At 38.2% G+C, this 68255-nt stretch overlaps 10 protein-coding genes and 1 pseudogene across 15 annotated transcripts in view; 4 read left to right on the top strand and 7 right to left on the bottom strand.

Annotated features, from left to right (window-relative positions):
- The window catches only part of LOC137711145 (uncharacterized), a 2233-nt gene extending 136 nt beyond the window's left edge, over window positions 1-2097 (bottom strand). The window contains exons 1-4 of the mRNA XM_068450353.2: window positions 1575-2097; window positions 1037-1117; window positions 515-654; window positions 1-417 (exon numbers count right to left, since the gene is read on the bottom strand). The exon at window positions 1-417 is cut by the window's left edge and continues 136 nt beyond it. Coding sequence (XP_068306454.2) covers window positions 168-417; window positions 515-654; window positions 1037-1117; window positions 1575-1883 — 780 coding nt within the window. The 5' untranslated portion in view covers window positions 1884-2097 and the 3' untranslated portion in view covers window positions 1-167. The remainder of the gene's footprint in view (window positions 418-514; window positions 655-1036; window positions 1118-1574) is intronic.
- An 11241-nt stretch (window positions 2098-13338) lies between these two features.
- Window positions 13339-18679, top strand: LOC137709895 (putative alpha,alpha-trehalose-phosphate synthase [UDP-forming] 10). Of its 3 annotated transcripts, XM_088695446.1 has the most exons (6): window positions 13644-13763; window positions 13972-14024; window positions 14634-14685; window positions 15239-17279; window positions 17384-17657; window positions 17749-18679. In XM_088695446.1, exons 4-6 carry the CDS (start codon window positions 15292-15294, stop codon window positions 18088-18090), a joined length of 2604 nt encoding a protein of 867 aa, XP_088551572.1. In that variant the 5' UTR covers window positions 13644-13763; window positions 13972-14024; window positions 14634-14685; window positions 15239-15291; the 3' UTR covers window positions 18091-18679. The 3 variants fall into 3 exon arrangements, with proteins under 3 accessions (XP_068304976.2, XP_088551572.1, XP_068304977.2); XM_068448875.2 differs by lacking the exon at window positions 14634-14685 and having other exon boundaries at window positions 13339-13763; XM_068448876.2 differs by lacking the exons at window positions 13644-13763; window positions 13972-14024 and having other exon boundaries at window positions 14634-14702.
- Window positions 18680-22358: 3679 nt separating this feature from the next.
- Window positions 22359-22784, top strand: LOC137710184 (uncharacterized). Its single transcript, XM_068449132.2, has one exon. The coding sequence runs from the start codon at window positions 22359-22361 to the stop codon at window positions 22782-22784; it is 426 nt and encodes a 141-aa protein (XP_068305233.2).
- A 5360-nt stretch (window positions 22785-28144) lies between these two features.
- Window positions 28145-29898, bottom strand: LOC137711079 (RING-H2 finger protein ATL46 pseudogene; annotated as a pseudogene). Its single transcript, XR_015963361.1, has one exon. The product of XR_015963361.1 is annotated as an RING-H2 finger protein ATL46 pseudogene (transcript).
- Window positions 29899-31845: 1947 nt separating this feature from the next.
- LOC137711074 (putative inactive receptor kinase At2g26730) lies at window positions 31846-34074 on the bottom strand. Its single transcript, XM_068450278.2, has 2 exons — window positions 32713-34074; window positions 31846-32505 (listed from the first exon to the last, which is right to left on the bottom strand). Exons 1-2 carry the CDS (start codon window positions 34037-34039, stop codon window positions 31943-31945), a joined length of 1890 nt encoding a protein of 629 aa, XP_068306379.2. The 5' UTR covers window positions 34040-34074; the 3' UTR covers window positions 31846-31942.
- Window positions 34075-35679: 1605 nt separating this feature from the next.
- LOC137711084 (ubiquitin-conjugating enzyme E2-23 kDa) lies at window positions 35680-39606 on the bottom strand. 2 transcript variants are annotated; one of them, XM_088695444.1, is made up of 8 exons: window positions 39446-39606; window positions 38150-38196; window positions 37929-38001; window positions 37641-37720; window positions 37266-37380; window positions 36895-36947; window positions 36561-36689; window positions 35680-36001 (listed from the first exon to the last, which is right to left on the bottom strand). In XM_088695444.1, the coding sequence occupies exons 3-8, from the start codon at window positions 37970-37972 to the stop codon at window positions 35871-35873; spliced, it is 552 nt and encodes a 183-aa protein (XP_088551570.1). In that variant the 5' UTR covers window positions 37973-38001; window positions 38150-38196; window positions 39446-39606; the 3' UTR covers window positions 35680-35870. The 2 variants fall into 2 exon arrangements, with proteins under 2 accessions (XP_088551570.1, XP_068306389.2); XM_068450288.2 differs by lacking the exon at window positions 38150-38196 and having other exon boundaries at window positions 39446-39605.
- A 1649-nt stretch (window positions 39607-41255) lies between these two features.
- On the bottom strand, window positions 41256-42994 carry LOC137711088 (RING-H2 finger protein ATL48-like). The gene is made up of 2 exons (XM_088695445.1): window positions 42777-42994; window positions 41256-41600 (listed from the first exon to the last, which is right to left on the bottom strand). The coding sequence occupies exons 1-2, from the start codon at window positions 42859-42861 to the stop codon at window positions 41425-41427; spliced, it is 261 nt and encodes an 86-aa protein (XP_088551571.1). The 5' UTR covers window positions 42862-42994; the 3' UTR covers window positions 41256-41424.
- A 1538-nt stretch (window positions 42995-44532) lies between these two features.
- On the top strand, window positions 44533-47626 carry LOC137711077 (WAT1-related protein At3g28050). Its single transcript, XM_068450281.2, has 7 exons — window positions 44533-44858; window positions 44942-45004; window positions 45104-45220; window positions 45684-45933; window positions 46022-46180; window positions 46296-46447; window positions 47297-47626. The coding sequence occupies exons 1-7, from the start codon at window positions 44668-44670 to the stop codon at window positions 47463-47465; spliced, it is 1101 nt and encodes a 366-aa protein (XP_068306382.2). The 5' UTR covers window positions 44533-44667; the 3' UTR covers window positions 47466-47626.
- Window positions 47627-47740: 114 nt separating this feature from the next.
- On the bottom strand, window positions 47741-52024 carry LOC137711075 (protease Do-like 9). Its single transcript, XM_068450279.2, has 8 exons — window positions 51191-52024; window positions 50088-50287; window positions 49807-49987; window positions 49450-49641; window positions 48922-49154; window positions 48414-48566; window positions 48204-48308; window positions 47741-48107 (listed from the first exon to the last, which is right to left on the bottom strand). The coding sequence occupies exons 1-8, from the start codon at window positions 51786-51788 to the stop codon at window positions 48009-48011; spliced, it is 1761 nt and encodes a 586-aa protein (XP_068306380.2). The 5' UTR covers window positions 51789-52024; the 3' UTR covers window positions 47741-48008.
- A 4962-nt stretch (window positions 52025-56986) lies between these two features.
- On the top strand, window positions 56987-59786 carry LOC137711135 (rac-like GTP-binding protein 3). Its single transcript, XM_068450342.2, has 8 exons — window positions 56987-57300; window positions 57583-57670; window positions 57846-57955; window positions 58060-58123; window positions 58504-58568; window positions 58647-58712; window positions 59170-59267; window positions 59437-59786. The coding sequence occupies exons 1-8, from the start codon at window positions 57196-57198 to the stop codon at window positions 59474-59476; spliced, it is 636 nt and encodes a 211-aa protein (XP_068306443.1). The 5' UTR covers window positions 56987-57195; the 3' UTR covers window positions 59477-59786.
- A 254-nt stretch (window positions 59787-60040) lies between these two features.
- On the bottom strand, window positions 60041-67821 carry LOC137711134 (uncharacterized). Of its 2 annotated transcripts, XR_015963360.1 has the most exons (5): window positions 67198-67821; window positions 65618-65989; window positions 60848-65533; window positions 60487-60566; window positions 60041-60356 (listed from the first exon to the last, which is right to left on the bottom strand). XR_015963360.1 is itself a non-coding variant. In XM_068450341.2 (4 exons), the coding sequence occupies exons 1-3, from the start codon at window positions 67318-67320 to the stop codon at window positions 60887-60889; spliced, it is 5142 nt and encodes a 1713-aa protein (XP_068306442.2). In that variant the 5' UTR covers window positions 67321-67821; the 3' UTR covers window positions 60041-60356; window positions 60848-60886. The 2 variants fall into 2 exon arrangements, 1 of the variants encoding a protein (XP_068306442.2); XM_068450341.2 differs by lacking the exon at window positions 60487-60566.
- Window positions 67822-68255: the final 434 nt, after the last annotated feature.

The following is a 68255-nucleotide window of genomic DNA, read 5'->3' as shown; positions in this document are numbered from 1 at the left end:
CCGTATAGGTGTAGAAAATACCTAAAACCGAAGGTATGTGTTACACAACAAAACCAACCGCCGTGGAAAGACCTGAGAATTTTTCTTCCAAACATAATTTAAGCTCTTGTCGTGACTATATTCGACAACAAAAGTGGGATTTCTCTATTTGTAAATGTAACTGGTGTTTATGGTGGGATTTGCTCTGCTTCAAGATCTCTTGGGTGCATTGACAAAATGCACAAAAGGTGAGGGAGAAAGAAATATTTCGCTAGAAACACGAGAACCCCATAATCAGCCTCTTCGCCAACTGCTGGCCGGCGTGGATTTACCCAGAATATTTGGCTTGCACACCATAAGCTGTACAGGAGTGCTACGATAGCAATTAGAATTGCTGATTGTATCGATTGTTTGGTAATAGACCTGTGAGGCCTAACTCTGCAAGCCCAAACAAGTGATCAACATATACGTAAAGGACCTGTGGCGAGCTAGGGAAAGAGGAACCAGATGTATGTGGAGTGCCTCAAATAAATACCTGTTGATGTATACAAATCCGCCAATTAAGATGATGCATAAAATGCCAACTACAACAACAGCATCTGGATTAACCGGTGCTCGACCCTCCCACCAACCAGTGCTCAAAATCCATGTATACTCTGATGAATGCCCATTCTCCTGCAATTTGAAAGGACATATAAAAATGTAAACAGACAAAAAGGGAAGTAGAAAACATGAATTATGCTCCGTGACTGAATTACAGGTGGATCGATGAGCCTCAAAGTTCTTGCACATAGGTGCTATTAAACTTTAGACTCCGTTGATACATATTCGATGTCAAATTATGACTGTAAACATCCACTACTACCGAAATTAAGAATCATATTACGACCTTTTCTCCCATGGCTACATCAACCCCTAATGAAAAGAAAACAAACCAAAATTAAAATGTTAACCCTCCAAAACACAAGTCATTGGTTCTTCTTCATAGAACAAACAATCGATAAAGAATTGAATTAGGATCTTCGAGCAGAAGAGCTGATCGACGTCTCAATATTACCTCGAACAAGTGATCGAGGAAGAAGTGTGAAAAAGAACCAGCTGACACCAGCAAGAAGCATTGCTTCTTAGTAAGGGGCACCTGTAACATAAAAACACAAGAAATGACAGACATGTTCACTACTTGTGTTAATGATGAATGATCAAAACAAGGATTCTGGTTCTGCAATTTTCCAACAAAATCTTACAATTACGAACAACCTTAAAAGCAACATTAAACAACCAAAACAAATCTCACTTAATAAATACAACCTCATTCCCCTTTCCCAGTATCGAGCATATGATTCATATGAGGCTAATGTTCATTAATCTGATCAAGTAAATCACACAGTTCAGATCATATGCAGAAATCCTACTTTGATTTTCTCCTAAGATCTGCACAGCCAAAAATAGAAACCCCAAATCTTAAAACTGACAACTAAAGTCCGAAAATAGAAACCCAAAAGATCCAAGATTCAAACTTTGTTTCCATTTTCTCACAGTTCCCCAGCTCCCACAACCAAAAATAGAAACCCCAAATCTGAAAAACGACAACTCACCCCAGAAAACGAATCAAGAACCCGCCTTCGAAGCAAAACTCCAGAAACCCAGGAGTAGAGAAAACAGAGAGGAAGACCCAGGAGGAGGAAATAGAAGATGGGATCGTGGACCAAGTCGGCGAGCTCGGAGCCGAACCCGAAGCCGAAGACGGAGTCGAGCCACTCGGAGAAGGAGCCGATGTCGGGGCCGAAGAAGGCGTTGACCGTGTAGAAGAGGGTGTGGTGGGGGCTGAACCTGCCGCCGCTGAGGGTGGTCAGAGCCAGGCCCGAACCCATGGCGTACATGAGGTGCGGACCAGGGCCCGGCATGGCTGCACCTACTCCCACCTGGGTTTTGGCCCGGGGGGTGGTCAGATTTAAGAGCTTGAGTTTTTGTTGTTTGTTACAAATCAGGATCTGCCATTGTTTGATGTCAGCTGGAAAGCTTGATGGGCAATTACAGTTTGAGTGTCGAGTTTCATTAAATTCAAGCGCTGATTAAGGAATGAGAGACAGTTTATCTCGTTAGGATTATGTTGGAATATGTGCTTTTGGGCTTATGTCATGTGCTTTTGTTATCTTGGGCTTTTGGCCATCTTTTGATTATTTGGTTTAGATTGTACTACTATGCTATAGAAATTTTATAAACGAAACTGGTCAATTTCTTAATATTAATTTGAAGATTACTTTTACAAAAAAAATTTATAACCGGATATCGTTTAATTATCTAAATATATCAGATAAATAGACAATTCATCATAACAAACGTATGAGTGCTCTTGAATTAATCTGGAACAAATTAAACCTGGAATGAATTCTTGGTGGGTGCTTATCAACCTAACGACATGAATTGAAAGGTCATGTGGTCTGAACATTCTTGGATTGGTTTTGAATAATTTCACACGTCTTCTTCTATATCGGGTAGGGTCTAAGAACAACGCCTAAGGGACGGGGCCTATCCAGATCATGGGCCGGCTCAGGCCCTTCCTATTTCAAATGGCGCTGGATAAGCCCGGTCCTAAGAATTGGTCGGGCCAGTCACAACTCGAAAAATAAGATTGGGCTCAGACCGGCCCATCGGGCCTCGTCCCTTTTTACAGGCCTAGAAGTTACTAAGCATTTGAGGTAATGTTCGGAAATGCCCTTAAAGTTGGGTTTCTATGCAGGTCAGAATCTGTGGGCTCATTTAGCCCAATTCATTGACTATATCCAGATCTAGCCCAATACCTAAGCCGAAAAAGGTCCAACCAATTATCTCCAGAATGTTGGTCTCCACTCTCTTAATCTTTAACAATACTTAATACTTAACATGTTTAAAATATCGATATGGTTGTCACTTCACACTACGATCTAGTGATATTCATCTTCATTTGTACATCAGATATCTTAGATTTGATTCTCGCCAAAAATGAACTTGAATCACATTATTGCTAACTCATTATGAAGTTAAGTCTACTCCCTTCTCATTAATGTAGATAATCTCAAGAAATATAATGATATCAACAGTTAGACGATAATTATGTTGAATACATGTAAACAGTTCTAAAATTAAAAGTCAATCTAATAATTCAACCCATTAAATTTGTTAACTTTTTTTAAAAAAACAAAAAAAAAAAAAATCAACGGATAAGTTCTAAGACGCAATATCTTCTTCTTTGATCTTGTTTGATTTTTTCCAATTTTCTCACCAACTCGCTTATACTTGGTAGGAAAAATCCCCGACTTCCAATGACGTCATCACCTTCTTATTTAGCCAGAGTTGGGCGACGTCAGCTGGAAGGAAAGAACGGATAAGAACCGGATGGTACCATCGGACACGGGTAATTGGTGGGACCCTCCGGCTTGTCAACTTTTTGGTCTTTTTAACGGATAAGGACTCTCTCTCTCTCTCTCTCTCTCTCTATAGTCTTTCTCTCTCCAGTCTGTATGTGCATGCAATTGCAAATTTGGAATGGGCGACTCTTCTCCCCACGCATTCGCCTCCTCCGCCTGCGACACGGCACGAGACTACTATACATGGCTGGCCCACCACGGACTATAGGATAACGTCGGCCCCACCTTTTCCCTGTCTCAAATGCAACAATATTATTTTATTTTTCTATTTTTATATTTTCGCCTTTTCCCTTTTTTTATTTTCCGCTGGGAAATAGTATATTTGTTTACAGAAGGTAAAGGTGAGTTGTTATTTTACTTCATGTAATTCCCTTCCTAATCCGAATATTCCGATTGTCAACCATGGTGATGGCCACGTGGAGGGGTCTGATATACTCCCCAAATTTATAATTCTCTCTTTATATAATTCTGATACGACATGTGGCAACAATGTTTTTTTATCACATCAAAATAAAGTGATAGATTCAAAAAGTCATGGAAATTAATAAAGCAAGTATTTGCTATGTTTTTAGGAAAAACTGCTTACGTGTTGTTATGAGAATAAACAGTTATTTTAACAAAAAAAACGATTTAGTGTTTTGGTAAATTTTTACGTAAAGTTGCTGTTAATATGTTAAATGACTAAAAAATAATATAATATTTAATGTGATATAATAATCGTCAAAGAGAATAATACAGGGGCAAAGATCAGAATTTTGTGAAACATGCAAGGATATACTTGTTATTTGAAAATCTCATTAAATAGGCATTGTTCATTGTGCTTTGAAAAGAACACCTTTTAAAAAGCATATAGAGTCATAGACTCTGCTTCTGCTTTTTAACTTTTATTAACAACATTTTAAAAATAAACGCTTCTTTGTTTTATTAAACACATTCGATTCGAAATATTTTGAATAAACTTTTTTTTTTATATAAAGCACCACAACTCAAAACGAAACGTAAATCTAATGCGAGCACGTTATCTTGCCGCACTTTACAAATGTGAATGACCTTACAACTACCTAATGGGAGCCCACCACATCCAGCTCGCATTGTCCAAATATTCACAACCATATATCCACACGATTTAATTCCAAAAATGTTGCACATACGAAGATTTGTAAGAGGTGGTGGGGGCCTCCCCCCACATGCCAGAAGAAAAATAAAATCTTAGTACCATCATAACGCGGGCCCCGACTGTGGACCGACCAACCACGAGGAAACAAGTGTGATCACGTGGATAAATGTCCATTGTCAAAGGGAAGCCAGAGGGAATTGGTCACCGTTTGTGAAAAGCGCTTACGAGGATTGGAACAAGTCGGCATGCGGGACTGGATTGGAAGAAAAGAAAATGTTGCCGTACTGGAAAAGAACAAGGGTTGGGGAATGGGATGGGTATGGGTCCAATCCAATCGGGTTAGGGAATTAGGAATGGGATAGGATAATATAGGATGAGGTTAAAACGGTCACACTGGCTTTTAGCTTCGTCATAGGCTGTGACGGGGAAGAGAGAGAGATCCATGTCTCCTAGATTTTATCCGCTTTGAAGTTCGTGACACCAGGAGGGACTTATGCTTGCTCATCATTACATCTATATGCCAAGTTGCCTTATATTTAACGTTAGGTGCTTATGATTAGATTGAATTAGATAACGTGTAAATACAACCTATTATGATAAGATTTAGAACTACTACGGAATGATTAGTGATTAAGGACGAATTTAAGAAGCGTATTTCAGACGACATATCTGAAGTTCGATTCTTGATGCTGGTGAATCACACGATGGTGACTAAAGAGAGGCTTAAATATGCTTCTGTGAGTCATTCCTGCCCCAAGAATGATGGATTGTAGTGGTAAAGACACCAACTGGTCTCCCTTTAAAAGAATTTATAAGTTTTAGTAGTGAGTAATTCATTTTTTACAGCCAACATAGACGAAGTTTTTTCTTTTCTTCTTTCAAACATACGAAATATAATGAGTTATTCAATCCAATATACCGTGAATTTTGATGCAGACTTTTGTGTATCTAAGTTGGTTACGCTTTCTGGTCGTCAATTTCACTCAAGTTCGAATCGTCATTTTAGTGGCTTCTATTAAAGTTGAATGTTGCTTGAATCAAAATGGAAAAACATAAAGTTTCATCGTAAACAGAGTTGATTATCATGTTTGATCCGAGATTAAACTTACCAACAAATAAGCAATCACGCAAGAAAATACTAAAAATTAGCGTTTATCATGCCGTTGAGTTCTTGTATTCACTTGAGGAGGCCAAACCTACTTAGACTTTGTCTACCACCAAATTGGAAACATATGCAGACGATGTTCAATTAATCTGATGTTCAATTAATCTAAAGTCAAGTTTGCCTCCTTTGGTCCCTTGTTAAGCTAGACAAATAATTGACTAATTAAGGTTAGTTTACTTTTGCCTCTATAGTCTTCGTCAATTAGGTATCCGTTTATTGCAATTGTTTGAAATTTATGCCAACTTGTCGTCATGTGGCCAAAAATCAATTTCATAAGATATTGGAGTTCAAATGAAACTATGAAAGATCACATTCACGAGATTTCTCAATGCGCTGAGAATACGGCTTGGTATACCAAGTGTAATAATACATTTTGTTGGAATTTAAAAAAAGTGTTTCCAACCAATTATGCTATGACACTTATTGTACTTGATTGTGTTCATGGCACCTTGATTTTTTTTTTTCCACATTTACCGTTGAAAAGTTGGTGAAATAGTCATATGTTTTGTAACTATTTCATTTTTCTCTAGAAGTAGATTTTTCAATTTTAGAAAAGGGACATATTATATGTATTTTCTAATAATTCTAGAGACACCAACTCATGTCTTTTTTAAATCTCAACTAATGTAAATAGTTAAGGTTGATAGTCCTCATTTCATTTTAATGAATATCGTACATTTTCCTCAAAAATTCCGCCAATTTAGCTAATTATTGTCATTTTGTGTGACTTTATTGCAGTTCCATGCATCAATTCGATTGATATTTTTTAATACAATATAATAAGACTAGCCACAAAATTAAACTAAGTCACAAATTTGTCAATAATAATTAATTGTCAAACCCATTAGTCGAATAAGAAAAATCATTCACTTACAAGTGAGCATTATACCGCTAAACCGACAATAATGTTAGTGAGCTAATTGACAAAAATTATTATTCAACTTCAAATGCAACCTTTATTAACTGCATGACTCAAAGTTGAAAAATTCAAATCATAAATATGAAACTGAAAAATGATTTAAACTACAAAGGAACAACCTTTTAATTTTAGGGAGTTTAACAAAACACTTTCGATACTGTTCACTTTTAATGAAAAATCACATTTATACTTTTTCCTAGTACTATTTATTATACCTTTAAAAATAACTTTTCATTAAATGATAAATTTTTTAAAATTTTTCGTTAATTTCCCTTTTAATTTAACAAGAGCTTTTTTGGTGGTGTCACGAGTTTTGATTATAGAAATCGCTTCCGTTGACAAACGAATCGTTTGCATAAAGATTCAACAAATGACGCACCGACCTACTCGCGCGTGAAGATTTCTCACGGCTTTCACTTGGGCGGTAAGTGAAAAGGGTAAAAACATAACGGACCGAAATGTGAAAATGTTAAAAGGCCAAACAAAACGATCTTATCCAAATGGGCGACACCGTGACAGAAGGAAAGCTTTGTGGTCGAGCAGCCGCGTTTACTGCCCATCTCCCCATAAGTAATTTGGTAAATGTTCTTTTTTATATAATGATATTGTTGAAGAATAAGATCTCGCACGGTCATATGACATATACAATTAATATATTGGAATTTTCACATTTAGTATTACCGAGATCTTTTGTGATATAATAACTCAACACCTAGTAATATGTGGTTAAGTTGACAATATTGGTGATATGGTTGAGGACCTGCATGGGTCTCACCGTGTGATATCAAAGCAAACCATTCTTTCAACATGTTCTCGGCCTAGTTTACTATACTCGAAAATACCAACTTAAGTTGGGCTTTCAAAAAGCTGCACTAGCTTCAGCTTAAAGATATTAAATGACTGGGCCTTTGAAAAGTTGTGTTGGTTCTAGTCTTGAATGATGATCGGGCTCTCAAAAGTTGCATTAGCGCCAGTACAATTACTTGACATGTTCCCGATGTTGGAATTGATTTACCTTGTGACCTTGTGTGTGTTCACTCATGAGGAGGCGTGTTGAAGAATAAGATCTCACATCGGTTATCTGACAAAATAATATACAATTAATAGACCAGAGTTTTCACCTCTAATATCATCGACATCATTTGTGATAAAACTCAATACCTAGTTATAGGTGATTAAGTTAGGATAATATTAGTATTATTAGTGGTGAACCAACATAGACGTATAAAATTTACTAGATATAATTATATTAACAAAATAATAAATTGATATCGAATTTGTTATTTACGAATTCAAATAGACCATTCAATCCCAAGTGAAAGCGATTACCGTTATACCATGATATTCACTACGACCTTCATTCTACGTTTGGGTGGCAGTTCATTTCAGTTCTTTACCATTTTACCGAATTGCTATACTTTCATATTAAGTTATTAACTATTGCAGCTACTTTCTTTTTTATCTTAGTCTTAATTCCCAAAAGAACAGTGTTAGCAGTGGCATACGCATGCATTGCGATGGAATGACGTTTGAGTGTGCGTTGTGTTTATTTGGCACTGATGTAAGTGAGTAATATAAATGTAGTAGATACGACTATTTGGCACATGAATAAGCAATTGTTGCTCAAGAACTCTTTTCCACAAGATAAATAAGATGCGTTGTAATTGTTCCTTGAAAATAGAGAAAAAAAATTCATGTGAAAACACATAATACACTCGCTTCTTAAGGTAATGGGATAATACTTTTATTTTTATTTAAAAAGAATGATAATTGGTGGTAAGTCACGGTTATCCACTCATTTTGGGGGTAATGGGATAATATTTTATGAGCCTTAGTTCATACATTTTTTTTTCTTTCATCTCATATGTATCTTTGTAAAGCATTGTAAAGCCATCTCTAACTGAAGGAGAGCCAAAGGGCCATGTTTAGCCCTATAGTTCTGCAAGAAATTATATTTTAATGAATATTGTCAAACCATATTTTATACCATCTCCAACCGAGAGGGCCAAAGTACCATAGGCCAAACATAGTCCCTTGACAAAAAACTCATCTCCAACCGAGGGGGCTAAAAGGCCATAGTTCAAACATAATTAATATATATTTTATTATTTTAATTAAATTAATATGGTTAATTAAATTAAACTATCATATTAAAATAAGATGTTTGGACATATTTTGAGTGCCACTTGTGGTTAAATGAATTAGCCTCCGGATTTCTCATCTTTATATAATCTCAATAATTTTTTGGATAGGATTTCAAGTCCAAGCCCTTCCTTTCATTGTAGATGTGGCCATTTGAAAATTCTTGAAAAAAATTAAAAGAAAAATTATTGGAAGATGTAAGAGAATAGAATGTGAAGAATTGAAATAAAATGAGGTAAGATAGTATGGAATGGTGAAAAATATGTGAGAAATGGTGTAGGAATGGCTTAGGTATTGGTCCAAAAAAAAAATCAAATTCCAACGGCTACCTGACGTTATGTTGACGTTAGGCTACCGTTGGAGTGCAAGTGGGCTAGGCTCATCAGGCTGGCTAGCTGGCTTGAAATGGCCAGCCCGCTGACCTGATTTGGTGGTTTTGGCTTGGTGGGGCCCATAATCCATTTGGTCTAGCCCTCAGTTAGATACTGTTTTTGTGTCATTTCGAGCTATTTTTAGCGCTATGACCCTTTGACCGGGTCAGTTGGAGATGACCTAAGAGCAGTTCCACTAGGGGTGGGATAGGCCGGCACCTAGCCAAACAAATGGCCCGGCACCTAAGAAAGCCTTTCCAGGCCAGCAGATTGGCTGGCAACCAGCCCAAACTGGTCTCCAGGCCAGCTCAGAATTAACAGACCTTGGGACGGGGCCATCTGATGCCAGCGTGACATCAACCACCTTTTTTTTTCTTTTTTTCTTTTTTTCCCCGCCAAGTCGGGTCAAGGGTGTTGCCCGACGACAATTCCTGTCTCATTCCGGAACATGACTTGCTTCTCCGGAATGGGGGTTTTGGGTCGAGGGTTCATGGTGATCGGCGGCGGCGGCGGAGTCGAGGTCGACGAGGCATTTGCTTAGGCAGGGGGCGTAGAATCCGGTGATGGGTTTGGTAGGGTGATGGTGATAGGTGGATAGGCGGTGAGTTTGGGGTTTCATTGCTCTTTTAGAGTTTGAGGAAGAGGGCGGAGGCGATGGTAGTTGAGAGTGCGTGCATGGTAGAAGAATGAAGTGGTGTGTCAGTGAAGGAGAGAGGCGGTGAAGTTGATAAAGGAATGGAAGGGAATTGTAGGGGTGGACGGCGGTGGGGATGAGGAAGAGGTGTGGAAGATGAGAAGGGAAGTGGTGTGGATTTGGTGTGGATGCAGCGGCGGTGGGAATGGAAGGGAAGTGTAGGTGGACAGGAAGGGAAGTGCAGGGATGGTGGGAATGAGAAAATAAAAATATTATTATTTTATTTTTTATAAAGTCAGAAATTAAAAATAAAATTATTTTTTATTATTTTTATAATAAATAATAATATTTTAATAAAATAGACTAGCTATTTTTTGTTAGGGGTGGAGATGCATTTGATCTATTACTCTTTATTGGGGTTTATTACTATTCACTGAATGGATAAATACACTGGGTGCTGACACATTTGTGTTAGGAGTAGAACTGCTCTAAGTACACATGTAGATAATATTTAGATACTTAAGAAATTTTTAATTTTTTACTTTTATTCAATCGAATCAATCATATTGGTGGGAGAATTGAATTTGGGATTACAGTCTAAAAGTTATTGGCAGATTCAGACAATGAGAACTCATTGCCACGAAAAGGATAAATCATATAACTACAAATAGGAGATATTAAATACCAGAAAGACATCACGGCCGATCTTGAGTTTTTTCAGTGCCCACAGCCAAATGCTCAAAATGTATATTTTGACAATGACAATAGATGAACATATATTAGGAAAATATTTAAAAAGTGCTTGAACTCATTGCCCTCACATCATATTATATTACTTGAAGAAAAAACATACAATATATTATCAGTGCCGCTTGGGACTATATCACTTTGGCAGAAAATTATCCTCTCTAGATATACTTTGGAGGATTTTAGGGATCCTCATATCGTAACCGTTCATCTTATATCATACGATTAATTTTCGTCAGGTACTATTTATATTTAATTTTAAATAAAAAAAATCAAATTTTTTATTGTACGATATACGATAAATGACTAACATCTGAAAATTCCTAAAATTCTCACCATTTGGATCGGATGGAATCCAAATCCCACTCTGGTTGCCTGGGTGGACGACTGGAGTGGGCCGATGGAACGTCGAAATCAAACTGTGCAGCTTGGGAAATTGCTTCGAAATTCAGGTTTATAGGTACAGCGATATACTTCCAAAAGAACAGATTAATGAGCCCTTTAATTAATTAAAATCTTAAGGCTTGGTACTTGGAGCTGATTTATGGTTCCTTTAAATCTTTAATTAATTAATTAAAGTGACGTACAGAAGCCAAAAGGCCATAGCAATTCAAAAAAATTTATTTTACATTCTTTATAAATGTATTTTTTTTAATTATAAAAAATTTAGTATGCAAAATGAGATTTTTAAAGTGCTAATAACAATTTTCATACCTATATATGTGGAAAAAAAAAAATTGATGCCCTTTTTAATTTGAGCTATGGATAGGGACTCTGTTAGTGGGTAATGCTAGAAAGACCAAATTTGGAAAACCGAATGACATGAAAGTTGACTTAAGCGTTGATAAACGTGCTTATTCTTATTAATAACACATCATTTAGTTCCCAAATTTGATTTACAAATTTAATCTCTATAAGCCCACCATGCAAAACATAACCACATCATATTATTGATAGAGTGTTTTAATGCTGTTGATAAGTAGAGAGGTATTTTAAGATTTTCACCAACAATGGAATTTTTTTGTTTTGCAAGCAACTCCAAGGGGTTGCAATCCTCTAGCCTCGTCGTGGTCTTTGAAGCTAAGAGATTTCTTGTTGGATTATATAATAATAGAGGTATGATATCTACACACTTTTTTTACTTTTTACACACTTCTTATTGATTTATGTCGTTTAATCTTATTCGATTCATTCGATCAGATGATCGAAAATTAAAAAAATATGTAAGAAGTAAAAATAAATGTGTGAATAGAACAACCCTACTAATGATACATGAATGTGACTAATTAAAAGGTCACTTCGTTGATTAAATATAGTGGTCACAATAGTGGTACTTTTCCGCACACGTTTCCAATTGTCCAATTAAAAAAAAATTTGACCCCAAACACTAGTTTTTGTGGGCCTATTTTATGTTTATCCGCATGCAAGGATTATTTTATCCCAACCCATCTTTTATTTGTTTTTTTAAGGTACCAAGGGATGGTCAAACTTTTATTTAAACACAAAACAACAACACAAAGTTGGTAAATGCAAACAACACTATTGGGGAAGGATAATATTGAAATTATAACTTTATTTACTTATTTAGGTTTGCCTTTTTGGTACCTAAAGAATTAGGTTTTTGGTTTTTTACCTATTATAACCATTGTATTACTTTGTAGGCCAAGCTAGTTTATCTAGGTAATGAGTCACGTCTCGCAATCTCTCAATCTATAATTGACGAACCGAGTAATTTTGACTACTCATTTCAAATCTTATAGCCTCTACTAGACCATTCTGTTGGCCCAATTCATAAAAACTAAAGGTCCAAATCTATCTTTCTTTTGAATTATATAGATTACGCGGTCTGTTGATTTGGGACTGCAAGATCTGAAAAGGTTTTGAATCCTCAAAAAAGAGATATATATATGTAGAGTTACTCAGTGAATGAATATCTATTTACAGAAATAGTTGGCAAACTAATTTGTGAATATATCCCCTTTTTGTATTCTTGTGTAAAGAGGTTTAATGGTGGGTTTGGTTATGGTTGACTAGCCTTTTGGATATATATGATGCCAACACACTCACACACACACATATATGGATTGTGAATTAGAATTTCCTCACATATGCACACAAATAAAGAGATTGAAAATAATTTATCAATGTTGATACAAAACAATATTTAATTATCAGATAATTTCACGTCTTACACAAACGGAACCTATTTAATTTGTATAAGAGGAATGCTAGGTGGACTAGTTTTTTAAACTAAATTTGCAAATCATGTGATGTGTCACCAATAGAAATAAGCACGTTAATCAACGCTTAAGTAATAACTCAATCATCAACAACCACGTTATATAATTTATAAAATTTAGCCCTGAAAATTGATCTATCTAGCATTACCCGATAGATACATCATTGACATGTCAAACTAATTGAGGGTGGAATGTGAACATGATTATTATACCAAACTTTAAGGACATGGCATTAATTGGAGTTTAGCTGAAGTTAGGCGCAAGACATACGGATATGGTTCCATTATAGATAATGAATTGGAATCTATCATAGACAAACATTAAAAGAATTTTCTTCACGCTGATTTGAAAATACACGGTCTATAGTTTAATTGGTTAATTTTGAGAAGAATTTTCACACCCTTATTATTGCTTGGATTTAGAAAAATGTACAATGATCAATAATTTAAATTAACAATTAAGTAACGTAGCATGTCAAACTGAGTCGCTGGATAAAAAGTAGAAAAATTTGGAGTAGGGGTAGATATGAAATAAAGATGAAAAGGAGGTGGCATTAGTGAAAGAAGAAAGGCACAACACAGGACTATAACGTAAGACCAACCAGGTATTTGCAATCCAACCATAACCATAGTCTCTCTCTCTATCTCTCTCTATCTCTATCTTGTTTATCTTGTTTCTCTCTCTAAATCTTTCCATATATATCTTCTTTTTTGACTTTCTACGCTTGTTAATCTGCCTTCCGAGGCTCCACGAGCTACCTTTGTTGAACGAAACAATTTAAGCACTTACAAAACAACCCCAAAACGGAGCTCCATCCAAATCTTTCCGATAAATTTTTTTTTTCTTTTTCTTAAATTATTAGTCAGTTTTGAAACCATTAAAAACTCTCACAAATCTTCACCGGTTTCCAACCTAACATACACCTCCTCTGAGGTCCCTTTCCCATATAAAAAATATCAAACACGGCCTTACCTTCTCTCTCTTTTATCCATCTCTCTCTCTCTCTCTCTCTGCAAGCCCGTTCACAGCTCCGAGTTGTACAGTGAGTTTTCTTTTTTCTGGGTTGCTGATAATTTAAGGGAAATCAATACTCGTGCTTTTTTGGTTGTTGGGAGTTGGCTTTATGATTCAGTTTCTATGAAATGACACAGCTGTTTTTCTTCTATTTTCTCAGCAACCAAACGGAAACTTTATTTCCCATTATTATTTGATTTGTCTTCAATCTCTAAATGCGTAAGTTGTTTTCGCAGGATATTCTCTCTTCACATAGCTTTGTTGTTGGATCAGTCCGACTTCATTTCAGGTTAATCTCTTTACTTCCAATCACCCCAGTTATGTTTGTTCGCATAGAAAATTTATATTTTAATCGAGAAAGATAAAATCTTTTGCTCAAAGGGTGTGTTATGCATCGATTTAAATACTAAATAGATAAAAGTTTGAATCTTTAAGGTAAAATATTATCATGGTAATTATTAAATCGAAAAAAGTTTGAATTTTAAGGTAGAATATTATCAAAATATACTTTTGTGAATTAAATCTGCTGAGAAAAATGGAGCGAAATTTGCAAAAGCTGCAGTGATAAGTAATGGTTTTTGGATTTTAATTTTTACTTGTTTTAGTTTGTTACGTGAGAATATGAATAATGATCGGAGATAAGGACGAATCCTTTGAGTAATAGCCGAACCAGATATGTATTTGCATTTATTGGAAATTATTCCTTGCGTCCGTTATGTTTATACAGATAAGCTTGATGCAAATGAGGATATATATGTGTGTGTGTGTGTGTGTGTGTATGTGCGAAGTTCATGTTTTATGGATACAATTTAAACTGCAACTTTTTTTTTTTATTTCGGAAATAATTCGATTTCGCTGCTCTGAGAAGTTGATTTGAAGATCATTTTTGTTAATTGAGATTTTAGAAACGGCTTAGGATGTGAAAAACACCATTGTTGCAGAATCTGCTTGTAAGTTTATAAACGAGGTATTTATTTGCATACATTTTAGTATATTGCTTCCATTTAGTATTTTTGTATTATTTTTTTTTAATTCTTTTTGTTGGTTTTCTGTATATGGGTTTGATTGATGATCTCTTCTTGTTGTTGGGTATGCTTTGATTTCTTGAATTTAGTTGGAATAGATAGCCAAATCGGTTCGGCAGATTTGACTTTTTAAAATGTGCAGTGGTTGAAAAGTCTTGTAGGACTTGGAGCAAGTTCATGCTGTACTTTTTGTGAAATTAGATGCAAATGGTTTTACAAATCGCTCTGTAAGAATGGTGTTTTCATTAGAACTCTGCTCAATCTGCTATGCTTTGTGATCTTCTTTGTCTAGAGTAGGGATCGGATGCTGCACCAATTACTAATAATTTTCTGTCCCGTGATAATTAATTGAATGTCTGTTCTTAAGCCTTTTCCGGATGCTGCTATGCCGGCTTCATCTTATAGTCATTATTTTGCATATTAGTCTTTTCCTGCATTTCTTATAGGTTCTTACTTTGCACAAAATTCTTGATTGTAGATTATTTAGAGCCCCAAGTCATTAAATTGGCGTAACAGCGCATAACCGCAATAATGTTCTCAAGATCTTGCATTAGTTTGTTGGAGTTGTCATCCGGGGACGTGTTGAATTTCCCTCAGACTCCTAGAAATCTCCCAAGGGTGATGACTCTTGAAGGAGTTATTCCTGATGTAAAAAGCAGTGACGGTGTTGATGAAGATATAAGTGTTCCTCCTTCGGAAATATGTGAGAAGAAGATCATTGTGGCGCATTTTCTCCCTCTACATGCTCAGAAGGATGCAAAATCTGGGAAATGGTACTTCAGTTTGGATGAGGATCCAGTTTTGTTGCAACTCAAAGATGGTTTTCCATCTGGTACTGTGGTTATATATGTCGGTTCTCTGAAGGTTGACATAGATGCAAGTGAGCAAGAAGAAGTTTCGCAGAAACTGCTGGAGGAGTTTAATTGTGTGCCGACATTCCTTCCTTCGGAGCTGCATAAGAAGTATTATCATGGGTTCTGTAAGCAATTTTTGTGGCCTCTCTTTCACTACATGCTGCCAATGTGTCCGGACCATAGTAATCGCTTTGAGCGGCAACTTTGGCAGGCATATGTTTCTGCAAACAAGATGTATGCTGATAAAGTTATGGAGGTGATCAATCCTGAAAATGATATTGTATGGGTTCACGACTATCACCTTATGCTTCTTCCAACATTTTTGAGAAGGCGTTTTACACGAGTTAAGCTTGGCTTTTTCCTCCACTCCCCTTTCCCCTCGTCAGAAATCTACAGGACCCTTCCTGTCCGAGATGAAATTCTGAGAGCACTGCTAAATGTAGATTTGATTGGATTCCACACGTTTGATTATGCTCGTCACTTTCTTTCTTGCTGTAGTAGAATGCTTGGTCTTGAATATGAATCTAAGCGGGGCTACATAGGACTTGAATATTTCGGCCGCACAGTGTACATTAAGATTCTGCCGGTGGGGATACACATGGGCCAACTTGAATCTGCGTTAAATCATCCCTCTTGTTCCATGAAGGCCAAAGAGATTCAAGAGCAGTTCAAGGGGAAGAAAATCATTGTTGGTGCCGATGACATGGACATATTTAAAGGCATCAGTCTAAAGTTGATGGCCATGGAACAGCTTTTGATGCAGCACCCGGAGATGCGGGGGAAGGTAGTCCTGGTTCAAATTTTAAATCCTGCAAGAAGCACAGGGAAGGATGTTCAGGAAGCAAAAAGGGAAACATATTCAGTGACCAGAAGGATAAACCGAGTCTTTGGATTCCCAGGCTACGAACCAGTTGTTTTGATTGACCGTAGCGTTCCTTTTTATGAGAAGGCTGCCTATTATTCTTTGGCAGAATGTTGCATCATTAATGCTGTGAGGGATGGAATGAACCTGGTCCCCTACAAGTACATCATTTGCAGGCAGGGTAATCAAAAATTGGATAAAGCTATTGGAGTTGCCTCTGATTCCCCTCGTACAAGTACACTTGTTGTCTCAGAGTTCATAGGTTGCTCTCCATCTTTGAGTGGAGCTATCAGGGTGAACCCGTGGAACATTGAAGCTGTTGCTGATGCACTCAACGTGGCTCTCACAATGCCTGATTTGGAAAAGCAGTTGCGGCATGAGAAACATTTTCGGTATGTTAGCTCCCACGATGTGGCTTACTGGTCCCGCAGTTTTGTACAGGATTTGGAGCGAGCATGCAAAGATCACTACAGAAAACGTTGCTGGGGAATTGGTTTTGGTCTGAATTTCAGAATTTTGTCACTTTCTCCAAGTTTTAGGAAACTTTCAATTGACCATATCCTCTCTGCATATAAGAGGACAAACAGGAGGGCAATATTTTTGGATTATGATGGAACGATAATGCCTGAATCTTCCATTGTTAAGACCCCCAGTTCTGAAGTCATTTCTGTTCTGAAGAACCTTTGCAGCGACCCCAAGAACACTGTGTTTATAGTGAGCGGAAGGGGTCAAAACTCACTTAGCGAATGGTTTGCTCAATGTGAGAATCTTGGTATAGCAGCTGAGCATGGATACTTCATGAGGTATGTTCTTACATGTGCGTATAAATTTACTTATATACTTCATTGTGACTACTAGTTTTGTCTATACTTGTGTTGATTCCGCATTCACTTCTATCATGTCACAGATGGAATAGCACGTCCAGCTGGGAAACCAGTTCCTTAGCCATAGATCTTGATTGGAAGCAAATTGCAGAACCTGTGATGAAGTTATATACAGAAGCGACTGATGGCTCCTACATAGAGAGCAAGGAGAGCGCCTTGGTTTGGCACCATCTAGATGCTGATCCTGATTTTGGATCGTGCCAGGCCATGGAGTTGCTGGATCATCTTGAAAATGTACTTGCGAATGAGCCTGTAGTTGTTAAAAAGGGCCAGCATATTGTCGAAGTAAAGCCACAGGTATATACGTTCTCAATGTTCTTTCCTCACTTTTGCATTTCTCTGTTTGTATTGTGGCCTAAAGGATGTCTTGTGGCTTCTTAAACTGCAGGGAGTTACTAAAGGTTTAGTTGCACAGGAAGTTCTTTCCACGATGATCGGTAATGGGAATGCGCCAGATTTTGTGCTGTGCATCGGGGATGATAGATCAGACGAGGACATGTTTGAAAGCATATCGAGCACAAGCTGCACAACGTATAGTTCATCTCAAGTTGCAGCTCCTGAGATCTTTGCATGCACTGTCGGACAAAAACCTAGTAAAGCCAGGTACTACCTTGATGATACAGCGGATGTCGTCACATTGCTTAAAGGCCTGACAACCGATTCAAGTCTCAAGCCAAGGTGCGGTGGGGAAATTCAAGTCCCGTTCGAGAATATTATCTTAGATGAATGAGCTGCCACTGTTCATCAACGTGCCTAGGGTAGTGAAGAACATCGACGGATGCTTTTCTTCTGATGATACAAGTACACACAAAGGAATCGCGGATTAACTCTTTATGCTTTGATACACTAACCTATTCTTTGCATGGTGGAAAGCCGGACATGATGCTGCTCTGGGTGTTTCTTTCAAAGAGAACGATGATCACAAAAGGATTACTGCGGATTTGAAGATGTCAATGGTTGCAAATGGATTATGCGGTGGCGATGTCAACGAGGAGAAATTCTTCAGTGTGTCGGGAACATGGTCCAATATACAAAGTGTAAGACGATAATTGGTTGGAAACTTAGAAAACGAAAATTTCCAACTAATTATATTATGTCCCTTGATGTACCAGGTCGTGTTTCCAGCATACTGAAAAATTTCTCGTCAACTAGATGGGATTTACCTTCGTAGTTCACAGGTTAAAACTTGTTTTCTATTTCATCAATAGTAGTTTTTACATATAGATACAAGGGGCATCATTTGTTTGTAAATTTGAAGTGGCTTTGTACTTACATGATACTCGATTCTTTTCTTTGTGAATTCATAGTTTTTACTGCAAGTTGTCTCTGGCAAATACTCCTCACGTTCTGAACGGAGATGGAAGTGAGTAAATTATAATTTACAGTCCCAAATTATACTTGTAGTTTATGTCGTTTTTAGGAGCTTTCACAGGAAATGAAGTCACCAGGTTCGGAGCGGGAAGCATGCATTCAGGCTGTGAGGTAGTTTCAGTTTTGTGTCGTTTTACATGTCCCCCCCGGGGGGGGGGGGGGGGGGGGCGCGATTTGTTTACCTTTCACAGTAGGTCGGAACAATGTGGTTTTTTCAAGTAGTTTGCTTAGAATCTCATTCAAATTATTGTGGAAAAGCCTTAGTATGTTGGCTTGAGAATTTTTGGGTTCGAATCATCCCCTGAAAGGTTAGCTGTGTTCTTCATGTGTGACTGCACAATTACGTGAATCCGACAAATCTGACGAGGGAATACTAGAATTTGCCCTCCACTTGATTACCGCTTGACAAAAGCGCCAATTTTGCCAAATTTCATTTTTTTTCCTTGATTGAAATCTTAAACGAAACAACGGGACTTCAATTCGTCGTAGAGGGCTAGTAGAAATTGCCTCTTGTTATATTCTTCTTTGGTATATGTTGCATCATATTAATAAAGTGTTTAGATTTTTGCTTTTTACTTAATGAACTATGTTTTTCAATACTCGAAAGTTTGAGTAGTGAGCAAGTCGAGTAATACAAGCTAAAGTTAGAATTTAAATAAACAGGCGCTTATCGTGGAGCACGGTAGTCTCTCTTAAAACCACTATTGGATTGCTCGAACACCGGAAATGCTTGTTTTGGAAGTGCACTGGTTCTGATCAAAAAGTGATTATCATGGCCTAGGTCTAGCATCACGAAAGACTTGACGCAAAACAAAGTGCAATGACGTTTTATGATTTATATAGCCAGTCGAATTATGCATTGTTGTTGTTGTTCACTTAACCACTCAGTGTCATGCCGGTACATCTTTTCCCGATAAAAACTGTGCGGCTGCTGCATCAAATCCCGGCATGAAATGTCAGTGTCATGCGGGTACATCTTTTTCCGATAAAATCTGTGCTACTGCTGCATCAACTCCGGCGCGAAGTGACTGGATTGATTCAGTTGTGTAATCTCTCCATGTTCTTTCCGTGTTCATGCATTTTCTTCATACCTTTTCGGCTCCAAATCTCTTATGATTCACAGGCTTGGAAAATGTGATGGATTGGAAGTTAGAGATCATCAGAGTTGACTTTTAGCCTTTATAGCCTTTCACGCACCTGTTCGCATAAGATTTTTCGTACTTTGAATATGTCGTATGTGGCATAATATTTTTGATTCCCTCTGGTCGTTTTAAGCTAAGAGGCTTTACTGATGTCGTTTTCAGTTGGCCTCAGTGGCCAATTTGTCCTTCTTCATAAGCTTTACCTCAAATTCTCTCAACCAACATGGTTGGTGCCAATGTGTTTACTTTTTTCCTACTCTCATGTTCCTAAATATAAACTTTTACTCAAAAATCAAAGACCTTAAACAAATAATACAGAAGCACTAAATTGTGGTACATGTACGGTTTATTGTTTGTTGAGTGACAAAAAAGTTTGGGGACAACAGACTGATCAACTAAATGATCGGACGCTCACAAAGAAATGATCCCTATTGTATTTAGTTATATACTCGCCTCTGTAAGACTAGCGTCCTAAAGTTTCTTTTAGTTTAACAGGCCCCAGAGTTATTTTCTTTGCTAAAGATTTATAACCAGCTATTTAGTATTAGATTTAGTGGTATTTTTTCTTCACTTGTAAGTGAAGAGGAGTATTATGTTTGAATCCCGAGAATGGAGAGTTCACAACTAATTTATTTCTTCACTCCTTAGACGATCTCCAACCTATTTAAGTCAGAAAATTTTAAGCCATAAGCCAGAAACTATTTTTCTTCTCCAACCCTTGTGGCTTAAAATGTTAGCCCGTGAAGATTAAATAATGATTTAGGGCTAACTTTTTGTTTTCAGTAACTTTTTTTTAAAATAAAATTTATGTAGATTATCTTAATTTGTTTTTATGAACATTTTAGTCTAAAATATTTAAATTTCGATAAGTAATTAAAAATCATACAAATACATAAGTACTTATAAAGTTTTAAGTTAAATTTGATTTAAATAATTTTCTTAAATTATTTTAGACGTTAGATTTAATTTTGGGCTGTCAAATCTTTTTTTTTTTACTATTATATTTGATCTCATTTTATCATAACCGTTAGATTATAAGTAAAAAACAAAAAAAAAAATGTTTGAAATATAATAGTTTGGTGGACCCAGAATAATTTAAGCCATGCTTAAATCATGGGGAGAATCTAGCCCAGAAATTTATTTTCTCCCCATGACTTATTTTAGCCCATGACTGAAAATGGTTTGGAAGGGTTTTAAAGCTTATATTTGAAGCTTTATACCATGGGTTGGAGATGATCTTAGTGTAAATATGTTGTCGTATTCAAGAGGTTAATAACCATATTAATTTAGAAATTAACTAGAATACATACACGTATTTAACACGCTCATCATAATACTAAAACGGAAAGAATAAAAGCATGAAGAACAAAAAAAGGTAGAATGATTGGTCTATGGCAGCACTGGAATTGATCATGCCTAATCACCACCGTTCATCTTTTTCTTTTTTTTTTTAATCTAAGTTTCTCGTCAGTTCACCTAATTGGGACCCACACGTTCCTACCCCAAGCGTCACCTACAACAGCATCATTCTTGTTTATTACCTAAGAAAGAGACGGAATTTCTACTCAAAGCTCTGGGAATTTCTACTTAAAATTTTTTGCGTTCGAATCATAGAATTTTGAGATTATAAATTGTTCATATTATAAATCACAATATAAAGATATCTTTGCAACTTGATGAGAAACTTAAGGTAAGACATGAGCATCCCTAGCTTTTGCAGAGTCGCTCATTGAATAGCTTTTATTAAAGAAGATTGAGCTAGTCCTAAAGCCGAAAGACGAAGGCATCAAGGCAAAAGGAACAAAGATTGATTGTTAAACGACTTATCAATTTAACCAGCTAGCCTTGCAAACGATTTCCTTTGGTTGCTATCCCTCACTCTTGAAGGATTGAATTTGATGGAATCATCTACGGTCGTTTAGTCAATCAATTGTAATAAATACATAGACGGTTTTCGTAATATTTTCACCAATTCGTTCATCTATTTTTATACAGTTCGATGACTAAATAAACTTAATTTTAATTAACTTTTTATAAAAGCAATCTTTATCAAATAATTTATAATATGAATCATAATATAAAATTCTATAAATCTATTAGTTTTATAGGATTTCACTTTCATTCTAAGTAAGCATGAACAATTTTTCCCCATTTATGCCCGTAAGTTAGGTTACTCCACTCTTAAACATATAATAGTTGATAATTATCGTTACGTCAAATCAGATTGAAAAAAACTCATAATGGTTAAGGCACAACTGGAAAAAATCATAATGGTAAGGCACAACTGGAACCTCACCACATGACAGGTCGTTCCGTGCACAGAAAAGTCAGAATGGTCACCGGCAGTCCCCGGTCACCTCATGCTTCCGTTACAAACTTCCGTTTCTCAACGGCACCTGTATAAACACCCCGTTTCGCAGAGAGCGACGAAATTTCTCAATTGGGGGTTTTCCAAAGCCCCTCTTTCTCTCTCTCTTCGATAGTCATGGAGGACATTGACATGGAGTCAATAGGCCATGGAGGAACAAGTTCGCGCTGCTGCTTCTGTCTTCCGTCGTCGTGGTCGCGGATGCGGACCTTCCAAAACGACGAACGGTGGTGGTCCCGAGGCATCAGAGCCTTGTACAAGCTTCGAGAGTGGTCCGAGATCGTCGCCGGCCCCAGGTGGAAGACTTTCATCCGCCGATTCAACAGAAGCAGAAGCATAGGCCGTGGGGCCGGCGCCAGCAATCACGGGAAATTCCAATACGATCCCTTGAGTTACGCTCTGAACTTCGACGAGGGCCCGGTCGACGAAGACGACGAAGTCGTGGGGTTCCGGAATTTCTCGGTCCGGTACGCCTCGTTTCATCAACCGGCAAAGTCCGGGGGTTTGACGGAATCGGGCACAGACGTGGCGGTGTACGGGTGAAGAAATTGCGCCGCGACGGCTATCGTGCGCCCGGGGGGGGGGGGGGGGATGTTTTGTGAAAATCTATGATTTAGCTGGAATGGCTAGTCAGTGACCTGGCTCGGAAGATGGAAAGTTTGACCGTGATGTTGACGTGGCGCCGCCGTTTTTTATTTATCGTTTTGGTTGATCTCGTTGTAGTATTTTATTTATTTATTTATTTTGTTTTGTATGGACTATGGTTGTTGCAGGGGAAGAAAGATTGTTTACCCTCCTGATTGGACGATCTTTCTATCATCTTTTATTTGGACGGTCACGGTTAAAATACGTTAATATTTTATATTATTATTATTTTTTATTTTATTATCTTTATAAAAAAATTAATATGAAATATTAATGTGATTTAACCATGATCGCATAAAATAAGAGGAAATGAGAATGCCATCCAAATGAGGGCAGATAATCTGCCTGCGTTGCTGGGTGTATAGAATTGTCAGATACTATGAAGGATTGTCAAATTAATATGAAACCGTTTGATGAATATCGTGCAGATTTTGGAGGATTTCCTAGAAATTAATAAATATTTTTTATATTATTGTTTTGCAATTTTGCTAAATACAAATTAATTTTATTATTAGAGGACATGACTACCTTTCCTGGCATTGTAATTTAGTGTCAACTTGCTTGCTAAAATAAATAAATAAATAATGTCGCTTTTCTAAAATTAGCCCTGGTTTGGGATTAGTGATTTAAAAAAAAATAGATATAATAAAAAATTGGGGGAGTTTTTGATATTTGGTAAACTTTCTAAATCAGCTTTATTTCAAAATTTTGGATGAAACAAGCCTAAATCCTAAATCTGCAAATAGCAGCTTCCAAAAACCAGCTTATTGAAAAACATAGATGAACAGTAAATTCTTTAATGAATTTTTCAATAACCCCAAAATTGCCCTTCTTTCCTCACACTTTCAACACCCCTCTCGCACTCAGCATACTCTTGCAAAGCCCGAACCAGAAAGCTTCAATCCCAGCAATCTCTCTTGTTCTCCAGGTCGCGTTCTCCGGCTCGCGTCCGTTCTCTGGTAAGCTTCTCTTGTCTAAAATTTCGTTATTTATTTGTTTGGATTTTTTAATTTGGGGATGGGAGAGTGATTATGCTGGGTTCTTACTGCATTTCGTGTTTGTCTGCTAGCTCCTCCTTCTTCAACCTCAGGTTTCAACCCTGGGTATGTTGTTTCTCTCACACTTTGATCTATTTCTTCGTGCGTTGATCTATTGCTTTTTGTTAAATTTCATGTTTTTTCTCAGTTGGGTTGCCTTAATTTTTGCGTCAAATTGGAATGATTCTTGCTTTTGGGCTGTTTTTAAGGTTATTGGTGTTCTGGGCTTTAGCAGACATCAAACCATTTTGCTGTATTTATTGTGTTTGGATTATTCAATGGCTCTGTCGGTTGTCACTTTCCATTGTACTAGGAAAAGTGCGAGGCGGCTTTGTGTTTGACAATGTTGTATTCTGGGCTTTAATTATATTGCAGCACTCATAGGACTATGTCAATCAAAGAATCATCTTAATACATGGGATGGGACCTAACCTAGTACTATTTGCATTAATTAAGTGTATAAGGGTTGAAACTTGAACGAGTGATACAACTACATGTTCAACATTAGGAATGTTTAGGTTTTACATGAATTCTTTTTGGCATTTTGAAGATTGTAATCATATTGGTGGAAAAAGGCAATAACTTGACGATTCTGATCACGAATTTCACACCCATTCGTCTCTTGTACACGAGAAAGTTGACTGAATCTGGATTATCTATATGCTCTATAGTTTTAGTATGAAACTGGGAGATGGAGATTCTAGAGTAAACTCTTGTCTTTATACGTATACAATGTCTCGTTGTAGTATTTTATTTTATTTTTTATTTTTTTTGTTTGAGATTGCGGCTGTGGCTGGGTGTATAGAATTGTCAGATACTATGAAGGATTGTCTAATTAACATGAAACCGGTTGATGAATATCGTGCAGATTTTGGAGGATTTCCTAGAAATTAATAAATATTTTTTATATTATCGTTTTGCAATTTTGCTAAATGCAAATTAAATTTATTATTAGAGGACAAGACTGCTTTTCCTGGCATTGTAATTTAGTGTCAACTTGTTTGCAAAAAAAGAAAAAAAAAAGTGTTGCTTTTCTAAACAGTCAAAACTAATCGGATCAGTGTATGTTTTTAATAACTTTACGAGGAATGCTAGTTATATTTTCCGCTTATCGTCTTTGGTTTGCTTTTGCACTTATTAACTATCATGTGGACTTCACACACTCAAAAAAAGGTTTTTAAAGAGTAATGTGACATGTGAAACTCAATGGGATCTTTGTCAACTTATGTTCTTTTGCACAATCTTTTATAATGTTATTACGAAAATTTACATTAGATTGTGCGGTGGGGCACACCAACATATGTGAATCACATTTCTATTAGAGAGATACAAATACGGTATGAAAAATGTTGTAAGAGTAGCATTTTTGGTTTTTAAGGTTTTAATACCTTACTAAACTCACTATTATTATTTCACTTTTACCTCTACCAAAACCCCTTTTTACCTTTCTTCCTTTGTTAAAAATTTTCGACACCCAAACTTCTGGTCCATAGTTTTCTCTGCCGCCCTCAAGAATAGCCCAATTTGCTGATTTTTTGGTCCATTAGAATTAGGCAAATCCCCAATAAATGAAAAAAATAATAATAATTATTATCGCCTCCGCAATTAAATTGAATTGCTGCTTTCCTTATTATCATCTCTATTTTAAATTTATATTTTTTTGTATGAATTTATTTTCCAATGGAAAAGCAAATGGTTTAGAATTATGAGGTTTGTTTACTTTGTGGTAGTAAAAATCAACCGTCTTCAATCTTGACGGATTTGTACGTATAAAACAATTAGTACATTCGATCAACGACCAAAGCCTCACGCACCCATGGGGAGGGGAGGTTAGCCAATGGATCTACTGCCTAAGTTAGTTTTTTCTGAAAATAGTGAGTGTTTAGGGCATGTATGCGTAGTAAAAGCTTAACAAAATTTGGTGGAGATGAAGGTATATATAGGAAGAGGTGGCCGGCCGTGGGTGTAGGGGTTTGCCCTCCGCATGAGGCTTCCTATTGGTCAAGTTATGTCATTCGTAGGATGCGCAAGGAAAAAAAATTCAAGATATTAATTAGGAGATAATATCTTGGAATGATGATGGGAATATCCTTAATTAATGGTGATAGGGATTCTTACTTGATGGAGAAAATTGTAGCAAATTGTCTTTCAACTCATCAAAACGTGCATCTATGGTCATTTTCGTCAACTCAGTCAGAATTCCTTCAAATTGAGTCATGTTGGAAGGACCATTGTTACAATTAGATTAGAGTTGAGGGACCATTTCTCTAATTGGGTCAAAGTTGAGAGACCATTGCTACCATATTTCTCATTTCGTTTTCCATCTTTGCCCCTTGATTCAACCTCACGTGTGTAGCACGTGACTCATTTTGATGGAAATTCTAACGGAGTTAACGAAAAAAGACTATACCTGCATATTTTGAAAAATTAAGAGACTAATGGTCATAGATTTTTAGTTAAGTGACCATTACTCCAATTAAATTAAAGTTGAGGGATCATTGCTACAATTTCCTCTACTCGATGTGTTGGTCTTCATTTAGGATTGTATTAAAGATTGGATTTGGTAGTTAATCCTTATCTTTAATACCTTTGACTTTTTAACTCTACGAGTTGGGAACTGTTGTAGTCTGCGTCCTGAACTTTCAGGAATACTAAGCTATGTGTGAGGATGTTTGAGAGCCCTGCCCATTTAATGAAGACAATCTTACATTTCTAAAGTAAAAGTCCACTTATCGCCTTGTGGATTTTGAAGATTATTTTTTGCTCCACATATTCCATTTATGAACTAGAAAGGACGAGTGAAAAAAAAAAGAGGCTGAGTTGGGTAAATTTAGAGAAAATTGAAGGCTATATGAAAAAAACTAGTGGAAACAAAAATTGCAGGAGAAGTGGGTGACGAACAGGTGAAGGATTTGATGGGGCTGGTGGCCGCCATGGCAGATCATTCTCAGAGGAAGCAAAGAAACGAGAGTTAGAACCGAGTGGGTGAGCCATGCTCCTAATTTTCATTTGATATTTTGTTCAATTTATTTGTATTTTCGCCAGACTTTTATGTCAAATATCACCCACCACAATCCATGGAAAGCTAAGGCAGTGCGCGTCTTCTCGGAAATACAGCGGGGGATAAGTTACATGGTACCAAGCCTACGCCATTTTGTAATGCTCACCACCTTTGCAGTTACACCCTCGAACCACCCCTCAGCTTCTTTCTCTAGGTTCTCGAATGTCAGCGATATCTGATCCTTCATATCTTCATATCTCCTGTTATCACGTTGCAGATATGCTGCATGATGTCGAAGCCGCGTGACTTCCAGTTCCGGTGATCAATGCTGATTTCGACGGCAAAGACTGAGTCATGGCCGAGTTTCGACTTGAAAAAATTTAGGAGCGCTTGGGCTGTGACTGTTTTTGGGGAATGTTCGTGTCTCGAGGCTCGAGCTGTGGATCGCTCAGCCACCCCATTTCTAGAGAGAGGGAGAGAGAACGACGGAGAGAGGACTCGGAGACTGACTGCCTGTGAGAGAAATAGAGGGAAAAGGAAGGCGGAGGGGGAGAAAAACGACTCGTTTCAAGGAAATAAATAAAATTTGGGCCTTGCTTGTATATAGCCCAAAAACTTCAAACCAAACATAGGTATAGGATGAGATGCTTGACAAAATGCCTTAACGAGGATGAGGCTCAGTAGAAGCGAGAGTATGCAGTATGGCTACTATGGGACGAGAGGCTTGACAAAATACCTCAGAGAAGGCGAGAGATGGTAGGTAGCCAACAACAACTAGGCAAAGTATCGAGTGAGCTTCATCTTGTCCTTAGGAAGGAAAAGTCTTGGATATATGCTCATATCATCTTTGCAAATTGCAACAACCGAGAAACATTCTTGGACTCGTTTATCGATGCAAACACTTTCTTTTCCATGTGTATATAATCCCCATGGAAAGCATATAGTTACAGAACAATACGGTTTCTGTACCATTTTCCTGAGGTTTTTTGTCCATTCGACAGAAAATGATGAATTCGATACCATTTTCCCCATAAAAAAGGGAAAACGAATCACCTTCGGCTATATGCTTCTCGCGATCTTTTTGAAAAGTGCTTCTTGATCACGATTAGATTGCTGCAGAATGAAGTAGCAAAAGCACTGATCATCTGCCTCTTTTTTGTGTTTGATACTTTGATTATGGTCGTCTATGTGCATGTTTCTTGCTTATGAAGAAAGGGCTCTTTCTTTCGAAAAGAAACGCTTTTCTCAATTGCTAAAGGAATGAGGCTTTAGTTTTCAGATTATGTAAGTCCCGTTTTCTGTATCCTGGTCTGGAATCCAAACACTTAGAAACTGGTACAAATTCCCAACACCGCTACTGAACAAAACCCTTGCTAAATTTAACTTACAATTAAGCATTCGTTGTACAACGAGATGGCGAAAATCGTAACTACTACCAGTACTAAGCTTAATTGTACATTTCATGTTTCAGCATTGATGGGAGAAATTACACGAAAAGGAGGCAAACCGGTTTGAGCATTCGAAGAACCCGGGAATCTGTTCTTTGCAGACCAAAGCCAAATCTTCGAAACCGAGAAGCTCTCACCTTTATGCCTGCCACTGATTTTCTTCCCCTCCAAATTCCCAGTAACTGAGAAGCTCCCATTACCAACTCCCTCTTTGGCAAGCTTGGCATCACAATCATGGGACAATGCGATTTGCAGATTTGAATCGCCGACCACATACTGATATGCACCCATTGAGTAACATCTCCTAGCATCCAAATTACACCTACTGCTCTCCCCCACTTTCCCTCCACTTTCTCCACCTTCATTCAAGCTTTTGAACTTCCCAAGCCTCACAGAAAAAACCCTCTTTTCACCAACACTTTCCTCCATAACCGAAACTTTCCGACCGCTCGAACACATGTTCTCCCCATCACTCACAACCGCATTTGACATCTCCCTAGAACCACCGGAATCGAACACCGGATTCTCCAACAAAATCCCAGACCCCAAAAGGGTTCCTCTACAAAGGGGGCACGTCGAATTCGAGAGAAGCCAAGTGTCAATGCAATCAATGTGGAAAGCATGACCACACACAGGAAGCAACCTCAGCTTGTCCTGGTCAGAAAACTCACACAGACAAACTGCACAATCAAATGGCTCCTCCTTTGAACCAACAATGTCTTTGCAGAAGAACACAGGGAGAGAATCAATGGCGGCTTGATCGAGGCCCGAATCGTGAAGCCGAAAGAGCTGCTGAAGCTGCCTTTGGATAGCTCGAGAGCCAGAGGTTTCCGGGTATCTATTGGAATGGAAGATTGAGGAGGAAGATGACCTTTTTGTGAGACATCTCCAAAGCAAATGAGCAAACCCATAGATGAAAAACATAACAGCTACAATTACTATAACTAGAAGAAGCACTGGACTGATACTGGCAATAGATGAAGAAGAAGAAGAAGAAGAAGAAGATGGAATTGGTGGGGATATCAATAAGGGGGGTGGATATATCAAATTACCATCTTTTTGCTCCAATCCATGGAGTTTTCTAGACATTTTAGGAGATGGGTTTTGCTCAAAACAAAGTACTCTTTCTGGGTTCCTCAGATTAGACGCTGGAAAGGGTGAGCAAAGTACTCACACCTAGACGTACGAATGCAATGCAGACCAGAAACCTAATCAAATTAATTACTCATATGTGTGAAGAGATAATGTTGTTTTGTGGAAAATTGAGAGGTTTAAAATTGGTTGTCGAAGAATTATTGAGGTGGTAGAATTGGAAAAGACCTACCTTTGGATGTGGAGGGTGCGAATGGAGACCAGAACTAGAAACTGATGAGGGTCTTTGGTTGGTGATGATGGGGTCTGGACGGTCTGATTTGAATCCTTTTTGCGCCACAGAAGTGTCAGAAGGAAGACTTGCAGAGTGATGCGTGAAGTGTGTTGTCGAGAATGAAAACGCCATAGGCTCTTTTAGCCCATTGTGATGAACTTTCAATTTTTCTTGAGCAACTACAATATTTAACTCTTGGATATGATTTAAGTTTAGGGTGTTGGATCAAATCTAATCGTTAAATGTGTTATGTATTGGTAACTTGGTATCGAGTTTCGGTAGGTACTTACGAAAAATTTGAGTTTAAGTTATTAGCTTAATTCCAACGGCTAAATATGTGTTGGCAATGAATATCTGTAAGTACTCAAGAAAAATCAAAGTCTACAAAGCCTAGAATCACAGGACTAACAACCGAAAAAGTCTTGGATGAAAAAGCCCGACCACATCTTTCTTGCGAAAATCTCTCTTTCTTGTGAGATAACACAAAGACGAGGTTGGGCCTCTTGTCCAAAATTTTCTTTTAGTAGCTTACAGTTTTCCATAATGCAATACTTATATGAAATAAAATTTTATCCTCTATCTCTCATCACATGACATGCGATTTGCGATAGCTAAGTTTTTCTCTATAAATTACTAAGCTGATGAACTAAAACTGTAGGGCATCATCCCAGACAAACCTAAGAAAAGCATTAGACTTGTCTCCCTCGTATGTATGGTGATATAGACCTATATGCCACATACATTTGAAAAGCTGAAGGAGGTCCATCAACCACTCGGTTTTGATTGTCCAAAAGTGACCAGTGTGACTTCTTTTTCCTCACGATTAATCATAATTATTATCCTCAACCCATCAATGATGATAATCCTCCCTGCTAATCAGGCAATTTTCCATCAATCCTGGCATGAAACTCTGAATGATCTACCACTGTAAATATGAAGTGGGTAAGTAAAAACAGTAGGTAAAAAGTCATGTATCCATGCAAATCTTTCACCTTACTGTACTGGGGGTGAGCGCCAGTGACCAAACAAGCTTTTCCTGGCTTTGAAATGATGACAAAACAGAAGTCTCAGAGGTTGGACAAAATCAAATGGTAGGGTTACATTTGCTTTTCCCGGCAATTATTAACACCTAATCATATCCATGATTGTATCCACTAAACACAGGTGATTATGACTAATCATGTTTTTGGAATGCTACCTCCATTGGTTTGACTAATTTTGTCTGACGTTTGTTGATAACCACTTAGCAAGCAGGTCAGAGTAGAGATTCTAGAGTTTTTTTCGCATCATAATGTGACGAGAGAGATAGACGTATAATTGTATACGGTTAGTTATGAAACGTAATGTTGAATATCTCACAGCAGTGAGGGAAAGAAAGAAAAAAGAGTTTAAATATAATTACCCTATTCCAACTAACACCGATGCCTTTTGTGACAAAACCTTACACCTAACAGATTTGGCAGGTGGTAGTTACCAAGTTGAGAACAGTATCGCTGTTGTTGGTAGTGGAGCCCTCGGCCCGTCTCTCTGAAAATTCTACATGGTATCAGAGCCAGGGGACGAGCTTGTATTGCCACATGATTGGGTGGCTCCCCTTTAGGCCTTCTGTGATAAAACATCATACCTGATTGATTGGACAGGTAGTAATTACCAAGTTATGAACAATATCGATGTTGTTAGAAGTGGAACCATCGGTTCGTCTCTCTGAAAATTCTACATACATTTTCTCAGACCAACGTGCTTTATTAAGCATTATGATAATGGTGTGAGACTCTTATTTTATCATATAATCTAACAATCAATAAGGTAGAGGGTTGTACATTGTATGACACATATTCAGACATTTTGGACTTTCTGTGGAATCCGGATCCTCGTTGTGAGGATTCCGGGAACCTATGAATCATATCCATTTATCGTACATCGCTAACCACATTGATGTACAATGAGCAAACACAATTTACGAATCTCCATGATCCTCACCAAAAGGATCCAGAGAGGAACCTGTTGGCTTCCTGTGGATATTGAATCAGTCCATTTTGTTTTACCTTTTGGTCTATACAGTGAATTCATCTCCCCGTGTTAGAATTTTCTCATCACAAAGACAAGGTCAATAACAATATCATCATCTAATAACCCCAAAACAAACACGTTTGAAATCAAATTCCTCCAACAAGTGAGCTGCAACTTCTGAAATGTTTTCTTTTTTATGGATCAGAAGACACAGATCTCTCCTCCTCCTCTTTGATCGACTTGATCATCGCCGAAACTCGACTCATACTTGGCCTCTCATTTATGCACCGCATTGCTACCTGCAACAATTTCACCAGCCTTTCTTCACTTGCACCTTCTTGGATCAAAGCCCCGTCAAAAACTTCGACAGTCCACTCCTCACTAACTACCGAGTGCACCCACCTGGGCAAATCCAAGCCGTTTTGCTGCACCAGCTTCCCTGTCAGAAGCTCAAGAAGTATCACACCAAATCCATAGACATCACCCTTGAACGTGCTTCCTGCATGGCCAACATTCGAACTTTCAATCGCGCTGTTTGGCGAAAGGTGTGACTGGTCTTGATTTTCGATCTCCATTATTCCGTATTCACTGATGCAGGGCTCCATGGACGTGTTGAACAAAATGTTCTTGGACTTTAGGTTGCCATGAGCAATGCCATGTTCCTGTAGCTCTTGGTGCATGAATGCCAATGACTCAGCTATGATTTCTGCAACACTTAGTCTGCTTCCCCAGTCAAATATTTGTCCATTTGAAGATTCTGTGTGACACCGAAAAATCATGAACAATTCGATTAAATTTACTTTATTGATCGTAAACAAAATACGTGCCGTAAGAAAAGCCTATTCACAGCGTGTGGAGAGGATAGTACAATAACCAGTTATATTTTAGGAAATTTCACGTCCCCAAGCCTTAAGATTTGAGATATATAAGTAGCGAAAAATTGATCACATCGAGCTTAGCTTACCATGAAGAAGGTTAAAGAGACTGCCATTAGGCTGATACTCATAAACCAGGAGCTTCTCTTGTCTGGAACAGTAGAATGCAACAGCCGGTAAGACATTTCGACACTTAACCTTATCGATTTGTGTCAACCGAGTCTTGAATTTTTCCCTCGAAATCCCACTGTTCCTGATCCTCTTCACAACCAAGTTAACCCCTCGATCAAGCATGATTTTGTAGAGGCTTCCATTCTTCCCTCTGACAAGCAGTTCAGCAGGAGCTCGGAGCAATTCCTCGAAACTCAACCCCCTCAGCAATGGACTTGTGAGAACTACGAGCGGTGGTGCCATTCCACTTTCAACAGATGATAACGAGTACTCTGCCATCTTATGACCACCACCAGCCATCAACTCACCAGAAGAAATAGTATTGCTAGGCACAGTGCTAGCAGCATCATTCGCCGCGATCTTTTTATTTCTGCCCTTTTCTTTGTCTTCTCTGATCTTTTTTATGGCAAGTTTGAAGAGAAAGAAGCAAACAACAACCAGGCCAAGAACTATGCATCCTGAGAAGAGTAACAGCTTTTTGGATGAGGACTTTTTCGATTTCTTTGGCATTACGGGAGTTGGTATTGCAGGAGGGCATTCATTTTGCAGTGGCTTTCCACACAGCTTAGGATTACCTGAAAAGCTATCTTTTCCGAATTGGCCATTGACATCAGGGATAGGGCCACTGAAGTCGTTGTTGGAGACATTGAATTCCTTGAGGTTGAAGAAATGAAAGTCCGGGATTTGCCCATCAAGCCGGTTGTTCTGAGCAAGAAAAGATATCAACCCTGAAATCTTTGCAAAATCAGGAAGCACACCATTGAAGTTGTTGCTGGAGATATCAACCCTTTTCAGATTATTCAAATGCGAGAGCGACTCCGGAAGCTCACCCGAAAAGTGGTTCCCACTTATGTACAAGTGAGTTAAATCTCTGCAATTTCCGATGTCTTCTGAGAGCAGACCAGTTATGTTGTTGTTCTTCAGGCTCACAACACCAACAGACTTCACCATGCAGAGAGAGTTTGCATCAAGAACTCCCGTTAAATTCGAGGTTTCGAGGACTATTTTCTTGACAGAATTCTTTCTGTCACACGTCACACCTTCCCATTTATCTATGCAAGGATCCGAGCTCATGTTCCAACCCCAATTTCCGTCTCTGGACGCTGCATTGGCCGGTGAGAGTTTGTCCATGAATTGCACCAGGGCTTGCTTGATCTGAGTCCACTCTTGATCTTCTGAATCCGCCATCGGAAAGATAACGAGAATGATCAAAATGGCGAGTGCCCAAATGGAAATCCGATCCATTTTTCGTGTTTTTTTAATGTATAAATTAGAGTGCTTTTTTTTTTGTGTGGGAAATAAATGGCTCTCAGATTTGGTGTATCCTCCTTATGAAGTGAGATACATTGATTGAAATTGCAAGAACAAGAAGAAAGGAACAAATGGAAATGTTGAAGTTTGTTGATGGTATCACTTGGTGCCAATTGGATGAACACTGACAGAGAGTTTGAAAATTTCTGCGTGTTTTTGTAAGGCTCATAACAATTTGCACTAAAGTCTACCGATTTTAAAAAGAATATTTGCCGGCAGTTTTAAACGGTCAATTGTTTGATGGCATGTCTTTTTCAATAGCCTTCCTAGAAAGAATATGGTTATTTGTACTTGCTTGCAAATCACAGTACTGTTTGGACACATGTATATATCACTTATGAGTCGAGATCCTCACCAGATCTCTATGTCCAAAGTTCAAGAATTTGAAGATTCGGGCCGTTGAAGAGAGAGAGAGATGGGACTCTTGGTTTACGTAACGTGGGCCAATGGGTTTAACTAGTTAGGACCAGAAGATTTAAAATAAGTAGTTAAAATCTCTAGATCCATCAGCTTCAGACACAGAAATCCAGAGAGGATCTCAATTACATCACTTATTAAAACCTGATCAAAAGTTTATGCACATATCAAACTATCATTGTTTGTAATGTAGAATGATTTATTACATGTAAGGAGCCAAGTATTATCTTTTCCGAGATTAACGATGGTAACCTGGTCCTAGTATTGACATATGTTAAACAAGTATTGTTTGTTATAGACTTGTAAAGACCCTCCAAATCGGATTACTTTCTTAATTTCTAAACTAGACAATACTAATTTCCAAGTGCCAAGGCTGTAACTTTCAATTAGTTTTAATGTTGTTTTATAATTTGCTTAAATATAGGTATAAGATTGTGATTTGTGACCGACTAGGTTAAGTTGAAGACAAATCAACCATGGATGAGCATGGCAAATGGCACATAAAGGCAGCACTCTCCCTTATTGTGTTGCCTCCGTTGTTCCCACCCCTTATCCTCCGTCGACACAACCCTGTCACCTCTGTCGGATCGTCCCCTTGTTTGTCGTGGTACCCATGGCAGCGGGGGAGGAAGGTGGCAGTGAATCATGGAAGGTTTTATTTTGATTGACATGGAAGAAGATGAGGCTGATCAATTTGCAACCGCACAGGTAAGCGAAAACTGAAAAAAGAGGTGTTTGGTTATGATTAGAAAGTGGAATTGGTGTTTGATCATGAATATTAAATGGACAGGTGTTGCAATAGTATTGAGTCACATAATAAGTCGTATATTTTAGAAATGGTATGTATCCAAGTATAGTCATTTCTATTTTATACATGCGATGAGAGTAGACTCAAACACAACCTCGAGTAAAGACCCAAAATTGAACTTCGAGTTGAATCCAGATCTGAACACAAAATCTCGAGGGCAGATCCAAACAGAGAACCTCAAGTTCATCATAGACAACGTTACTTAACTTGTCCCCAGAGTAATTCAAATATTATTTTTCGACCAAAACAAACGTTATACATTTTGCTTGGTATGCTTTTGTTTGTCTATATGCATCTCAAGGAATTTGAAAGAAACACAAAAAATAGTTGTGTCTGGATCATTTCTACATGTTCATCAATGTGCTTCTTCATAACATTTAAATAGATCAGTAACCAACAACAGAAGCAGATTATTCAACACAATTCATAATTTTTACAAGAAGTTTTAATCTAGTCGTACAAATATCGGTAGTAAACATAATTCAAATCGTAAGCGAGTAATGGGGGATTATAATGTTTCCCCCCTGCACCTGCAGTTCACTACGGGTCTGCATGTCCAGCAATATCATCGTCGCTTGAATTGCTTTCCTCATCGCTAATGTTCTCATCGCTCTCCTCGTCTGGTGTTGTATTGGTAATGTGCTCCTTCTTTGCATATCGCTCACAGTACTCTGTCCACAAATCAAATTGGAAAAATGTAAACAGAAAGCTTTACATGATAAAAATCCCGTGAGAATATAGAAGATTTTCTCGCTAGCTTATGCTGTGTGAGCAACCAAGGAAGAATAGCTTCTAAGTTCTAAATATACTCCGTGTAACATCTTTGAAGCGGAAGGAACTAGCTTACTATGAAAATTCAGTGGAATCTTGTAAGCAAGTATTAGTCCGAAAGCAATGAACAAGGCACGGGAGATAGACTAGTAATTAGTGAAGTCATGGTCCGTGGACCATCTTGCAGAAGTCACACTCACAGCTACGAGACGATATTGGGATTCCAACTCCAGACACGGTCAAAGGAACCAAGAAAAAGTAGGGAGGGTATGGAACTATCTAATTACAATAAAGAGCTCTCTTCACACATAGGCTCATCTTTGGAAGGTCCATCTCCTAATATCCCTATGTTATTTGTGAGAGAGCTTGTGGTGAAGTTTCAAAAATTTAGGAATTGTTTTTCATTAGTTTAAGCACACAACTGAAAGGAAGGTATATTAATTGCAGAGGAAGTTTTACCTTTGACCTTCTGATCGTAGAGTTTTCGGTCCTTCATCATCAATGATGCTGCATCACCATTGAGTGGATCTGAAGGATTTGGATAAAGCAACAGTTGTGGAAGGAAAACTTCAAAAACGTTTAAAAGGTCTGCATCAAGAAGAAACATCACCATATATGTGAGAAATCCAAGAAAAATCAAATGAAGAAAGGAAAAAAAAAAAAAAATGAAACAGAATAGAACCGTGAAACATCACCGGCACAGGGAAGAGAGTATAATGACACAAAACCAACACTTCCGCAGTGTATTGGAAAACAAGGGTCAGAATTTTTACTAAAATGGGATGATAATTACCAAACATTGGACTCCATGATTGGTTAATTACATCTAAGCAGACAGAACCAGATCTGCAATTACGGAAAAAAAGAAATAAAAAAACAGTCAGTACGTACAAGTTAATAACCAATAAACAATTACTCAAAGTCCTGCTGCCTGCAAAAGAAATAAATTAGAAACTATGTTTTCAAAACCACAGACTTATTCAAGCATTTGATAATCAACAGCAGTATTACAGCATCTAAATTTCTAAATAAACTTATACTTCCGCCTTTTTTAGACCCAATCTGCCGGCATGCCACTGGTAGCAATAATTAAAAGTTCCTAGAGAATAATTAAATTGGATGAAACGTGGGGTAAAATTGATCCTAAAACTGAAGAATACTCACAGCTCATCAACATTCGGGTGGAAAATCTTGTTCATGAAGCCAATAGATGGAGATTTATATGGATAAGCATCAGGAAGCTCAACACGGATTTTCCAAACCCCGCCTTCATAAAGGCCTGCAACCACATCATCACATAGAGACTAAAGTTTACCAAAAGAATGACATATAAAACAATGCCAAGAACCTCAGCTGATGAAAAGCCTAGTGGAAATATAAGAAGCAAAACGCATTTCTGATCTAAGAGTAAACTGCAATAAAGTTACCACAAGGCAACAAAGATACCAAATTGAGTTAAACGTGCCTAATGCCCCCACATATAAACACATATGAAATTCTATGCAATGAAGGCCTATAAGCAGGGGTGTCAGACATTACTTTCTTTTGGACCATTGAATTCCACATTGAATTCATTTAGCCCATCGTTTATTGTCTCCACATTATAGTCACTCATCATCCTGAAAATCATTGAGAAAAGAAGGGAAAACAAAAGCATTAGAAATAGTGTTCCAAACCTTTATATCATACCAGAGATGAAGTTAGCAACCTGATTCTACGTCTACCAAAGAGACTGTAGATACCCATTTGGTAAACCAAGGGGAGAAATCCAACCTTAAGAAACACAGAATGCTAAGGTTAGAGGTATTATAGTAACAAACAACTTACAACTTCATGACATCCATCTCTCTCCGCTTGCTTGGAGAAGACATCTTAGCTTATTAAAATTAAATTCCCAAACCTGTCACAAGAATACTAAAGTAATCAACTTTTCAAGGAAATAAAATTCAAAGAAATTAAATAACCATAGGGTCTGGTGGGTTAGCTAGATATATTGTATAATGGTTGAAACTAAAACAGTCTAATATACAAGAAAAGGGTCCACTGACCTTCGAGAAATCAACAAGAATCGCAAAAATAAAGGGTGATGTAGAAGCAGAAGTAAGAAAAACATGAGATTTTAATCGGATGTCCAAAATCAAGGTAAACACATATATGTAGATTACATAAACAAAATCAGTGATACAATCTAAACAAGTTAAAAGTCTGCTTAAACGGGGAACTGTTCTTCACAAACCATGACCATCAAAGAAACAGACCTATGTTACATTATTAATCATACCAGCCTATAATGTAGTAGTGCGTTTTGTTAGAGACTTTTATACTCATTGGATGATGCAGCATAAAGAAAGCCACCTCAATTAAAACTAACAGAGCTTCTCTGTGCATTAGTTCAACAGTATCAATCAACAGGACAAAGTAGAAAAATCAAAAATGATATTAGAGCTTAGATTTCAACAAGTGCAACTTAAGGGTCACAGGACCATCTTCCAGATGACAGGTAGAGCTTGTCAATACACCAACTGCCTGTGAACTAACAGCATATCCTACAAAACTAAACCACCGACAGTCGAAAGCCTTCAAAGACTACTTTTTTGAAGTGATTTAAACAAGTTTTTTGTTACATATACGAACACCAAATTAGCTCATAATACGACAATGACATCAGATTGCAGAATCTAAATGCATTGCCTGTGCCTCGCCACCAAGTACAAACTAAGACCTCTCCTTAATATTTGCCTCCCCTAAAGTTGGACCACAACCATAACAAGCTACCATCAAACTGACTAGCTCAACTTGAATAATAAGTCCCTAAACAAAAAGCCAAAAGCTCGGTTCCTTGCAATTCGATATACTACATTGCCAAGCTAACATATTTTATCATCCGAAAGTTTGTTAATGCAAGCATACTTATGGGAAATCTTGGAAGATCACACTCATGGGGGATTAAATTTTAAAATTCGGCCATCACAATATGATCAGATAAATGCAATGCCACTGTTTTCTGCACAGAATAATGAAGATGCAAACTTTGAGCAATGATGGGATTCCAAAATTTCTTATTTCCAAATTATTAGACATACCCAGTGACGCATACAACCCCCTCCAAAAATTTCACCAAAAAATTTCATTAAAATTGAAAAGATTTTGCGAATCAATTTCATAAGTGCTTGTGAAGTCTAACAATTAAAAGAAAGCTGTAATCTTTTGAAGATCTAAGACCTACCCAGAAAACCATATACAAAGAAAAGAGAAACAGTTTTGTTCTTTGAGATTGTCAATGAAAAATAAAAATAAAATAATAAAAAAAAATAGCGAGAGAGGATCGGAACTGGGTATCTTACACGAGCTACTTATTTAACAGGGCGACCCTTTTCTTGTCTGGTTGAAGATTTTCCCGAGAAACAAACAGAATATTGAGAGAATATGGAATTGGAGAAGAAACTACGGGTAGGGGTGGAGGGAGGAGGAGGAGAGTGAGAGAGGGAGAGAGAGTTGGAGGTGGGGCAAATGTCGACACGCACGTGTTCAAATGGTAGTGTTATTACGTGGCAAGCAAGACTGTTTTTTTTTCTTTTTTCTTTTTTGTTAAAAAAAAAAAGAATGACTAGTGACAAACTACAGTTATTCATCGTTTTCGGAGATCGACAAAAGACTCATAGAGGTATTTCAGCCTCTCCTAACCATAAGCAAGACTTGAGGTGGTCTCAAATTAAAATTTTATTTGGTGGTTGCAAATATAAATTTGATTGATAATTACGGAGTCAAATTTAATCACCAATTATAATGGTAAACCCAAAAACTAATTATGGTATATTATTGTTGTTATTTATTTATATGGAACGTTTTAATCACTAATTCTCTATGTTACTATTATTAATTTTTGGCAAAACTATTAATAATTTTTGTTGAATTTTTTGTAATTTGTTTTATTTTGTTGAAAATATTTTAATTTGTTAAAATAGTGGGATGTGCATTTCGATTTTTTTTTTTTTTTAAATAACTCCATAGTTAAATCAAATAATTGAATGAAACCAATTATTGGTTTTACTCAGAGGCGAATGCATTGAGGGGTAGGGGGTCAGCTAACCCCCCGAACTTCAGTGAATGTCCACGAATAACTTGAGTGCTGACTCTCCGAACTTCGGTGAATGTCCATGAATGACTTAGGTGCTGCCCCTTTAAAGGTTGGAGTTGCCCTTCATACATGTCTTTCAACTGCTTGATAAAATGCATTAGAGAGGTGTTGCCCCTTTACAGTCTATTCCTAATATTATTTACTTCTGGCTTGTTTGTTGGTTGTGATTATAATTGTAGGCAGAAAAAAAGAAACAAGTAAAAAACTATCCAAAAATGCAAAGTAAATGAAATGTGATCTCAAAGAATAACAAGGCGTCATCATTCTTGGACAAACATATTAATGGGATGCCATGATATCAAACATTGTTAGTGTGTTCAAGGTAAGTGTGTTTTTTTGTTAAGCATTTACATGAGAGCAGCCTTGGAACATGTTAGTTACCCACGCAAATGAGGCATTAACAGGTGTGCAGTATGCCTTTCCAAATGACTTCAGGCCTACCAATACTCGATGAAATGACGATATGCATGTTATTTCTGTTAAAAAAAAATTACGCACTGCACGCACCATTCATACTGACCCCCTTAATATTATTCCCTGGATCCGCCACTGATTTTACTTTAATCACCAAAGGGTGGCCTAATGGCTATGAACGAGTTCCAGACTCGTATTCCACAAGGCACGTCTTGATTCAATTCTTGGCGCTAATTAATCACATGATGTGGCCAAGGAGGTTGAAATGCTTATATAAGTCTTCTCGACCATCTAAAGGGTAATTTGGGTAATTTGCTATGGCAAAACCACCAGATGGTCCCTGTTTGAAGAAGGAAGGAAAAAAATGCAATTGCCAAAAGTTTTCACATCCTCAAGTTTACATCAAGCATCCAATGCATGTGTTCAATATCTTGATGGATAAGATGTGAAGTTTCAACTCGTGTCTCGTGTTCGAACTCTCCCTTCCACTAAATTAATATAATAGTTTCGAATCCTCTTCTCGCCTCTCCTCTTACCCTTTAAGGTTGAAAACGAATCATAGACGGAAATCCAAACATTGCTACATGCCTACACCACTGGCGTGACAAACGAGCCGTGATTAAATCATTGATATCATTTAGTACTAACAGCAATACGTGTGTTACTTATTTAGCGCAAGCTATGCAACTCACGGAAACCTAATTTGGCTTCAACATGAATGAAACAACAATGTAACCGTAATCATGAACGAAAATAATAGAAGAAAACGATTTAACTCGATTTCTTCCACGGATTCTCCCCGTAGTAGTATGCACTGCCAACCATAAGAGCCACTGTGGCACCCTGGACAACGACACGAGCTCTCATTAGCTTCTGCCCCAACTGAGAATTGCCTCGCCTGAAACTGATTAAGCCGGCAGTGAGCACGCCAGCAGTCAACATAGCCCCTGAAAAGTTTAGTTCTTAGTAATTAACCAAAACGAATCTCATTTTAACTAATAAAAGCAAAGCAGATCACCGCTTTAACACGAATTTGGCATCATTCAATTATCAAAATGTCGCAATTACTCGTTTGTTGCTTGAAACCCTACACAAAAGAGAACATTTTTCTCTCTTTTTAAATCAAGTTCACGGGAAAACTAGAAACACAAGACGATCCATAAAGCTCTGAAACTTAAGAACACACTTTGAAACGGACTTCCTAACTATAACTCATCGTCGTCTTCCCAATCTGAAAGGTTTCTCCAAAGCCTAAGATCCCAATGCACCTCAGTCTTTTACCCACACCACAAAATCCAGCATACACACAGCTCTAATTCATCTCTATTACCACAGATTTCGAAAACCTGAGTGTCTTCAATCCCGCAAACTAAGTAGCATCTCTCAATGGCACCCCTTTCGGATTCTCTTAAAATTTCCCATAAAATCTCATTTGTATGATAAACAATGGTCTACACCTGATTGAACATCCAGTTCCGACTATACTAAAAACGCCAGTCTCATAGCTAACCTTCACTCGGTCAGCACACAGGACCTAACAGCAAGGGATAGGTATCATGTCAAAGTGACAAACTTCCTTGCATCTCGACAAGACTGTTGCCACATTGTCAAATGAAGACAACGTAATATTTACCAATTACCGTCGATGACAAACTAAGACGTTGCCACTGCACCGGATACCTAGAAAAATGCCGGAAGTCTTCTCCAAATTCACATACAGGATACAGCAGACAGAATTCACGCGAGAAGATTGAAATTAAACTAAACACTATTCATTTTTTAACGGAAAAACCACATTTTTACATTTTTACAAAATCCACTGTATTTCTCATTTTTTCATTAAAACTAAAATTTTTTTGAACTTTGGTTAGTTTTCCTAATAAATTAACCAAGGAAGAAGCTTTACTAATACCTTTTCATCAAAATTTTATTATCCCAAAAATTAATAAACTTTTCCAAATTATTAGTTCTAGATATCCAAATCCACCAAAAATTCAAACAAGCACGACACTTTACGATCAAATATGCATACCCCAACTCATATCAAACCTCAAAATTTAAACAAAACAATCACAGAAAACAAATTGTAGCAAAATAGTGAAGGAATCGAAGTGGGAGGTTACCAACTGGTACCCAAGGGTTCCGGACCCGCTTCTTCTCCTCGTAGAATACTTCTAACGTGGGGTCGACCTCACTCATCTTCTCCATACACAGAACGTGCGAATTTCCGAAAATGGTCAAATCAATTTGGGATCGCGAACCCGAAATTGGAAACCAGAAGAAGAAGAATATGTAGGCAGAGAGAGAGAAAGTGGAGGAAAATGGAATTGGAAGTAGTGGTGGTGGTGGATGCGGGTCGGTGGCGGTAAGTGTGGGTCGGATTCGCGGGTTATTGGAGTTAGAGGCTGAGCCCGATTGATAACAACCGATAACCCATATAGATCCGCCCAACTCATGCCTAGGCCCAAATAGGGCCCACGTCTCTAAATCCCTTATTACATACTCCCATCAAAGCACAAAAGTGTTTTACTTTTTACTCAAAAGAAAATAATTTTTTTTTTTGTTAGTTTTTGTTATTTGATCTTCTTCATTTTAATTGATTTAATGGCCGGAAATTTAGAATAGTGTTGGGAACCCTTTTTTTTTGACATTTAGGCACCAAAATTAATTTTGATGTGATTGTACCACCGTTGTCAATTTTAATTGTGAATTTCATTAATCATGTTATGTAAGGCGTAAAAGTAATTAAATGTTTGACCACATCATTTTATGTTAGGTAGACGATTTTAAAATAGTAATTGTTTTTACTAAGGTTCGTGAACACAACAAAAGTAAATTGTAATTTTGTTGTGTCAATCCTATTCTATTGTTACTTATAGGTAGTCTAGGGGTTATGAAGTGGAAAGTCCACGAGTATATTGTTATCGAATATTATTTAATAATAATATAATGTCATATGAAAATAAACGGATACATGTAATCATAATATTGATGTGAAAAGTCATAATTTTATCATGCTCTTACCATGCATGTTATTCTCGTGATATAACTGCCTCTAAAAAGATAACCCCATGTACCCACTTACAATAAGCAATTTTTTTTCACGAAATTTTGGTAGTAGTAGTAGTAATACATTTAAGAGGATTTTGCACCAATACTATCTGGACTTTTATTGGTGTGCATATTTACCACTTGAACCTTTAATTTTTTTTATTACCATCTGAACTTTGTATTATGTTGCGCATACCTACAAATAAATATTAAAATTTGTAGGTGATAAATGCGCACACGTACAAAAGTCCAAATAGTATTTATGCAAAAGGAAAATTAGAATCATCTACTGTTTTTCTATATAATTTAAATTAAACATATGTGCCTTTTTTAAATTTGATTAAAGCACTTTAACCAATAGTCACCTCTATTTTTTAAAATTAAAATAATTTTTGAATTTATCCTTTTATCAGCATGATGCACTTTTCCTTATTAGTAATTAAACTATATTTTCTCTTCTTCAAAATATGTTTTTTCAATCACAGTTTAGTTTTTTTTTTTGGTTAAGCAAACATTTAATATTATTTCTTTTTTCAATTGATTTTTTCCTTTTCAAATAGTTCACAAAAAAAATTACACAAAGTTTTTAGGTTGATCACCAACTATTTGAAAAAGTAAAAACCATTTGGAAAAAGAAATAATATTAAATGTTTGCATAACCAAAAAAAAAACTGTGATCGAAAAAACACATTTAGAAAAAGAGAAAATATAGTTTAATTACTAATATCTTTCCTAAATAAGGAAAAGTATATCATGCAGATAAAATGACAAATTCTAAAATTATTTTTTCAAATGATATAGAAAAACAGGGGATACTAATTTTGCCTTTAATTAATTTGTGCAATTGTTCCGCTTTGACCAGAGGGTTGCACATTTCAGCTACTCTCTTGCACATTTCACCTACTCTCTAAGACTGCCATTTCCGTGGAGAGAGAGAGAGAGTTCAGTGGAGAGAAAGAATCAATGGGGATGAAGTCAAGAATATGGGAGTTGCTGCCGTTCGCGGCGATGGTGGTGGTGGAGATTCTGGACGTGGGATTAACCACACTTAGTAAAGCAGCCATGTCCGGAGGAATGAGCCACTTTGTCTTTGTTGTCTACTCCAATGCTCTTGCCACTCTCATCCTCCTCCCTTCTTCTTTCATCATCCACAGGTTGCTCTCTCTCTCTCCTCTCTCTCTCTCTATCTCTCTCTAAATTCACCAAATTGTTCTGATTAATTTCTTGTTATTTGCAGAAACAACAGGCCACCACTTACTTTCACCGTCCTCTGTAAATTCTTCCTCCTCAGCCTCGCTGGGTATGTGATTTGATCTAAAAATCCCCACTTGGGTAGGACTATTAAGCATGTGGGTTTGCTGGGTTTGCTGGGTTTCATCAAATCTATTTTCTTTGGCAGGATAACTGTGATGCAGAATTGTATATTTACTGGAGTAAGCTACAGCTCCCCCACTCTTGCATCTGCCTTGAGCAACTTGATCCCGGCTTTCACTTTCCTTCTTGCTGTCGTCTTCAGGTTGCTCTCTTTTCCTTACACCAGATTAATGAACTACTTTGGTGGCCTCGTTTAGTGTCGATCGGAATGGATTGGATAAATCACTAGATTCAATGTATTGTTGAAGGAAGACACTGATGTCTGGGTCCCAATATTTGTCGAAGTTTAAAGTAGAAGAAGAATAATATTTCGTGAAGGAAACTAGACAAATTAGGCACAAAGGAAACTTATCCCATCCAGTCTTGCCACTTTCGTGAAGATTGGAAGGGATAAGTTTCCATTTATCGAAATAATGTCCTTCTTCTACCGTCAACTTGGGGCAAGGTTTGGCCGTTGTCGTCCATTTCTTCCTTCAATATAGGTTGACTCTAGTGAGTTATCCAATAAATCTTATCCCAGACACCGAATGAGGCCTAAAGGGAATTTCGGGGATTAAGGGAAGAATGTTGGTAATGAGAACTTAAGATTTTGTGTCTGCTTATAGAATGGAGAAGTTAAATTTGAGAAGCTTAAGAAGCCAGATCAAAATTCTGGGCACTCTGGTATCCATCTCAGGAGCATTGATAGTCACTTTCGTTAAAGGTCCTCCAATCGTGTTGTTTCCAATCAAAACTGTTGACTCTTCTCAATTAAACCCATCTGTCTCTGATGTGTTTCCACTGAGTAATTGGGTCACTGGAGCCCTTTTTATCACAACAGCTTGCTTATCTCTTTCGATATGGAACACCGCTCAGGTTAAAATTTGATGTGCAACTCTTCTTTTCGATTATGAACTTTGTTCGGAAATGGCACTGATGTTAGTAATTCACATTGTGTCTGAAGGCAGCAGTTCTTAAGGGGTACCCATCAGAGATGACCATAGTCTCCTTCTATTGCTTCTTTGGGACCATTCAATGTGCAATACTTTCTTTCTTTGTAGAAAGGAATGCAAGTGCCTGGGCACTTAAACTTGATTTGGAGCTCGCAGCGATCGCCTATTCGGTAAGCGCATAATTAGGATGGGAGGCTTCCTGGGGAGCTCTTGTGTTGCATCTTTTTTTTAACCGAACAACAATAGAGCGAATTATAATCTGCAACATTTGATCTTTGTGTGCAGGCTGTTTTTGGAAGTGTAGTAACATTCTCTACTCAAACATGGTGCATAAGAAAGAAAGGACCTGTATTTGTGGCTATGTTCAAGCCTCTAGGGATTGCCATTGCTGCCTTAATGGGTGCCATCTTCCTTGGTGACACACTCTATACTGGAAGGTAACAAACCGCTCTCGTTACTGCCTTATCTTATCATTCTATTTTTGCCTTTTACAAAACGATATATATTCTAAACTACTCTAATTTACGGAGAAGAGAATTCAATTTAAATAACAGGATAGGCACTTTTATTATCTAATCAATTGGCTTAATTCACATCTGAATTTATGTGTCTGCTTAGTAAGTTTTGGTATTGGACTAAATAGAGAAAATCGGAGCATTAGTCCTTAAATTTAGAGTGGTGCTATCCACATACCCTTTTTTACCTCTCACACAATACCCTCAATTTCCGGCCTTCGGATCGAATAAATTATAAAATATCAAGGGATAAAAATTAACAAGAGGTGTGTGAGTAAAAATGGGTGTGGATAAATTTAATCCAATTGAAACTTTAGTCTCTGAATTATAAATTTGTTATCTTAACGGATCGTGTCGTGTCAAACTCATTATATTAACAGATGCGTAACAGGTGACTCGATAACGATTCGACTCGTTAACGGGTTGACCTAGAATTCATTTCTTATCGGGTTAGCAGGTCATGATTGTCTAGATCTGGAAAACAGGTCGTTTTCATGTCAAATCCGTTATCTTAACAGATGACCAGGTAATGAAACGACTAGTTAGGGTTGACCCAAAACTTGTTATTTTCGTCTCATTTCATGTCGGGTTAACGGGTCGTGAAGAAATTCAGACCTTGAATGAATCAAACATAAACAAGGAACGGACTAAAAATGAGTATGTGAGCGGACTAAAAATGAGTATGTGAGAGGACTGTATGTGGTTATAATTATCCTTGGTAAAACATGATAGTTGGATTCTTAATTTAATTGTATAAATTTTTTATGGCAGTGTGATTGGGGCAGTGGTAATTGTGGTGGGTTTCTATGGGGTAGTATGGGCGCAATCAAAAGAGCAAAATGGTCCGAACCAAAAGAAAGAGGAAAAGTTTGAAGACTCGCATGAGGCTGATGATCGGCAACAGACGACGCCTCTCCTCAAGACCCACACACATGTATGATTTGCATTCCCTACCCCTATATATACGTGTACATTTATAAAAGCGATATCAGACGGGTCCACTCGAACTCAGTCTCAAACGCCTGATAAACGCTCTTACCTAATTGAACTATTTATAAGCTCCTTGCAAATACATTTCACATTTAACTTCGAATTTTAAAATTTGGGGGTCAATTTTTTGGTTTACCAGGCTAGCTCTTATTAGGAAACTTTCTGCAGATAAACAATAAGCAAAATATCCCCTTTCAAATCTAAAAAATAAAGAGAGTAAAGCACTAGCAGTTAAACATGTGCCTCATGATTTATAGGGAACTCGTAAAAAGAAACAAAATTTGAGGGCGGTTCTTCAATTTTATGCCCTCATATGGTTACATCCATACCTTTGAAACAAGGGTTAAATACAACGATCTCAACGAGGGAGCTGCACATGCTCAATTGAGTTATCTATAGCCAGTATGCCTACCCTCCTCCAGAGTCCCACCGTTGCTATTTGGGACCTTGTAGAGGAGGGGCTACAAAAAATCCGCATGCGTTCGGTCCAACATCAAGTCTTCAGATCATCGGACATTGCTGAGGGTATGCAATGTGTAGCAAGAATATCCAGAGTAGCTGCTTTAGCAGTTTTTGTTCGGAGGACAACCACCTGGATATATGACAGAAATTAGCCATGATACAGACAGAAAACCATGTGCAAATTTGTACGAGGGGGAAGGGGGTGAGACGGAGAGAGGGCGAGAACCTGTTGGTATTCTAAATCAAATTTCAAAAATTCATCCTCGCAGCTCTCTACCATGCTTGCCAAGTTCTTAAGGTTCTTCACAGGCTTACCGTTTAAAGTAAGAACCTACACAAACATACACAGTAAGTCATCCAACAACAGGTTATTTGAAGTGATTCAGCGGCTAACATCCAAAAATAAAGCAAAATCCAGCAGAGTGCAATTCCAGACCTGGGTGTTCACTATTTCTTCATAACCGATGTTGATGTCAGCCACAAGCACCTGTGAAACGACGACGAGCTGCTCATCTGGTGATTGTGGCAATGAATGCAGCATTTTGTCCAAAAGCTTGACAGGAGCTTCAAATTCATATTCCTTTCCATACTGTAAATACAAGCAGAAACAATTGGATTAAGATAGCACGCATAATTTGATCTTAATTTCAGATGCATTATCATAAACTTTTAAGATATTAATTACACACGCAGGCGCACACGCACATATAGCCATGTCTGGCTAACATCTAAAGATGGAAATCGAGTAATGTCATGTTAACGCATTGTGCCAGATCATTTTAGTATTACTTACACACAGGAGCAGAGCCATACATATAGACACTGTAGATGCACAATAGTTACAAGCACTACTAATTAATCAAAATCCCATCCCTTAACATCCATTAAGCAGATGTAAAAACAAGGTTTAAGTTCATAGAGGGGATTAAAGGTGAGCTACTAACCTCAGATCGAAGATAGGGAACAGACACAGCTGTAAAAACAAATCCTGCAATTATATAATATGAAGGAGGTCTGCCCTTGTTGTGTGCTGGGATTAGCCTTTTGTGGGATGCAAGTTTGATGTCAAAATTGAGAATCTCAGAATTGCGCAGAACTTTAACCGCTGAGTTATCTCCAGTATATTTCTGAGAGACAAGGTAACTAAAACCTATGCGTTCTCCATGCCGGAAAGGAACTGAAAATCATAGTGGAAAACATCAAGTGCTAAGTCACATAGAGTATGATAATAATTTAACAAAGGGAAACAGCAAAGTAAAACATGCCACATGTTATATTAGTGAAACCTCACTACTTATCAACAGTGTTATAAGAACCAGCATAAGGGTCATGTAACAAACAAATAATAGCAAGAACAACAAAATCTTTTATGAATGCGAGTTTTTCGCTTGCTAAACAAATTATAGACGTATGCCATAAACATATACCCATAATACATATGTACATAGCAGGAATATAAGAAGTACACATGCCTGTTCCATCATTGGCAATCTTAACTCCATCAAAGCTGAGAATGATATCAGATGGCTTCAGAACCTGAGATTCCGGAGCAGTGGGATCAACTCTTCTTATACGAACACCCTTCTGATCAGGTTTCATGCCCATTGCAATACGCAAATCAGGATTTTCCATCTTCTGCCACTCAACTCCGAGAATTGGAAATCCTAGCACATTATAGACAATCATAAGATTCACAGTACATGTAGAACTAGCAATACTAGGTACCGCTGGCTCGAAGATGTAACTACATTACATAGAAAGACAACCTATGCCAATGATGATTTATATAAATTTAAATACTTAGAACACATCAAATTTAACAAATTTACCTGTATATGCTCCATTCTTCTCATAATCTTGGATGAAGTGCATAATAACTGGTGTTGGTATGACATAACCAATATTCTCCGCATCTTCATGTTTAAGGGACTGAAATGCAATACCGACGCAATTTCCCTTGTCATTAAAAGCAGGCCCACCTGAGTTTCCAGAGTTTATGGCCGCATCTATCTGGAAAAAAATCCAAAGAGAAAGAAACATGACATTAGGAAAAATGTTCTGCTGATAAGCTAGATGTCCAACAGAAGTGCTAGAATTACATTCTCATTACCTGCAAACCCAGAAGTTCAGTAGACCCATGAACATAGGACAGAATCTCTATTCGTGACACAACACCACTCGTCACCGAAATTGTGTCTCCCCCAATTGGGTAACCCACAACTGTAACGGCATCTTGAAGAGCAGGCAAATCCCCAAACTCCACTGGTGACACTCCTTCCCAAAACTCGTTGTCGTCAACAGTAAGCATGGCTGCAACATCATATAAACAGCAGTTTTCCATTATATAATATCTACATATGCTCAGTTGGTCACCAAAAATTGATTTCCATAATTAGTTTAATTAATCCAACTAATGGGAATTGATACACAATGAGCATGAACATTCACTCGCAATCCCTCCATTTCCATCCATGTTGAGATAAATTCACACCTTTCCCCACATTGACATGACAAACGAAATCCATGTGTTGCATTAGCTTTTCATCCCCTATGCCTTCATTTACTACGCGATTTATTCTGAGCTTTTCCATATCCCTTATATCTAACTGTTTTACTCCATAGCAGCCCCTAAGGTAAACATGGAAATTCTCCTTCCCTTCCAAAAACAAATCACTTCCCATATCTCCCCCACGCAAATTTCACTACGTCACAATGAAGAACAAATACTAAAAACCCCAAGTTAAACAATCCCTTAAGCGGAAAGTATGAGGCTTTTCTAACCAATAAATCATCCCCATTCCTATAAACATCATGAATCAGTGAAATCTCATAAAGTATTAGCAATACGAAATTCATCTGTTGCATTAGTTTTTCATCCCATATGCCTTCATTTACTACGCAATTTATTCTGAGCTTTTCTATATCCCTTATATCTAACTGTTTTACTCCATAACACCTTCTAAGGTAAACATGGAAATTCTCCTTCCCTTCCAAAAACAAATCACTTCCTATATCTTCACCACGCAAAGTTCACTACGGAACAACGCACAACAAACACTAAAAAACCAAGTTAAACAACCCCTTAAGCAGCAAGTATGAAGCTTTTTTACCCAATAAATCATCCCCATTCCGAAAAATCAGTGAAATTTTAAATAGTACTAAACAATGATAACAAAAAAAGCAAAAGAACAGAAAAAGGAAAGCTTTGAATACCAATATCGCACTCGGTGCCAATGGCGAGAACAGTAGCCAAGTACTTAGTATCAGAGCCACGCTTCTTGAGCTTGACCTGCGTATAATGCTCCACAGAGTGCGCATTGGTCAGCACCCTCCTCCCACCAATCACAAAACCACTGCTGCTCGAGCTGTACTGCCTCTTCCTCTGCCATGGCAGCGAGAAATTCGGCTCTGTATGCGTACAAAACACCTTCACGACCGCATCCATGGCGGGCACCACCCTCGCCACGGCCTCCCACGCCTCACCAGGATCCGAAACCGTCACCAACGGGCCCACCGCCCCCTTGTGGTCGCCATTGTCGACCGCCCGAGGGATCCTCCGGGAAGGGGCCATGGCCTCGGGATTGTCGGAGAGCTTTTGGAGCTTCTTGGGTCGACCGCGGCGGCGACCTCCGTGTTGGGGCTGAGAGGATTGAGGCTGCTCGATAATCTCGACGTTGCTGACGGAGAATACGTCGTCGACTGCGGTTGTGGCCGTCGTAACCGGCGGTGGCGTTGGCGATGCGATGGCGGTGGCGGGTGAATCTAGGGTTTCCCGGGTGGGGGTTTTGGGCTTGCGGCCTCGTTTGCCCATTTGGGGCTTTTTTTGAATTCTGAAAGTTTAAAGGGTTTGTTTTCTGTGTGTCTGCAAAAGGAGGGGGTGGGCGTAAATACTGGTCGGATTTAGATGGAGAAGGACAGAAAGGGGAAGAAATTGCGGGAAAAAGACGGTGCAGGGCAATTGGAGGGAGGGTGAAATGTGTAAAATAAGGCAAATGCTAAGGCCACTCTCTCAAAACTGAAACTTTTATGAGTTCTTCCTCCAATTCCAGTTTAACGGTAATTATTGCATTTCTCGTAAAATAAGTAATTTGAAAAAAATAAAAAAATTGAAAACGGTCAACAAATTTGGCTAAGTGTTTCTCCAAATAATTTTTTCTTAATTTCAATTGCTTTGTTCTTGGCTAACATTGATCTAATTACGCTAAGAAATTTCTAAGCTACAAATTCACGAGTTGGTTTTTTCTTGGGACTTTGGGAGGTTTCAGAATTATGTTTGGGTTAAGTTTGGTTTAGTTTTTGACACATGAAGTTCAGTTTTCGCTTAAGTGTTAAGTTAGATGTTTAGAGTTTGTAATTCAAGGCTCGAGGTACTGATATGAGGCTCATATTTATGTCGAATGTCCAATGCTTAGGGTTATTTTGTAATTTGAGTACAACCTGAGTCTACGTTTACACTGGCGGAACTACACTCGTGATTAAGGTGGGTTATAGCCTAGGGAACTTCAGTTTGAACTCTCGCTAATAGTTTATGTATTGACCTAAGTTAACCTATTATACTTCTATATAGCGTACCCAATTCTAATAAAAACTATAACTTAATATGAATGCAAGACTTTTTAAGAAAAAATGAAATTGTATTACCTGTTATGTTAGTTTGGATTATCATTTTAGATTTTAGAGTTTTATATTTATGTATTATTATATAATTTATGTAGGTACGGAAAAAATTATGTTATTTTATGGTAATTATTTTAGCCAGCTCACATATGAAAAAAAATCTTGGCTCCGCCCTTGCACATTTATAGTTCAAATTCTAGCATAAACCCTAGAATTTCGAGCTCTAAATTTGAAGTATATGAGTTTAAAGTCAATCTCGAGTTAAATATCGTTTTCCGGAACGGCCATTCCTTTTTGTTGAGGAATTTGTGAAATCAAGTGATCAAATGTTTAAGTTCAATCGGATGAGCAAAACACCACCACTTGTAATGGCGAGTTAAACTTTCATATAGTACTACATTATTCTTAGTATTAAGATGTGAATGAGTTGTAAGTATCCAATCTAATATCCTAATGGATAGAATGTTGGAGTGGAAACATGAATTTTGGACCCTTGACACATGGCATCTCGGGTGGCAAAAAAGACCGGAATGCCCAAAGACTATGACTCTCAAACTATCAGACTAGTCAGGCTTCTTAGTTATAATCGGAGTAAGCTCTTTTGATTGGCTAACGAGTCAGAATATGTAGTCAGACAGCCTTAGTCTGACAAGTTAGGTTTAAGTATGCTACCTGTACAACTTGTTTCTCAGGTAAGGAAACCCTAATTCATGTCAAATTAGAATATCTTGGGATTAGGCAACGTAATCATAATCCTAGGAGAATTGGATATCTTATCCTAAATTTTCTCTTAGATAGTTTCCTAATTTAATAAGAATTACACTCTCTACAAGGTCTCAAAATCTATAAATACTCTAGCTTGAGTATTTGTCGAACGACCTATCTTTGATCATCTCTTAGAATCCCATAACATAGACTTCTCGCAGTCATCCAATGCTCATCCCTCTTATAGACACTGTTCGTCTACGCCATGCATAGACATTGAGATTTATCTCTCCAACACACCTACGTCAAGACACCTTCGTTAAGGATGGTTCACGATGTATAACACATTACACCACTCATTTTATAGAACTACATCAATGATTTGATTCTCCAACCTTGAGATATGTAGTGCTCTGATCAATGATTTTACAGGTACTTCCGACTTATTATCGCCTCCATCTGCAGATGTGCACAAATTTACTTTTAACAGTTAGGTTTCTATCCATGCATCCTAGATTCGAAATCCCTCCTCTTTTAAATTAATATAAGTTTTTTCAACCATCCGCCTCCCCTTAGTAATAAAAAAAATGTGAGGGAAACAAAATTTCCCCCCATATCACCAAGTTCTCTTTTTGGGCCTATGTCTTGGATGCAGAATCAAGCACCTTTGGAAACTATATTGTCCAATGTACAAGTCCATTGATTGTGCAGCCCATGAAATTCCAGGGCTCAAAAGGATTATATATTGGGTATTGCTAGTCTGCACTGGGCTCTTGAAGAAACCAATACCTTGTAGTCACGTAATGAGCAAGGTACAGGAAAAAAAAATTAACCAAACGACCTCAATTGCCGTGGTAAACTCTCTTAAGCATTTAGGTTGGGAGACTCTTGCTAGTAGTTTTACTCTTTGGCCATATTTGATTTCAAGGATTTGAATTGATTGGATAACCCGGTAAATTCAATTCAAGCTGATGGAAAAATAAAGATCAACTTGAAAATTTTATTCAAATTGAAAGTAGAAGATGGATCAGTACCGAGAAAACAAGCGCAACAATGAAACTAGAGAGTTAATCTGAATCACCTAGTACTTTTTGTGCATTTTCACCTTCATTTGGTACTGCACTCACTCTGAAAATCCACGTAAAAAGTGTGAAAATTACTTAACAAAACTAACAAAGCACACTTGGGTAGCAATATTTGGAGACATCAGAACCTGTAATGCTTTGCTCATCATAATAATGAACGGTAGTTGTTGAACAACATAATGTCAAATCACATGGCTCTTAACAACAAAGTAGAACTTAAAAAGTGCATATTTGAGTTAGGTTAGGGTTGTGTGTCAGTTCTTTGATGCTCAAGTTTGAGTCCCTTTTTCTGTAAATTAAAATATCGCATTGTTGAAAGGCAACAAAACTAAAACAGTTCTTAATCGTCATTCCCTCTACTAATTATATCTATCTAACCCACTTTGTGGGCGACCCCTTTTTATTATGTTGCTCAAACTTTACTTCACCCTCCGACCAAACAACCCCTTTTAATCTGCAATAATTCAAACCTACCTACGACATCTCTTTTCTTTTCTTTCTTTGTCCCAAGTTTACACTTTCAAGCATAACAGACACACAATAAGGAAAGCAATTTTATATGGAATAAGTTCGTGGGAAAACAATTTATATGGAACAAGTTCATCATCATGTGATATTTTTATCTACTAAAACAAAGACACGTGGTAAAAAACTTATACATATCATTATTTTATTGGAACATGGCATTACAGTGATGGTGAACCTGTTCTATGTAAGTTATTCTCTACGATAAGGTCTCGAATTTTGGCTTAGTTGATTCTTGATGGCTGGTGCAACCAACTTACATGGAACAAGTTCATTGTTACGTGGCATCTCCATCTACTAAAACAAAGACATGTAGTGAAAAGCTTACACGTCATTATTTTATTGAAACAAGACGTCACAATAACAGTGAACCCATTATATGTAAATTCTTCTCCCCAATAAGTTCTCAAATTTTGGCTCAGTTGATGCTGGTGCAACTGCAACACTGTGCTGTATGTTTTTATTACACTTCCATGCCTCAGAGTACATGAATTCAATCTTTCTTGAATGTGTATGTTTACGGTGGTGGTATACTTGTTTTGTTTGGCCCAAAGAAGAAAATGCAACGCACGCGGTAGAAGCTTATTCAATTCTCCCACATGATCTTAAATTTAATCCCCCTAATATCAACAAATGGATTATGATCCAACAAGTTTGTAGCTTCAGTGGTTAGGAGTATTTTGTTCGAATTTTCTTCCTTATATAGATAAAAGAATCAATTAATCTTGATGTTGTAATAAGCCAATGAGCAATGTCAGGTTTTCGAGAGAAACTAGGACATGAATAAAGCAAAATGATTTTCACACTCGTACTTTCTTCCTCAGTACTCTTTGTTTTGTTAACGTTCATTGTTCGTTAAGTATTCTTGTTTCATTCAATCTAAAATATAAGAGAAAATAGTAGAAACATACACAGAGAAAAGAATAGTGCGAAGAGAAATGCTAAACAGACTATCTTAAAGTGGGACTCTCCATAGACTCTCTGATACCTCATAATTTAACGTAAACTTCCATACCAACATTATAAAACATTGTGCCAAAGACATGAGGTAGCAGAGAGTCTATAAAAAATCTGACTGTTAAAAGAGTCTCCTTAGCATTTCTCTAGTGTGCGAGAATCACTTCCATAAACATATAAATTGAGTCAGTAGACCCATATATATTAGGGATACCCCATAAGAATAATATTTGTGGTCCTTATACTCTGCAAATATCTATAAATTCTAGTAGTTTAGTAATGCAGTAGGTGTAACTTAAGTGTATTTATATTGTGGTCCATCGTTTTTAGATGATGTAAACATCCTTTGATCCCAATCTTCACCAATAGGTGTTGCTTATGATGCTAGGTTTGCAGATAAACTTCTTAAATGCCATGCATTATGTTGATTTAGTTCCCCCCGTGATGCTATTTTATTTTGAGATATACGAGTCATATATATGACAACAGCTGAAAGAAGCTTTTGAGTTACATCTTATACCACCATAATTAAGTTCTTAATGACATATTTAATTTGCCTTAGTGTCCCCTTCTATAAGTTTTAAAAGGGGAGAGAAGGCTACCCTATGTACTTATAGAAGAGGTCTTAGCTTCTTTTTTTGGTTTTTATAGATTGCCCATTAAGAGGGATGATAACGACGGGACTCAAACCTAGACCTTGGTCTAGTAAAGAGAACGATCTTTACCAACTCAATCAACCCTCATTGGCATTATTACTTATTATTTTCCATTTGTTTGTAATGGAAGGAAACTCTCATGGAGAGAGAGAGATTTGGATATGACAACCTTATTACGTTCGTCAAGCCATGCTTACAAAAGTATGATATCCCTCTCTATTTTGGTGTCATCTTGTGCTCTAGTTAAGAATTTATTATAAAGTGTACATATATAGTCAACAATTTGAGGTTGAAATATTCACATAGAATATAAGGATTTACCAATTCCTTCACAAACAAGAAACCTTCCAAAGTAAATTATAAAAAATAGAGAAAATGATTTAAAAGAAATTGTGTTAGACTCCAAAATGAAAGCAAATTTTTCCTATTGTGCTATTTATAACCAAAAAAGAAAAAAATAAAGTAACCCCAACAGCAAAAAGCTAAACAAACAGCTATAAGGAAGGAAACAGTGAATGAGTGAGGGGAATCATGTGAGATGTGCCACTCTCTCTCCCGCCGAATCAAAAAGCCATAAACTTTGTGCATATCCCAACAACCCAACCGCAACCCATCTTTTCTTTTCGTTTTCTAAGTGTGGATTCTAGCTCTCTGAGTATTTTCTTGGCTTCCAATGGCTTCAAGCGCTTCAAGGTTCATTAAGTGTGTGACTGTGGGAGATGGGGCTGTGGGGAAGACCTGTATGCTGATTTGCTACACCAGCAACAAGTTTCCCACTGTATGTTCTTTTCTGCCAAAAATATCCATCTGGGTCTCTCAAATTTAACTAGTTTGTGTGACTTTTTGGATTTTTGGAGTACTTTATGTGTTTATGCATCTGGGTTTTGCAGCTTTTTGTCTGGTTTTCAAGATTTTAGTACAGAAACCCCTCTCTTTTCTCTCTCTCTCACTCTCTCTCTTTCTTCTCTGTTTCTCTCTCTAAACAAATTGCTTTGCTTTTTCCCCTTTTTCTTTCCCAAGTAATTTGGTTTTGGTTTCCAATTGTTTTTGTGTCCATCAGGACTATATACCAACTGTGTTTGATAACTTCAGTGCAAATGTGGTGGTTGAAGGCACTACTGTGAACTTAGGCTTATGGGACACTGCTGGTATGATATCTTTAACTCTCTCCTACCCATATTCCAATTTCATCTTATATAAATGTGTTCATTGTTCTAGTTTTTATTTGTTTGTAATGTCATAAATTGAGGCAAAATGTTTCCGAACCCGTAAATTTTGGGTTTTATCTATACATAGTTTTTATCTGTTTCATTTTTTTCACAGGGCAAGAGGATTACAATCGGTTGAGGCCATTGAGCTACAGAGGGGCAGATGTCTTTGTCTTAGCTTTCTCATTAGTTAGCCGTGCGAGCTATGAGAATGTATTGAAAAAGGTGCATTCACCTGAGAAATTTGGTTTCTCCTTCTATTTTTCTTATTGTTAATCTATCACTGTTGTGTCGTATTTATGATTTCTGACACTCGGTTTCTTGGTCAGTGGATCCCTGAACTCCAGCATTATGCTCCCGGAGTGCCAGTAGTACTTGCCGGCACCAAATTAGGTAAGCTCAATGCCTGTAGGCCCTGTACTACTTTTCCAAACTCAGTCCGGAGTTATTGTTTTCTGGTTAGGATTTGATTTTGTACCAATGATAATGCCGGGAAGCATTAAATTAAGGGAACTTTAACGAAAAACTTCTAGTACTGTTCATTTTAACGAAAAACCACATTTTTACACTAAAAAGTCAATCCTGATACTATTCACTTTACCTTTTATTTTGTCCTTATCGTTAAAACTCAAGGTTTTCAAGCCCTTTTCATTAGTTTTCCTTTAAATTAACCACGCATGCAGGTTGTATGATTAGTCATTTTTAATGGTATGGAATCTGGAGTCAGCAATATCATCTTCTGGATCTAAAGATGGTTTGCAATGGATATGCAGATCTTCGACAGGATAAGCAGTATTTGGCTGATCACCCAGGATTGGTACCTGTGACCACTGCACAGGTGTAGTTTTTAGTAAAGATTGCTTTGTTCATCGTGCAACAACGGGTAATATCACTGATCATTCTTCTAAATAACCAGGGTGAGGAGCTGCGAAAACAGATTGGTGCTGCTTTTTATATAGAATGCAGCTCAAAAACCCAGCAGGTATGTATAATATAGTACTTACATTCTCATAAGGCCAGTAAATTGTTCAGTTTACAAGTAGCTGCTTGCTGCTTAGTTTACGGACTTGCATAAGATAAAACCAACTAATTTCTCGTCAAACTAACACGAGCAAATGTGCTGGCGTTTGGAAGATCCGTAGAAAACGGATAAGTGATTAATCTGCAAGCATTTAGAAAATCCCTAACTTAATAGTTGCCGATGTACGATTCACTAGTTTGGCTTTTAAACCAACTTCCAGATCATTTTCCTCAACCAATTCGGTTCGTCAACCTTGAGATTGGTCTGAAAATGTCTTATGAGCATGGTGCCAGTTTTCACAAAAATTGTCAAAGATTTCGAACCTTTGGATGCTTTCACTGTCCATGGTAGATTTCCTTAAAATTGTTCTCATTGCGTATTGCGTAACACTAACGCGCCGATTCACGTTCAATTGCAGAATGTGAAAGCAGTCTTCGACGCTGCGATCAGGGTGGTTATCAAGCCGCCACAGAAGCAGAAGGAAAAGAAGAAAAAGCAACGTCGAGGATGCCCAGTGTGAGTGTCTTCCTTTCGTTCATGTCATATTCTGCGCTAATTTATACATCCTCATTTCGATAGTGTCGTATACGTATATAAGCTCTATGATTTTCCTTTCGAGTTCCGAGTGTTATCTCGGTTCCTAGTTTCTGTTCTTGGGAATAATCCGGCCCTTCTCGAATTGCAGCAACATGCTTTGCGGCCGGAGGCTGGTGTGTCTCAAGTGAAAACTTCCGCTTCCGTTTTGATCACGATTCGTGTCGCGCTAGTGCCAGTTAAAGCTTCATTCACCGTCAGGCTGTTGAGGATCCCGTGCATTTGGTTGTGCGCGGAATATATCTGAACATACCGGCTTCCTTCGTTCTACTAATTTCGTATTACGCTATAGATACCAAAAGAACAGATGCCCTTGTAACACCGATAGTTTCTATAAGCTCGGGTTTACGTTTGCATATGCTACTTTATTTGTAAAGTTACTGTTTGCAAAAATGATGTATTATGAGACATTCAATCATGCATTACGAGACATTCAGCGGAGCGATTGGTACCGTGCATAATCTGGCATAATCGCGGGCATCATACGATGAAGTTCCTGGAAAGACTTGTACCAGAAAGAAAAGCTACAAGTTCGGTTGACAAGCGAAATTTAAAGAAAATTACGATACAACATCAAACCACAGTAACGAGAGCACGAAAAGATAAATTTAACAACCAACAGTGCCACACACAGAAGCTTCTGTTTTGAGCAGTTGAACATCGACAATGTAGACGTTTGGCAACGACGAAGATCATTTTCAGTTTATATCTAATGCATTGAAGACCAATAGGGGCACCAAAGATTGTGTATGGGAACCACGGTATGTTTTCTAACTGTTAGAATATCTACAAAGCGGAAACAAGACCATTTCCGCCCATGACAAATTCAAGGAACAAACAGCTTGAAGAACTCATTTATCTTTCAAGATTACAACTGACACATCAACGGGGAGGGGGTCGGAGACCATGAACAACATCAAATAACTCACTTACCGCCCATCCTCCAGAAGCACACAAGCTTAGACAATGACCTCGTGCGAGTTCGTTTACCAAATGCCGATCCTCAAAGCACTGGAAAATGAAGAGAGTGAAATATAAATATCTTAGGTTTGACAACAAAATCATTAATGAAATAGTTAAACACAACACAAATTTTCAATTCTTTCCGGAAGACAAGATGCGAAAAACCTAGTTCTTTTACATGGTTCAATTTCTCTTTCACCGGATCTGTTTTCTGGAGTCTTCCTGTTTCTATTTCCCTTGAATACACATGAGAAAACACTGTATAACAATGCATTAACGTTATTTTTCACAATTTTCCCCAACGAAAACACGCAGACATCACTTTCTTTATTAATGTTATGAGACTAGATCAACCTATGTTACAAAGGACAGTTAAAAAGCATGTTGTACATTCATAAGTTCTGAAGCTGTACGACAAAATGAGAAAGATGATTGCAGAGAAACTCCCGGCTATGAAATCCTAAAACATTTCTTGATCCCTCAAACCAGGTTACCAGAGCTTGCATACGGGAGAGAGAACTACATAATAGAAGACTTACAAGCTTTCATGAGTCGCCAAACTCTTCCATTAGAGACGCCTATTTCCACGAAGACTGTCTATAGCCGTCCCAACCCCCCTCGGGCTCCTTCCTTTTAAAGGTGCCACCTTGCATCTGGAACATCCTTGCTTGGTCCTCAGCCAGGGCTTGTGAACTGACAACAGACAGTTGCCGCAGGACAAGAGGTGATGTCACATCTCTCCCGTCTAAGTCTGGGCCTCCAGGCCCTGCATTGAGATCAAGGCCTTGTCTTCCCCATTTCTTACTGCTTTCCCCGCTACTGTTATTGCTACCATCAGGAAGATTAACAACATAAGGCCTAGGGTAACTGGACGAAACCACACCAGCGGGTCCTAACAACTGGGAACGAACAGCAGGAAAGAGCCTCCCGGCAGATGATGAATCAAGATATGTTGCTGAACTGCCCTGAAAAGCAGCCGAGGGCAGAGGAAAATTGTTTCCAAAAGGAAAAACTGGATACGGAAAAGAAGTAGAAGGATAGGTCATTGCTGGGGAAGATGAAAACACCGGCGCCCTGTACATATCAGGATTGAAAGGGTTGCTACCACTTGGGGGACCCAACATCCTCTGTGGTCCACCAGTTGCAACAATTGGGAATGGTTGCTCTCCATGATCTGACATAATTGAAGGAATTGCGACTGCAGAATACGTACTGCCTGAAGGAAACCATGATGAGAAATTCCCTACGTCTGTATTGTTCATCCTAAAACCAGAAACAGGTGGTTGAGATGGCACACTACTCCTGCTATGCTGACTAAACACTGCCGGTTCAGCACACAACTCATCAACAACAGGTCCGTTATTCAAATCAAAATCCCTACAAAGACTAACTTCTCCATTGACAGGTCCACTTGATTTTATTGATAGGAATTGGTTATCCATTCGGCGACTATTGCTCAATGGATAATTACACTTTTCAGAAGCCTCATCAACTTGATTCAAGTCAAGGTCAAGACCTCCAGAGCTGCGAACGGGTGCAATACTCATCGATTGATCACCTGCAAAAGTTTTATTGTTTATTGTGTCAGCAAGAGAACATGTCTCTTGAGCAGAACTTTGAGAAGCCATATCCTCAAGAATTCTTTCATCAGGTACATTCAAGTCAATGTCTAAAGCTGGGCGTCCTTTCTTGCTCGGTGTAGGGTTGGGAACTGAAATACTTGTACCCAATGGAATTTCTTGAACTTTTCTGGGTTCAGCTGGCCGGAATGCGCTTGTAGCTGCTGATCCCCTCCAACCAACCTCCCCCCCTTTACTCTTCAACAGGTCCTCTGGTGGAACACAAGGCCCCTTTGCTGCAGCAGGAACTGTAACTGAAGCAGGAAGGCCACTAGACACAGAAGAAACAGCAAAAGGAACCGGGCTAATCAACCGATGAGCTGTTGAACATCCAGGTGCTGTCAAGTTATTTGGCTCTCCATATTTCCCATCATCGGCATTAAAGCCTTCATTCAAATCAAACTCCACTTTTGCATCCACATCTGCTGCCCCTGCAGCAGACACAGAAGAAGCATCTGCAGTTGTAGATGTACATTCCTCAGCTTCTTCATCTTCCATGTTGGTTAACTTAGATCTCTTAGGCCTCAAATACTCCTCTACTTCTTGCATGGGAATATCAGGTGAAACATTGGTAATACCAGGTTCAACAACTTGATCATTAGCTTCTTTACTTTTCATATTCTCCTCTACATGTTCACCGGTGTTATCAGTAGCAGCAGAATTAGAGCCACCTAGAGCTCGACCCTCAGGAGTTGTAAGATCATTATTTTCTGTTTTCAAAGTGGCAGGACCATTACTTTCTGAATCAATTCGGTGATTTTCAGCCTGATTACAATAACTCCGGCCATCCTTTTCATCATCTTTTTCAGCCTTCAGTTCACTGACATTTTCTGAGATCAAACCCTTATGAAAACCAGAAGAAAGTAGCACTTCTTTGCAGGTTCCTTTCCCTAACTCAGAATGCCTCTTTAAACTAGATGGTTTCTCCTCCGTATGAACACTCCCTTCATGACTTGAAGTTTCTATCTTACCATCAACATCAAACTCTGGGTGCAAGGAAGATTCTTCAATGGCTTCTTTCCCCACTACTACCCTCGAACTAACATCACTGACCTTATTTTCTGAACTGCCATCAGCACTCGCTCCACCAACCACATTTTTGTCTTGAAGGGGTAATCCTTCACCGCCCATAATTTTCTCAACTGTACTAGGAGGGGAAGCAGTAAAAGGAGCTAACTTAACTTCCATAGATTTTTCTTGGCTTTCTGGGGTGGGTTCTGCAGGCTGATGAAAACTTCTACTGGAGGAGCATAGATTTCCAGTGTCCTCTGCTACAGAAGACTGTTCAGGAGGCAGGGAGGAAGAAGATTTGACAACCCCATTCTTCGCCCCATAAGTAGTGGATGCAACACCATGCTTCTCATATTCATCATCAGGGCCATCAATAGACAGACTTTCATCTCGAGCAAGCTCATCAACAGGAGGTGATTTGACTCTAGAATCAGTGGCTTTGCAGAGATGCTCAGATACTGGGGTAGACCTTTGAGGTGAATCAGTTGGAGATTCAGATTTAGACATCTCTCCAGCAACACTAGCAAGCAGATTCATACCAAGCTCATCTCCAGCTGACAAAGAGGCATTACCTTCAGAATACTTCGCACAGCTTTCAATTAATGCATGTATAGAGCTGAAGGAAGCATCCTGCAAGTTCCCTGACTTTTCGTTCCCAGATGACGAGGAAGCAGCTTTTGGGACTTCTGCAATCTTCTTATGATTGTCACCAGGCCTACAATGCTCTTCATCAGTAACAGCAGCTGGGGACCCATTTCCCTCATCCGATCCAGTCAATACATCTTTGAAATCATTACTTTGCCATGACTCGTTGTTCACATCTGCGGCAACGGTGGCTCGATAAGCATCAACCTTTTGCATGGGAGAAGCAGCTCTGCAAATAGTATTTAAAGGATCTTCAGACGAACCTCCACTACCACTTTGTGCAGGACTGCGACCACGATTTGGAATCTTAACAATCAACTTGGGTCCATTTCCCTCAGCAGAAGGTCCATCCAGTACATTTTCACTTGTCAATCCAGGCTGTGATGATTTTTCTGGAGCTGGATTCTTGTGCAAAGACGACCTTCTGCTTGACACGGTTTCTCTTTGAACTCCAGAGACAGTGGGTCCTGGGAAGCCATTTGCTGATTTCCTAGGTCGGGAAGAGCCACCCGATACTTTCACATTCATTGAACCAGCAGTAGAGCTCCTCGCATCCTCTTTCCCAAACATACCTCCAGTTCTTGCATGATCATTCGAACACGACTGACTGTTGTTGTGAGATTGACTAGAACTGCTACTTTTCTCATCCCTCGGAGTTGTCGAGGGAAGATCAACTGTGACGCCAACAGCAACAATTCGAGGCAGTCCATCTTTTAAGTTAGAACTTGCTGACACTGGTGAGGGAACTGATTTCAAAGATCCCGGGGATACTGAAGTAGATTTGGTACTATCTCCAAGGACAGGCTTAACTGAAGCAGATTTGGATGCAGAAAGCTGTGTGACTGAGCTCTTCACGGCAACATCAGCAGATCCACCAGAATGTCTGTTTCCACCATGAGAAACTTCTGGGAGGCGTGGTCTTGCAGACCAGGAGACAGCCGCATTTAAATTGGACTTTGCATCCATTTCAGCTTCAACTCGTTTCTTCCATGTATCAACTAAGCTTCTTGCTTTCTTTTGTATTTCCAAGTTCTTATGCATCCGTAAGTGATTTACAGACTTTCCAATGTTACACATTTGCAGAGCATTAAGATTAACAGGCAGCTTATCCAGTGCCCGAAGTAAAACCAAGAGAAACTCCTCTATAGATTTGTCACTATCTTTGGGTCCATTCCCATCACCTGCCTTCCCTTTATGTCCAACCTCTTGGATCCATTCATCGAATACTGGCACACCCTTGACCACAAATTGACTAAGGCAATCAAATTTATCTGTGGCTGCTATGACACTAGCAAGCATTAACCGGCCAGCCAAGTCTACTTTTTTCTCATTTTCATCCGGCAACATGAGCTGCAGCAATTTCTTAACCCCTTCAGAATCTAAAAGCCCTCCTTTTTCTGTTATTTTGGCAATTTCAGATTTTAAAGTGCTTTCCTGTCTAAAATTGCCAGAATCCCCATCATCCATTTTCATAGTGCGTTCTCGTTTGACAGGTTCAGATTTGAAAGTGCTTTCCTGTCTAAAGCTGCCAGAATCCCCATCATCCATTTTCATAGTGCGTTCTCGTTTGACAGGTTCAGATTTTATAGTGCTTTCCTGTCTAAAGCTGCCAGAATCCCCATCATCCATTTTCATAGTGCGTTCTCGTTTGACAGGTTCAGATTTTATAGTGCTTTCCTGTCTAAAGCTGCCAGAATCCCCATCATCCATTTTCATAGCGCGTTCTCGTTTGACAGGTTCAGAACCTTGATCGCCCCGCTCCCTTTTTTTCCCCTTCACTAGAGAGGAAAAAGATGAGGCACTATTCTGGACACCATCTGACTCAACTTTTACCTGTGATGCTGCCGTTGGACCATTCATTGGTTTCGGGGATCGGCCACCAGACTGCACAGTTGCATGCATTTCTACTCGAGTTTTGTACAACAATTGATCTACCTCCTCTTGTCGCTCCTGTCAAAAGAAATGATATCAACTACCCTGAATGTTTAGACATATGAGCACAATACAGAAAATGGAAAATTATCCAAAACTCACATTAACATAGTCCTGATCAGTTAGCCACCATAGACAATTATTTGTGATGTCGTAAACACGCCGGCACACAAAAGATGAAGTCCCTGACGGAAGATCAACACCTTTAGGAAGGAACGCGACTTTACACGGATGAAGTAACGATGCGGCAGGAATCTCATCCTTATGAAAGGAATAAAAAATTTCATTCAGCGCAGCATCCAACAGGATGCCTTTGCCAAGCTTTATTTCAGCAGGTCGATAAAGCCAATTAACACCTAATTTTAACTTGTTCTCTCTGCCTGTAGTCACACAACGAATTATTCCAATGAAGGGTGGAGAATCCTGGGGTGGTTTGAAAAGAGCACAATCGCCAACACTGATCTTACGTCCGTCCTACAAAAACGAAGTTGTTCAGAGGAGCATTATGCTGGTTAGCATGGGCATTTGGAGAAAACAAAAAATTGCAAAACATCTTGAAAAATCAGCATACACCACAAATAATGTGCATGACAAAATGAAGTTCAGAACTTCAGAGGAGCATTATGATGACGATTCCCAAGAATAACACCATGCCCAAGCAGCACTTCCATTCTCAGGTCCCCTTAAAGAGGAAGCTTTCTCACAACTAATCTACAGGTATGACAGACCTTCGTTGAAAGTCCATTTCAAATGCAAAATTATAGAACGAAAATGGAAATACCCCCAAGCAAAGAATGCTTTGCTGTACCTTCTAGAGAAGAGTCATTAAAATAACAACAGCAAGAAAAATAAAGAACTATCATTGAAAAATTTAGGACTACGTAATCATTTAACAATAAAGGAAAAACTCTCGAGCAGATTCATTGCATCTATCACTCATCGTAACTTATTTATCTAAATGAATGATATCCCAAACAAATAATTAAAATGCTACATACAAAAACAGAAAGTTATCCAATTTACATACAGAAGAGAGAATTATCCCAAACAATGTCATACTCATCAATATTCTGCACCTCATGGTCATTGTCCAAGAACCAATGAACGGGAATGACCCAACTACGAAAAATCACCCCTCATTATAAAGAAGGGATCTTAACTGAACCCTTAAAATGTATCACTCTTCCAATTTTGATACCAAATTGACATTCTTCCCAAAACCGATTGACACAATACGGCACCCCACAAAATAATTCCCACTCACCATATTACAAACCCCCTCTCCTATGATAGAGATCCCTCACAACTACAAATCACACCAAAAATACGACAACGAATCCAACTGTTCACCTTCCCTTTTACGGTCCTCTCCCCAATCTCAAAAACCGGTTTCATTTGGCAATTTTCATATCTAACATGTTGCACCTCTCTCATTTACCTATCCCCAAGTCAACAACACATCCATCTTTACACAAAATTCAATCCATAACATTGTTTTCTATATCAAACAAGCAAAATACGAAGCAATTCACAGAACCCCACTTCACTTTTCCACTGATAACATAACACCCACCATACCACACAAAAATCACACACCCATTATCCAAAAACCCGAAAAGCAAATAAAACGCGAACCCGACCCAAAAATCAACAGATCATAGAAACCAGCAGAGAAGCCAAACCTTGAAAAACGAATTGGGCGAAGACGAGGATGATGAAGAAGAACCATCGGCCACGGATACACGCGTGGGTACTGTCAACATGTGCCAACTCCGTTTCCTCTCCTCACCTCCCCTCCCATGCATAGCCTTGCATTTTCCCCACTCCCAGCCGCGATCCCGCCTTCAATTCCAACAACTACCATCAATCTCGCCCCTCAATTCCCACCAAAATCCATCCTTTTCCACGCCTCTCCGCCCGTCCGCCGTCCGCGAATCCCCGGATCGACCGCTTCCCCTGAAATGAAACCCTAATTTTGCCCCCAAACGCAGCGAAACTCCGAATTCCGAATCCAATTGAGACGATTATAGATTACACACAACAAGTCCCGATCTAATTGAAGCTCAGATCCAACGATAAGTCCCAATTTCGAGCCGCCTTTCGATCTACAGTAGAGAGAGAAGTTAGAGAGAGAACGTCGAAGAGAAGGAACCAGAGAGCAAAAGGCAGAGGTGTACTTGGGTACTTGGTAGTGAGGGCAAAGCTGCAGGGTCTCGGGCAGGTGGGCAGGCGGGCAGATCGGGCAGACCGGGCAGGGTGAAGTGTAGCGTCACCCGCGGGTGGTTTGAAAAAAACAATGTGCCCCCTAATATTTTAAGATAAAGAAATTATTATATGTGACTGGACTGGATTCACTTGCAGGACTGAGAACTGTGGCTAGGATTTTGTGTTTGACCGTTTTGTCCCCGTTTGACTTTTGATTTTTTTGGGATTTCTAGGGGCATCTGCTGGTCATTGATTACTCTGTGACTACAAAAGTGATGAACTTTTTTGGATTTTGCTTCTATAAAAAATAATGCTACGGACATCAATTTTTTTAGACAAGTTCATTAATTTAAATATGTTAATTAAAAAATAATTTAGTTATAAACAATCCTGTTACATGGTTTACAAAGTTAATTTCAATTGATGGCTTTCTTCGTAGTATCTTTAAAAAAAAAAAAAAAAAAAAAAGGCAGTATTTTTATTTTGAAGAGCAGCAAAAATATAACGAATTTATTGTCAGCATGATTTTTTGCTC

This window comes from Pyrus communis, chromosome 6 (assembly GCF_041283825.1).
Source record: "Pyrus communis isolate YQ-2024b chromosome 6, ASM4128382v1, whole genome shotgun sequence".
NCBI classification, from domain to species: Eukaryota; Viridiplantae; Streptophyta; class Magnoliopsida; order Rosales; family Rosaceae; genus Pyrus; species Pyrus communis.
This window is presented reverse-complemented; position numbering and strand designations above follow the sequence as displayed.

Bases quoted from the DNA above. Each gene is read 5' to 3' on its own strand.
- LOC137709895 (XM_068448875.2), top strand. From the start codon at position 15,292: ATGTTCTCAAGATCTTGCATTAGTTTGTTGGAGTTGTCATCCGGGGAC. The intron at 17,280-17,383 runs GTATGTTCTTAC...ATCATGTCACAG, and splicing joins GAGCATGGATACTTCATGAG to ATGGAATAGCACGTCCAGCT. The intron at 17,658-17,748 runs GTATATACGTTC...CTTAAACTGCAG, and splicing joins TTGTCGAAGTAAAGCCACAG to GGAGTTACTAAAGGTTTAGT.
- LOC137710184 (XM_068449132.2), top strand. From the start codon at position 22,359: ATGGAGGACATTGACATGGAGTCAATAGGCCATGGAGGAACAAGTTCG.
- LOC137711074 (XM_068450278.2), bottom strand. From the start codon at position 34,039: ATGGATCGGATTTCCATTTGGGCACTCGCCATTTTGATCATTCTCGTT. The intron at 32,506-32,712 runs GTAAGCTAAGCT...GGTGTCACACAG, and splicing joins TCTCTTTAACCTTCTTCATG to AATCTTCAAATGGACAAATA.
- LOC137711084 (XM_088695444.1), bottom strand. From the start codon at position 37,972: ATGTCTTCTCCAAGCAAGCGGAGAGAGATGGATGTCATGAAGTT. The intron at 36,690-36,894 runs GTAATTATCATC...TTCTTGATGCAG, and splicing joins ATCATGGAGTCCAATGTTTG to ACCTTTTAAACGTTTTTGAA. The intron at 36,002-36,560 runs GTAAAACTTCCT...ATTTGTGGACAG, and splicing joins CTACGATCAGAAGGTCAAAG to AGTACTGTGAGCGATATGCA.
- LOC137711088 (XM_088695445.1), bottom strand. From the start codon at position 42,861: ATGGAGAAGATGAGTGAGGTCGACCCCACGTTAGAAGTATTCTACGAG. The intron at 41,601-42,776 runs GTAACCTCCCAC...TAAACTTTTCAG, and splicing joins GAACCCTTGGGTACCAGTTG to GGGCTATGTTGACTGCTGGC.
- LOC137711077 (XM_068450281.2), top strand. From the start codon at position 44,668: ATGGGGATGAAGTCAAGAATATGGGAGTTGCTGCCGTTCGCGGCGATG. The intron at 45,005-45,103 runs GTATGTGATTTG...TTTCTTTGGCAG, and splicing joins TTCCTCCTCAGCCTCGCTGG to GATAACTGTGATGCAGAATT. The intron at 45,221-45,683 runs GTTGCTCTCTTT...GTCTGCTTATAG, and splicing joins CTTCTTGCTGTCGTCTTCAG to AATGGAGAAGTTAAATTTGA.
- LOC137711075 (XM_068450279.2), bottom strand. From the start codon at position 51,788: ATGGGCAAACGAGGCCGCAAGCCCAAAACCCCCACCCGGGAAACCCTA. The intron at 49,642-49,806 runs GTAAATTTGTTA...ATAATGTGCTAG, and splicing joins GAAGAATGGAGCATATACAG to GATTTCCAATTCTCGGAGTT. The intron at 49,155-49,449 runs GCATGTGTACTT...TATGATTTTCAG, and splicing joins GATTGCCAATGATGGAACAG to TTCCTTTCCGGCATGGAGAA.
- LOC137711135 (XM_068450342.2), top strand. From the start codon at position 57,196: ATGGCTTCAAGCGCTTCAAGGTTCATTAAGTGTGTGACTGTGGGAGAT. The intron at 58,569-58,646 runs GTGTAGTTTTTA...CTAAATAACCAG, and splicing joins TACCTGTGACCACTGCACAG to GGTGAGGAGCTGCGAAAACA. The intron at 58,713-59,169 runs GTATGTATAATA...GTTCAATTGCAG, and splicing joins GCAGCTCAAAAACCCAGCAG to AATGTGAAAGCAGTCTTCGA.
- LOC137711134 (XM_068450341.2), bottom strand. From the start codon at position 67,320: ATGCATGGGAGGGGAGGTGAGGAGAGGAAACGGAGTTGGCACATGTTG. The intron at 65,990-67,197 runs GTTTGGCTTCTC...TCGTTTTTGTAG, and splicing joins CGCCCAATTCGTTTTTCAAG to GACGGACGTAAGATCAGTGT. The intron at 65,534-65,617 runs GTGAGTTTTGGA...TTCTTTTGACAG, and splicing joins CTGATCAGGACTATGTTAAT to GAGCGACAAGAGGAGGTAGA.